General features: G+C 40.2%; 3 protein-coding genes across 6 annotated transcripts in view; 2 read left to right on the top strand and 1 right to left on the bottom strand.

Moving 5' to 3' along the window:
* The window catches only part of ube2k.S (ubiquitin conjugating enzyme E2 K S homeolog), a 33035-nt gene extending 16905 nt beyond the window's left edge, over nt 1-16130 (bottom strand). The window contains 2 exon segments of the mRNA NM_001086821.1: nt 1963-2056; nt 15931-16130. Coding sequence (NP_001080290.1) covers nt 1963-2056; nt 15931-15993 — 157 coding nt within the window. The 5' untranslated portion in view covers nt 15994-16130.
* A 15547-nt stretch (nt 16131-31677) lies between these two features.
* On the top strand, nt 31678-44283 carry smim14.S (small integral membrane protein 14 S homeolog). 4 transcript variants are annotated; one of them, XM_018235642.2, is made up of 5 exons: nt 31678-31808; nt 38847-38943; nt 39444-39492; nt 41035-41183; nt 41329-41563. In XM_018235642.2, the coding sequence occupies exons 2-5, from the start codon at nt 38869-38871 to the stop codon at nt 41338-41340; spliced, it is 285 nt and encodes a 94-aa protein (XP_018091131.1). In that variant the 5' UTR covers nt 31678-31808; nt 38847-38868; the 3' UTR covers nt 41341-41563.
* A 5526-nt stretch (nt 44284-49809) lies between these two features.
* ugdh.S (UDP-glucose 6-dehydrogenase S homeolog) lies at nt 49810-69381 on the top strand (the record flags this gene model as incomplete). The annotated part of the gene is given in 12 exon segments (NM_001095693.1): nt 49810-49832; nt 56394-56562; nt 58478-58579; nt 58674-58874; nt 59639-59836; nt 60050-60197; nt 61315-61409; nt 61494-61624; nt 62248-62381; nt 64614-64705; nt 66518-66628; nt 68963-69381. Coding segments are annotated over 11 exon segments (1485 nt in total). The 3' UTR covers nt 69074-69381.
* Between the last annotated feature and the right edge of the window lie 2708 nt (nt 69382-72089).

The following is a 72089-nucleotide window of genomic DNA, read 5'->3' as shown; positions in this document are numbered from 1 at the left end:
AAATAATGAAATAATTTATATAGTGTAAGCAAAGTTTATTTTGCTTGACTGATTTGATAAAATAGGATTCTGAATAATTTTGTTGGCTGACGGGTCCCCTTTAATTGGCTTATGTGACCTAACATGTATAGTTTGTGTGCACTGTGAATCGCAGGATCCCAGGGGGCGGTCTTTATTTTTTAAAATGGCAGTTTTCTATTTATGATTACCCAATGGCACACACTACTAAAAAAGTATATTATTATGAAAATGGTTTATTTACATGAAGCAGGTTTTTACATAGGAGCTGTTTTATGCAATATCTTTTTAGAGAGACTTACATTGCTCGGGGGGTTTAGTTTTCCTTTAATAATCAGCCCTTAGAATAAGATTCTATCATAGATGTTACATCAATTTCTGCTGCTTGTTATTTTCGTAAAGCCCCAAAGCTTAGTTTCCCCAGAAAGCAGCCCAGAGTACACTGAGCATCTGCAGTGAAAAAAAGGGTTTTTGGAATAATCAGTCCTTTAGGTTTTTCCTCCTTGCCGGTCCATTTACAGTCTCTCCGCTGTTCCAAAACGAATCCAATATATATAATAAGTGAGACCAGCGCCTGAGCATCTGCAGTGTCACTGACACACAAAAGAAGGTCTTAACAAGATCAGAAGATAGGGAGCTGTCCTGGATGTGTACTAGTGATATGTGGACTAATTCCACCGCTATTTACATATTCACGCATGTATCTCCCCTTCAGTGACATCATGGATAGGCGGGTCAGGTAAAGGTACATAAAGAGATGGCTTGCCAGGTCAGGGAGCGTTCTGGGGAGGGTGCCACTTTTTGTCAACCCTCACATCGCTACTCTTTACGGTTATAGGGTTGTTGAACCTCTAATCTAGTACAATCAGTTTAGTATAGAAGATACATAATTTCTAGCCTTATTTTTTTTATGTTTTAGTTCTCCTTTAAGAAAATAAACACATAGAATTGTGTGTACCCCACTTAATATTTAAATCTATAGTGACTGAAATGAAACAGATTGGACCATTATACCCTCCCACATGCTACCATACAGTTATTTGATGTGTGTCAATAGAAAACAGATAGTAGAAATATACTGAAATTCATACAAATACAGTAAATTCCTACAAAACATCTGAATTATCATTACTTAGATTAACCATAAAGGTATGGGATCCATTATCCAGAAAGCTCCGAATTACCGAAAGGCCATCTCCCATGGATTTCAATTTATCCAAATTTTTAAAAATAATTTCCTTTTTCTCTGTAATAATAAAACATTACCATGTACTTGATCCAAACTAAGATAGAATTAATCCTTATTGGAGGCAAAACCAGCCTATTGGGTTTATTTAACGTTTACATGATTTTCTAGTAGACAAGGTATCAAGATCCAAATTATGGAATGATCCATTATCTAGAAAGACCCCAGGTCCCAAGGATTCTGGATAACAGGTTCCAAACCTGTAATAAAACAGTAGCTTGTACTTTATCCACACTAAGATATAATTAATCCTTATTGGAGGCAAAACCAAAACCTATTGGGTTGATTTAATATTTATATGAAGGTATGAAGATTTTCTTTTTCTCTGTAATAATAAAACAGTAGCTTGTACTTGACCCAAACTAAGATATAATTAATCCTTATTGGAGGCAAAACCAAAACCTATTGGGTTGATTTAATATTTATATGAAGGTATGAAGATTTTCTTTTTCTCTGTAATAATAAAACAGTAGCTTGTACTTGACCCAAACTAAGATATAATTAATCATTATTGGAGGCAAAACCAGCCTATAGTTTATTTAATGTTTACATTACTTTCTAGTAGACTTAAGGTATGAAGATCCAAAGTACAGAAAGATCCGTTACTTGGAAATCCCCAGGTCCTGAGCATTGTGGATAACAGGTCCCATACCTGTACAACAACACTGTGTAACTACCCAACCAAAATCATGACTTACCTTCATACGGTGTGTCTGGTGGTCCAGCTATTTCACCACGAAGCTCTGAGAAATTCTCATCTACAAGGTCTACTTTGATTTGGTTTTTGCTGGTCTTAAAGGAAACAAGAAATTATGTTAGTGCCCAAAGTTCTGAGAGCATCGCTTCTCCTGCACTCAGACTATAGTCAATTGTGCATAAACGAAACTTTGAAGTGACAAGCCAAATCATACCAAAAAGCAAACATTTGAGAAGTTGGTACGTTATTATTATTCTTGGCCACAGTGGAGTTTATAATGTAAAATCCCCATCACACTCACATTAGGATCATTTTCATTAGGCCCATAAGTATTTGGGCAGAGACCAATCTAATTTTGGTTCTGTACATTACCACAATGAATTTGAAATGAAACAACTCAGATGCAGTTGAACTGCAGACTTTCAGCTTTAATTCAGTGGGTTGAACAAAAAGATTGCATAAAAATGTAAGGAACTAAAGCCTTTTTTTTAACACAATCACTTCATTTCAGGGGCTCAAAAGCAATTGGACAAATGAAAAAACTGAAAATAAACTGTTCATTTCTAATACTTGGTTGAAAACCCTTTGCTGGCAATGACAGCCTGAAGTCTTGAACTCATGGACATCTCCAGATTCTGGGTTTCCTCCTTTTTAATGCTCTGCCAGGCCTTTACTGCAGTGGCTTTCAGTTGTTGTTTGTTTGTGGGCCTTTCTGTCTGAAGTTTAGTCTTCAACAAGTGAAATGCTGCTCAATTGGGTTCAGATCAGGTGACCGACATGGCCATTAAAGAATATTCCACTTCTTTGCTTTAATAAACTCCTGGATTGCTTTGGCTGTTTGTTTTGTGTCGCTTTGACTGCATTTAGCTGTATTTGAGCAAACACAATGTCTGAACACCTCAGAATTAATTTGGCTGCTTCTGTCCTGTGTCACATGATGGATAAACACTAGTGTCCCAGTGCCACTGGCAGCCATGCAGCTCAAGCCATCACACTGTCTCCCAAATGTTTTATACATCATGTGCTATGGATCATGGATCATGAGCTTCTCCATACTTTTTTCTTGCAATCATTCTGGTAGAGGTTGATCTTGGTTTCAATGTTTTTCCAGAACTGTGCTGGCTTTTTAGATGTTTTTTTTTTTTTTTAGCAAAGTACAATCGAGCCTTTCCATTCTTGATGCTTCTGAGTGGCTTGCATCTTGCAGTTAGGGTTGCCACCCGGCCGGTATTTTACCGGCCTAGCCGGTAAAATACCTGCCAAGGCCGGTATTACAAATTTACCGGCAATGTAGCTGCCGGTAAATTTGTAATACGATCAAAAGGAGCCCTCGGCCTGCCCCCAATCCCCTGAAACTTACCTTTTTTTTTGTCTCTTCTAGCAGCCTCGGGTCTCCGTTGCGTGGCCCCGCTTCTTTTGCCATCACGCCACGCCCCTTTTGACGTCGCGTCACGCCCATTTGAGGCCCCGCCCCCAGCAGCCGGTAAAAAAAATAAAATAAAAGGTGGCAACCCTACTTGCAGTGCACCCTCTGTATTTAATTTCATGCAGTCTTCTCTTTATGGTAGACTTGGATATTGATATGTCTACCTCCTGGAGAGTGGTGTTCACTTGATTGGCTGTTGTGAAGGGGTTTCTCTTCACCATGGAAATGATTCTGTGATCTGTTGTCTTCTGTGGACGTCCAGGTCTTTTTGCGTCGCTGAGTTCACCAGTGCTTTCTTTCTTTCTCGGGATGTACCAAACTGTAGATTTTGCCACTCCTAATATTGTAGCAATTTCTCAGATGGGTTTTTTCTGTTTTTGCAGCTTAAAGGGATACTGTCATGGGAAAAAAATGTTTTTTTTCAAAATGAATCAGTTAATAGTGCTGCTCCAGCAGAATTCTGCACTGAAATCCATTTCTCAAAAGAGCAAACAGATTTTTTTATATTTAATTTTGAAATCTGACATGGGGCTAGACATATTGTCAATTTCCCAGCTGCCCCAAGTCATCTGACTTGTGCTCTGATAAACTTCAATCACTCTTTACTGCTGTACTGCAAGTTGGAGTGATATCACCCCCCCTCTCCCCTCCCCCCCCCAGCAGCAAAACAAAAGAACAATGGCAAGCTAACCAGATAGCAGCTCCCTAACACAAGATAACAGCTGCCTGGTAGATCTAAGAACAACACTCAATAGTAAAATCCCATGTCTCACTGATACACATTCAATTACATTGAGAAGGAAAAACAGCAGCCTGCCAGAAAGCATTTCTCTCCTAAAGTGCAGGCACAAGTCACATGACCAGGGGCAGCTGGGAAATTGACAAAATGTCTAGCCCCATGTCAGATTTCAAAATTGAATATAAAAAAATCTGTTTGCTCTTTTGAGAAATGGATTTCAGTGCAGAATTCTGCTGGAGTAGTACTATTAACTGATGCGTTTTGAAAAAAACATGTTTTCCGATGACAGGATCCCTTTAAGAATTGCTTGTTTAACCTGCATGGAGAGCGCTTTTGACCACATGTCTGTTCACAGCAAAATCCTCCACATACAAGCACCCCCCCACTCAAATCAATTTATACAGGGGCCTGACTAGGTCAGTTTGTCACAGTTACAGAGATTAATAAATAAAAACTAACCCATGTTCTATTCATTCATTTTTAGAATTGTATTTATGAATGGGTGAAAGTTATATCTCACTGTCACAGATAAATACTGTTCTAAAAATCCCATAGAAATGAATAGAATGTGGGTAAGTTTTTATATTTTAAAGGGAGTTCAACTTCCAAACACTTTTTTCAGTTCAGATTGTTCACCAGAAATAAAGACATTTTTCAATTACTTTCCATTATTTATTTTTTTACTTTTTTCCCAAAATCTAAGTTTAAAGTTGAATGTTGTCTGTGGTGTTTAGCTCTGTAAGTCAGGTGCGGACTCTGAACTGTTACAATTTTGCAACATTTAGTCGATACATTTCTCAGCAGCATCTCTGGAGTATTAGCAACTATTGTATCAATTCTAACAGCTGCCTGTAATGAAACCCAGAGATTCTGCTCAGCAGGGACAAAGATAAGAAATGTATCAACTAAACGTATCAATTTAGAACAGTTTACAGGGTCGGCGACCCCCCTCCCAGAGCTGCTTTAGAATGTGAAAAATGACACTTTACACTTCAATATTATAAAAAACGGTGACACATAGAAAATAGAAAGTAATTGGAAAAAGTCGATATTTCTGGTGATCTATATTACACCAACTAGTTTGAAGGTGAACAACCCCTTTAATCTCGACACTCAAATTTTGATAATTCTGCCCCTATTTGTAGTCTTCATCAAAAGTGCTTATAAGACGGGGATAACGGGTGACCTCCAGTTACGCTCCTACTCTAGACTTTGTTACCTACAGCTCTTATATTTTGCCAAGAAAGCCATATTGATGCATTGGAAGTCACTTAACCCTCCTACACTGCAATATTAGCAAAAGCTGATAAATGATTCTCTCTCAAATCAGAAACTGACCTATCTGTCAAGGGGCTGCCCTGAAAAATTTGATGCTGTCTGGGGTACCTGGTTGAAAGTACAAACAGGTTAACTACAAGTATTCTAATATAATGTATATGCCAGTCTGTACTTTACCTCCCCTCCCCCTTCCTTCACAACTTTCTTTTCTAATATCTATTTCTTCTCTCTCTACCTCTACTATTCATATTGTGTATGTTGAATTTTTGAAAATTTTAAAATAAAAACTTTAAAAAAAAAAAAAAAAAAAAGTGCTTATAAGACAATTACCCCCATTGTTGGGAGGCCAATGACCATGAGAGAATAAAATGGTCTGTGCCTCAATTATTATCCTATTTAAATTAATGTTAAAATAGTTAGTAGAGATATGTGTATATATTAGGGATGCATCGAATCCAGGATTCAGTTTGGGATTCGGCCTTTTTCAGCAGGATTTGGATTCGGCCGAATCCTTGTGCCTGGCGGAACCGAATCCAAATCCTAATTTGCATATGTAAATTAGGGGCGGGTAGGGAAATCACGTGACTTTTCGTCACAAAAGAAGGATTTTTTTCCACTTTTTCCTTTCCTGCCCCTAATTTGCATATGCAAATTAGGATTTGGTATTCGGCCGAATCTTTCACCAAGGATTCGGTCTAATCCCAAATAGTGGATTCGGTGCATCCCTAGTATATATAGTGTATGTAAGTGTATGGAGGGGTCAGTGTATGTATGTATGGATGCTCGGTTTCATTTGAAGGGGGTTGAATTTGATGGATTTGGTATTTTTCAAAGCAGATTTAACGATAACTATGTCTCAGTGCAAAATGGTCCCATTAGTCCATGAATCACGCAGGAATAGAGCAGTCAATTATATTATCTGAGCAAGGTTTTTATTTCCCCCTGACAAACAAGGCATACTCTTTATAGCTGCAACACAGAATTGAAGGCAGCTTATGCCATAATGACAAGCTGCACAGTCCTGTTTGGGCACGTCTCCTCTGATGAATAGGACGAGGGGCGGTTCACCTTTAAGTTAACTTTTAGTTTGCTATATAATGGCTAACTCCAAGCAACTTTTCAATTGGCCGTCATTATTTATTTTTTTATAGTTTTTGAATTGCATTTTTCCTCAGACTCTTTCCAGCTTTCAAATGGGGGTCACTGACTCCATCTAAAAATGAAATGTTCTGTAAGGCTATAGATGCATTATGATACTTTTTAGCTATTCAGGCCCTCACCTAATCATTCAAAAAAAAATTATATCAAAAGATATCTGTCCCAAGGCCTTTTCTTTTAGTAAAAAGACACCTATGATTAAGCACCGGAGGGTGTGAAATGCGTAAGGTGGGCCATGTTGGGTCAGTATGTATCCGATTTTTAATGCGAATATAAATAAATATTTTTTTTTACTAAAAGAAAAGTCCTTGGGACAGATATCTTTTGATATAAAAAATGTTTGTATGTGATTGCCTGTGAACTGGGACAAGTCACTTTGGCTTAATTGGGGATTTACAGAATTCAGATGTGGACACCCGATCGTTGAATGTCTCACCTAATCATAATCCAGTCTCTTTTTCAAATCAGTGCCAGGTTGTTAAAAACTGCTAGCTGGAGAGCTAAATAAACAGCTAAATAACTCAAAAATCACAAATAATAAAAAATTAAAACTAATTACAATTTGTCTCAGAATATAACCCCCTACATCATACTAAAAGTTAATTCAAATGCAAACAAACCCTATAAGCATTTGGATGAGGACAGGCACAGATATCAAACTCAAAGTACAGTTTGATAATTTGTTCCCAATTCTTAACCAGCACCGAGATAATGGGCTTGTATAGCTGTGCTCTCTGTTGTCTTTTGTGGACATGCAGCTTGCAGATCAGCATACCTGATGGGGTGCTATATCTATTATTAATCATAGGCTACAACTATAAACGGGAAGAAACTTCTTACTGGTGCCAAAATGTCCCGATTGTCACATTGCTTTTGTGTTTAGCGATATGGGAGATTTAAAACCCATAGCTCACACAGGACTATAGTTTTCCCTTAGTGACCCCAACTGATAATTCACATTATAGGATGAATTTGAAAACACTTGTAGCATAGTTACATTTGACATTTTCCTAGGATTTCAGTCTCTCCTTGTAACTGATCATTTTCCTTTAATTTAAAGAACATTGTATTTACTTGCAATTGCTTAATTGCTTTCCAGGCCCATGACTATGACGAGAAGGTATTTTACAGTTTATCTAGAATGAAATTTCAAAACTAGTTTATCTAATCTCACTATTAAAGAAGAACTAAACTGTAAAAATTAATATGGCTAAAAATGGCATATTTATATGCTGAACTTATTGCACCAGCCTAAAGTTTAAGCTTGTCAGTAGCAGCAATGATCTAGGACTTCAAACTTGTCACAGGGGGTCACCATCTTGGAAAGTGTCTGCGACACTCACATGCTCAGTGGGCTCTGAGCAGCTGTTGAGAAGCTGAGTTTAGGGGTCTTCGCTAATTAGCAAGCAGTAAATGAGGTTCCCCTGTAATATAAGCTGATGCTACAAGGCTGATTATTACATTCTGATGCTAATTGCACTGGTTTCTGTGCTGCCATGTAGTAATTATCTGTATTAATTACTAATCAGTCTTATATTGTGACATTTCTATTCTGTGTACTGTATATTGTGCGTCAGTCCCTAAGATCAGTAAGTGACAGCAGCACAGAGCATGTGCAGCAAATCAGCAGAAAAGAAGATGGGGAGCTATTGGGGCATCTTTGGAGACACAGATCTTTACTGCTAAAGGGCTGTGGTTGCATTGGGCTAGGACAGAAGCCCAAAGCATAATGCACAACAATTATAGTCTATTTTGTTAGTTAGTTAAGCTTTAGTTTTCCATACACAGGCCAATAAAATCTGCAGACAGACCGAGTCGGCAGCTTAATGGCCCATGTGGTGGCCATCCGACGGGCACCCCTGATCGATATCTGGCCGAAAGTTGGCCAGATATAGATGGGGCAGGGTTAAAAAAATCCCGTTGGATCACGGACGCATCTGTTCGCTGATGTGGTCCCATGATCGGACCGCCCGTATTGCCTCCATTCTGATGCGATCGTTGAGCCCTAGGGCCCACGATCGGATCAGCCCAATATTGCCCACCTCAATGTGGCATATAGGGGAGAGATCCGCTCGTTTGGCCAATGAGCAGATCTCCCTGTGTATGGCCACCTTTAGGATATTCCATTTGGCACACCTTGCATTACTCCGCATTTACCCACAAATCAGCAAGCTACCAATCACTGAAGGGATATCTTACACTAAGACTTTTTAATATAAAAAAAATAGATACATTTATGCATGTCTTTTCTTCCTGAGTAAAACAATGATTTATTCCTACACCATGGAGCGGTCCTCTGGCAAAAGCCACTGCTTGGTAATAGCTAACTTGCTATCCTCTATGATTTCCAGATAATGTGGCAACCATAGGTCATTCCTTTTAAAGAAGAAATTTTGGCAGCTGCCATGTATGCTTATAAAAAGATTGTTTTTGTTTTCACTATGCTGCTGCTGCTGAGAGCCAAGATGTAGGATTTGTTGGAAATTGCCAAATCATCAGCATAAAGTGAGGACTGTACCAGCCTAGAGAATCAGTAGCCCGTAACACCAATGGAGTTCATAGTTGTTCACAGCAGCTCGCCATCTTACTGTATATTGTGAGTTGATCCCTATACTAAGGTAACTAACCGCAGTCCAGAACATGTGCTCTGAATCAGCAGAAATGAAGACAGGTTGCTACTAGAGGCGAAGATCACAGTTAAAGGGCTCTAGGGGGTTTATTCATATCAAAATTAATTGTTGAGCTTTTCAACTGGAGAAATAAAATGAACAGTATAAAGAGGCCCTTACATGCTCCCCAAAAAAAACTTTAGTGTGTTATTCCCCCATTTAGTCATCTACCAAATGCCAAGTCAATAACATAAGAAACAAAGAAAGTGAAAATGAAAAACAAATAAGGGGATATTTTTTCTAACAAGAACAGCTCTTATGCAACAGATATAATGTGTATGATAATCCAACTAGTTAGAGACAATGCTCAGACCAATAAAGCTTTAGCAAAACCCTTAATCTATGGGTCAGGCACAAAATTTAATGTGCCCATATATAGTTAGATACATATACATATATATATATATATATATATATATATATATATATATATATATATATATATATATATATATAGTTAGATACATATACAGGTATGGGATCCATTATCCGGAAACCAGTCATCCAGAAAGCTCCAAATTAGCCGTCTCCCATAAACTTCATTTTATCCAAATAATTAGGGATGCACTGAATCCAGGATTCGGCCTTTGTCGAATCCTCCTGCCCGGCCGAACCAAATTCGCATATGCAAATTAGAGGTAGGGAGGGAAATCGCATGACCTTTTGTCACAAAACAAGGAAGTAAAAAATGTTTTCCCCTTCCCACCCCTACTTTGCATATGTAAATTATGGTTTGGTATTCGGCCGAATCTTTCGCAAAGGATTCGGAGGTCCGGCCGAATCCAAAATAGTGGATTCAGTGCATCCCTACAAATAATATACATTTTTAAAAATGATTTCCTTTGTCTCTGTAATACAGGTATGGGATCTATTATCCGGAAAGCCGTTATCCAGAAAGCTCCGAATTACAGAATGGCTGTCTCCCCTAGACTCCCTTTTATCCAAATAATCCAATTTTTTAAGAATGATTCCCTTTTTCTCTGTAATAATAAAACAGTACTTTGTACTTGATCCAAACTAAGATACAATTAATCCTTATTGGAAGAAAAACCAACCTATTGGGTTTATTTAATGTTTACAATATTTTCGGGTAGACAAGCTATGAAGATCCAAATTAAGAAAAGATCAATTATCTGGAAGACCCCAGGTCCCAAGCATTCTGGTCCATTTAAGCTGGTCATACATGTGGAGATCCAGATAATCTTTCACCCACATGCCTGCCTTTGGTTGGATAGTCCAGCTGGCACTATACACGAGCCAATAAGCTGCTGACTCAGTTGAGAAGGAACCAGAGGGCAGCTTTTATTGGGCCGTGTATTGCCACCATTGTTTGCTTTGCAGGAATCAAAAACTTATGGAGCCCTGGCCTTTCCCCAGCAATGAGATTTTCTCATGGAAACAAAAACAGCATCACTGGACCAACTGAATACGTTGGCTGTGGCTAGGGTTGCCATCGTTGTTAAAAAGAATTTACCGGCCAGTGGAGGGGACGGGAACTTAAGGGGCAGGTCATGGTGCGGAGCTGCGGGTTGTGTAGCAAAAGGGGGTGTAGCCACATTGCCAGAAGACGAAGAAAATGTAAGTTTCCACCTGAGGTCAAGGGCTTTTGTTAAGGGTATTACAAATTACCGGCAGCTACATTGCCGGTAAATTTGTACAACTGGCCACAGCCTCGGCAGGTGTTTTACCGGGTAGGCCGGTAAAATACCGGCCGGGTGGCAACCCTAGCTGAGACAAATGGGGTGATTATGCTGTAACTATGAAAAAAAAAATTTCTGTAGAGGTCATTCCCGGGAGAGGTTCTATTCCAAACTCATCTGATGCTGCCTACAGAAAGATAAGTAAAATGTGGTGCTGCGAGTGAGATTACCCATTGTAAAATGTAACTGCTATAACTTTTTGATGACGCTGCTCAAGGAACCAGCAGGACTCTCTACTTCAAAAGAGCTACAGAATGACTGAATGTTCTGGCCCTGCCTACAAAGCTACCGAAGCAGTTTATTGCCAATAGATTAGCGACAATAGTGCAAGCTATAACACTATATTTATTCTGCAGAATGCTTTACCATACCTGAGTAAACAGCTCTAGAAGCTCCCTGTTTGTTTAGGATAGCAGCTGCCATATTAGCTTGGTGTGACATCACTTCCTGCTTGAGTCTCCCCCTGCTCACTCATAGCTCTGGGCTCAGATTACAGCAGAGATGGGAGGAGGGAGGGGGAAAGGAGCATGCTCAAGTCCTAGCCCTGGAGGTTTAAGATGAAAGAAGGAAGTCTGATACAGAAGTCCATGTGTACACATTAGAAGGAGAGAAATGTGGTGCTTTTTTAACAAAGGACTCAAAGGGTTTACTGGTGTATTTATAGAGAGCTTTCTGATAAAGCTTACTTTTAATGTTAGCCTTTCCTTCTCCTTTAAAATGCTGGTGAGATTACCAATCTTACATTTGTAACTGCAATAAATTTTGAATTAAGGGGTAAATTTATCAAAGAGTGAAGTTCCGCCACTAGAGTGAAATTCCGCAGCTCTCAATTCATTTCTATGGGATTTTGAAAGGCGTATTTATCAATGGGTGAAAGTGTAAATTCACCCTTTGATAAATACGCCTATAAAAATCCCATAGAAATGAATGGAGAGTGGCGGAATTTCACTATTAACTTCACTCTTTGATAAATATACCCTTAAGTTTCTCTATAAAATGCAGCACGAACTCTCACTCAGTCAAAAGAAGTTCGTATTGAATGTGTGTAGGAGACTAGGAGGCTGGGGCAGCCTTTAATCTGGAGCACACGAGAAAGTTACTAATGTGGCACCAAATTGCACTATATTTGCAAGCGCAAGTATAGTGACATACACAGTGGGGGTCATTTATCAACACTGGGCAAATTTGCCCATGGGCAGTAACCCATGGCAACCAATCAGATTGCTGTATTCATCTACCTGCAGCTATCTTTAAAAAGCTTATCGGTGATTGGTTGCTATAGGTAACTGCCCTTGGGCAAATTTGCCCAGTGTTGATAAATGAGCCCCAATGATTGTGAGCAGCAGATAGGTCAGTGCATATTTATCAGACTGCCACCTTCTATTTATTTCTATTGGACTTCTGAGGGCTTATTTATCAATAAACAAAAAATGTGCCTAGCCTTAGATGAATTACACTTTGTACATTCCTGTCAGTATGTCTTTATGGAAGTCTCTTCTACACACGTCCTACCACTCAGTGCTGTCTTACAATACTTCATCCCATAAGCAGATAGCAGTCACTTTTACATCATGTTCTGTCTATAATTACAGTTTCTCATACATCAGTGCCTTAGATCTCTATAGATATCTGCCTCTCAAAGCAAGTCTCTTATAGCCTTTCAAACATCTCTAATAAATTCCTGTAGTAAATTTCAATGACAGTCTCTAATACACTCCTGTACTAACTCTCCATGACAGTCTCTAATACACTCCTGTACTAACTCTCAGTGACAGTCTCTAATACACTCCTGTACTAACTCTCAGTGACAGTCTCTAATACACTCCTGTACTAACTCTCAGTGACAGTCTCTAATACACTCCTGTACTAACTCTCCATTACAGTCTCTAATACACTCCTGTACTAACTCTCAGTGACAGTCTCTAATACACTCCTGTATGTCAGTGACAGTCTCTAATACACTCCTGTACTAACTCTCAGTGACAGTCTCTAATACACTCCTGTATGTCAGTGACAGTCTCTAATACACTCCTGTACTAACTCTCAGTGACAGTCTCTAATACACTCCTGTACTAACTCTCCATTACAGTCTCTAATACACTCCTGTACTAACTCTCAGTGACAGTCTCTAATACACTCCTGTACTAACTCTCAGTGACAGTCTCTAATACACTCCTGTACTAACTCTCAGTGACAGTCTCTAATACACTCCTGTACTAACTCTCCAAGACAGTCTCTAATACACTCCTGTACTAACTCTCAGTGACAGTCTCTAAAACACTCCTGTACTAACTCTCAGTGACAGTCTCTAAAACACTCCTGTACTAACTCTCCATGACAGTCTCTAATACACTCCTGTACTAACTCTCCATGACAGTCTCTTATACACTCCTGTACTAACTCTCAGTGACAGTCTCTAATACACTCCTGTACTAACTCTCAGTGACAGTCTCTAATACACTCCTGTACTAACTCTCAGTGACAGTCTCTAATACACTCCTGTACTAACTCTCAGTGACAGTCTCTAATACACTCCTGTATGTCAGTGACAGTCTCTAATACACTCCTGTACTAACTCTCGGTGACAGTCGCTAATACACTCCTGTACTAACTCTCAGTGACAGTCTCTAAAACACTCCTGTACTAACTCTCCGTGACAGTCTCTAAAACACTCCTGTACTAACTCTCAGTGACAGTCTGTAATACACTCCTGTACTAACTCTCAGTGACAGTCTCTAATACACTCCTGTATGTCAGTGACAGTCTCTAATACACTCCTGTACTAACTCTCAGTGACAGTCTCTAATACACTCCTGTATGTCAGTGACAGTCTCTAATACACTCCTGTACTAACTCTCAGTGACAGTCGCTAATACACTCCTGTACTAACTCTCCATGACAGTCTCTAATACACTCCTGTACTAACTCTCAGTGACAGTCTCTAATACACTCCTGTACTAACTCTCCATGACAGTCTCTAATACACTCCTGTACTAACTCTCCATGACAGTCTCTAATACACTCCTGTACTAACTCTCAGTGACAGTCTCTAATACACTCCTGTACTAACTCTCAGTGACAGTCGCTAATACACTCATGTACTAACTCTCCATGACAGTCTCTAATACACTCCTGTACTAACTCTCCATGACAGTCTCTAATACACTCCTGTACTAACTCTCAGTGACAGTCTCTAATACACTCCTGTACTAACTCTCAGTGACAGTCTCTAATACACTCCTGTACTAACTCTCAGTGACAGTCTCTAATACACTCCTGTACTAACTCTCCATTACAGTCTCTAATACACTCCTGTACTAACTCTCCATGACAGTCTCTAATACACTCCTGTACTAACTCTCAGTGACAGTCTCTAATACACTCCTGTATGTCAGTGACAGTCTCTAATACACTCCTGTACTAACTCTCAGTGACAGTCTCTAATACACTCCTGTACTAACTCTCAGTGACAGTCTCTAATACACTCCTGTACTAACTCTCAGTGACAGTCTCTAATACACTCCTGTACTAACTCTCAGTGACAGTCTCTAATACACTCCTGTATGTCAGTGACAGTCTCTAATACACTCCTGTACTAACTCTCGGTGACAGTCGCTAATACACTCCTGTACTAACTCTCAGTGACAGTCTCTAAAACACTCCTGTACTAACTCTCCGTGACAGTCTCTAAAACACTCCTGTACTAACTCTCAGTGACAGTCTGTAATACACTCCTGTACTAACTCTCAGTGACAGTCTCTAATACACTCCTGTATGTCAGTGACAGTCTCTAATACACTCCTGTACTAACTCTCAGTGACAGTCTCTAATACACTCCTGTATGTCAGTGACAGTCTCTAATACACTCCTGTACTAACTCTCAGTGACAGTCGCTAATACACTCCTGTACTAACTCTCCATGACAGTCTCTAATACACTCCTGTACTAACTCTCAGTGACAGTCTCTAATACACTCCTGTACTAACTCTCCATGACAGTCTCTAATACACTCCTGTACTAACTCTCCATGACAGTCTCTAATACACTCCTGTACTAACTCTCAGTGACAGTCTCTAATACACTCCTGTACTAACTCTCAGTGACAGTCGCTAATACACTCATGTACTAACTCTCCATGACAGTCTCTAATACACTCCTGTACTAACTCTCCATGACAGTCTCTAATACACTCCTGTACTAACTCTCAGTGACAGTCTCTAATACACTCCTGTACTAACTCTCAGTGACAGTCTCTAATACACTCCTGTACTAACTCTCAGTGACAGTCTCTAATACACTCCTGTACTAACTCTCCATTACAGTCTCTAATACACTCCTGTACTAACTCTCCATGACAGTCTCTTATACACTCCTGTACTAACTCTCAGTGACAGTCTCTAATACACTCCTGTATGTCAGTGACAGTCTCTAATACACTTCTGTACTAACTCTCCATGACAGTCTCTAATACACTCCTGTACTAACTCTCAGTGACAGTCTCTAATACACTCCTGTACTAACTCTCAGTGACAGTCTCTTATACCCTCCTGTACTAACTCTCCATGACAGTCTCTTATACACTCCTGTACTAACTCTCAGTGACAGTCTCTAATACACTCCTGTACTAACTCTCAGTGACAGTCTCTAATACACTCCTGTACTAACTCTCAGTGACAGTCTCTAATATACTCCTGTACTAACTCTCCATGACAGTCTCTAATACACTCCTGTACTAACTCTCCATTACAGTCTCTAATACACTCCTGTACTAACTCTCAGTGACAGTCTCTAATACACTCGTGTATGTCAGTGACAGTCTGAAGTCCAGTCCAGTAGTAGTTGTACATATCAGACCTATAAGTAGACCTCACACTGATGTGTCACTAGGGCAGACTCCTATAATACTCCATAGTGACAGCTTTGCGGATCGATACTATACGTCTGCCATTAAGGTTTCCCTTCTTTGTATATAGTAACACACACTTCAGCCTTCTCTCACCTCTTCGCTTTTCAGCACCTCCTTGAACTCCCTTTTGATCCTCTGAGCTGCGATGTTCGCCATAACTGGCCCAGTTTTCGGACTTGCACCGAGTCACGTGAAATTGCTGCAGTGCACGTGAAGTACGCCAGGCTTCCTGCCTCCGCACTCTCCCGGCCCCGTGTGCTCTGCCTCCACCGCCCCACAGAAGCAGCACAACAGTACACTGCAAAATGGCGAATCTGACACATGCGCAATAGAAAAATCAGGGCGGCCCACAGGAAGAACTTCCCGACAGGGCCCCAGTCCACGTCACTTGGGCAGTCCTCCCAATGAGACGTAAGAGCGCGCCACAAAAGCCGGGCTCCATTCATTTGGGGTCAGTCACGTGATGTGTCCCTGGTCAGCAGTACTGAGTACATGTTGCCTCTAGCAGCTAAATTGTACTACACCAAAGGTCGCAGCCTGTCACAATGCGATTATTGTTAGAGGTTGGACTGGTCACCTGCCTCTGTGATGCATTTGTTTCAGCAAAATGTAGATTATACCACATTCACAAGTCACCTGACTATTACTGGAACTCCAGAAGGTTCCCTGCTGTATGGGCACTATTTGTTCTCTTGCTTTTCTGTGGCCCTGACCTACAAACTCTTTCTACAAAGAAATATCTGAGTTTTGACATTTCCTGAGGTTATTTGCCCCACACAGTTGACAACAAGGCCAACCAGTTAAATCACACCTGGTTATTAAAGATGTGTCCCCAAATCATTAGGAACCCCCAACTGAAAAAAAAACATTTTCCTCTGGGCTGGTGCTTATTTTACCCTGTTTCTCCAGATTTCTTGTGCCTCAGTTTGACTTCTATACTTGCACATCCACAGTACAGTCCTTATATAAGTTTGTATATGATATAGATTAACCCCTCATAATCCTTTTGTTTTGTTTATCATTGGCTGAGCTTTCAAAGTAGCAACTTCCTTTTAATATATAACATGCCTTATGGAAACAGTAGTATTTCAGCAGTGACAAAGTTTTTGGATTAACAGAAAATATGCAATATGCATCATAACAAAATGAGACAGGTGCATAAATTTGGGCACCCCAACAGAGATATTACATCGATACTTAGTTGAGCCTCCTTTTGCAAATGTAACAGCCTCTAGATGCCTCCTATATAGGGTTGCCACCCGGCCGGTATTTTACTGGCCTAGCCGGTAAAACACCTGCCGGGGCTGGTATTACAAATTTACCATTTACAAAACCATGCCCGCCGATGAAAACTTACATTTTCATCGGCTTCAGGCGGTGGCCCCACCACTTTTGTGACGCTACTCCACATGGCCAAGCCCTTTGTGACGCTACTCCCCCATGGCTCCGCCCCTTTTACAGCGCCCCTCATCGGCTCCGCCCCTTTTGCCCCAGTCAGAACTGCCATCAGAAATCGCAGGGCCCCATACGACAAAATGTCCTGGGCTGCGCCCACCACAAGCCCCACCTACAGGTCCGCCCTCCCCACTCCACAGGTCCGCCCCCACCACACAGTAAAAAAACAAAAAAAATATTGGTGGCTAGGCTTCCCACATGTTAATAAAAAATAAAAAGTTATTGGTGGTTAGGGCCCCCCATAAAAAAACATTTGTGGCCAGGGCCCCCCATTTAAAAATATTGGTGGCTAGGACCCCACATGAGTAAAAAAAATTGGTGGCCAGCCCCCCCATTATAAGAAAATTGGTGGCCAGGGCCCCTTAAACATCCATGCCTTCCCGAAGTCAGCAGCTCTCAGAAAGACGGGGGGCCCGGCTAATCAAGTAAGTGTGGCGTGGCATGGCCCCCTTACCCTCGGGCCCCCTTCAACTGTCCCCTCCTGATGGTGGCCCTGGCCCCAGTCCCTGAACTAGCCACACAGCCCCACAACATGATGGAACCTCCACTAAATTTGACAGTTGGTAGCAGGTGTTTTACTTGGAATCTGGTGTTCTTCTTCCGCCATGCAAAGCGCTTTTTGTTATGACCAAATAACTCCATTTTTGTTTCATCAGTCCCCAAAGCACTTTGTTCCAAAATGACTGTGGCTTGTCTAAATGAGCTTTTGCATACAACAAGCGACTCTGTTTGTGGCGTGAGTGCAGAAAGGGCTTCTTTCTCATCACCCTGCCATACACATGTTCCTTGTGCAAATTGCGCTGAATTGTAGAACGATGTACAGATACACCATCTGCAGCAAGATGTTCTTGCAGGTCTTTGGAGGTGATCTTTGGGTTGTCTGTAACCATTCTCACAATCCGCCACTCTTGTATTTTTCTTGGCCTGCCAGACCTGGGTTTTACAGCAACTTTGCCTGTGGCCTTCGATTTCCTGATTACATTCCTTACAGTTGAAACTGACAGTTTAAACCCCTGAGATATCTTTTTCTTTTTTTTTTTTGCATTCCTCTAAACCATTATACTGAACAGTTTTTGTTTTCAGATCTTTTGAGAGTTGCTTTGAGGATCTCATGCTGGCACAACTTGCAATTGGCCACCTTAAATACCTTTTCTCATTATTGGACACACCTGCCTATGAAGTTCAAGGCTTAATGAGCTAATCCAACCAATTTGGTGTTGCCAGTAATCAGTATTGAGCTAATTCAAATTAGCAAAATTACAAGGGTACCGAAATATTTGCACAGCCAATTTTTCACATTTATTTAATTTCATACAAATAAATACTGCTTCACTAAAAATCTTTGTTCAACCCAGTACTCAGATGTTCCTGGGAATTGAAAGACATGCCACTGCTATCATTTTTGTTGAAATTGGAGTAAATTAATGTGCAGGCTGAGAGAGTTTCATATGACTGTACTGTATGTCAAGATACACAATTCCTATCTTATACAACAATATAATATGCACCCAACACTCAGTTCCACAAAACTAATGTTTTCATTTCCACAAAACCAATTATGTGAAAATATTCTGTCAGTCAACCTAATCAAGTCAGTAAAAGCAAGCATACCTATTAACCAGTGACAAACAGGCTTTTACTGCAGTCCATTTACTAGTGTTTCTTCCCACTATTTTAATTAGTTCTAAATTGAAAATTGTAACAAATGAATGATAAATATAAAGCTGTTCTGGAAGAATTATTCCGTTGGCACAAAACTGTTAAAATTATGTTTATTATTTTATTTTGTAGCTAAACTAATGTTAAAGAAAAGTATGCAAATTATAACTATTACAGTTATTTCTATGGACAATGACAAATGAATCAAATTGTAGCCCATGGGGGATCACCTCTGCCACAAGCAACAAAAATGTCTGAAAATACTTTTTAATTCACAAAAACTGTGATTACTGCGTGAAAAACACATGTGGTGACCAGGCGTAATTGCAGGAAAATTCAAAGGCCCCCATTCTTCTTAATTTGAAAAGTACTTTGTCCACCAAGGGTGATCGCAACAAATTGCTTTATTTTCATTGCCCTAAACCTAAAACATGAGTAAAATAGACCTAGAGGCCTATTTATTCATTTTTTTGTTTGGATTTGGGAGTTTGGTCAAAAATGTTTTTTTAATACAATGAGTAAAATTCGAGTTTTAGTAATTATCCCCCTGATGTCATCTCATTTACATTTGACACACTCTCAAGTCAATAAAAAGCAAGATCTTTATTGCATCATATAAAATGCTCAAAGCATTAAAACTATTCATGGGTGAGGTGCCCTCCATTTAGTAAACTATACCAAACAATTTATTGTACCGGTGATAACTCAGTGTAAGTGAGATATGTGTGTACAGTACATAAACATCTAAACTCCCTCCAAGTATATTGGTTATTTAACATCTTTACACTGCAACATGAAGTTGGACAACTCAACATACTGTAGTCCCACTGCTTCAATACATAGAAATAATCGTGGATAAGAACTTGTTCAAACGCAGTACATTGCTGCAAGAATTGTGCTCTTGTTGATGTACTGTTTGTTTCGAGCAGAGAGCTTGGTAATTAAAGAGGAAGTAGTGATTCATCCTACAAATGGGAAAAAAATGAATTTAAGATCTTATGCAACTTGTGAAACTGCGGGGGTCATATATTTATTAAAATGCCCGTGCGGGTTGGTATACATTAGACAAACAGCACATCCTGTAAAGGAACGTATAAAAAAACATAGGGCCAATATCCGCAACTTCAAGTCAGGAACCCAAACAGACACATCCATTTCCCGACATTTTATTGCTCAAAAACATAACCAGTAGCAGTTAAAATGGCAAGTGCTAAAGGTTGTGTGTAAACCACAAAGAGGTTGTCAAAGCTACTATAACAAAGGGAAGCAAAATGGATTAAAAAACTTAATTGCTTGCATCCTTATGGTTTGAATGATTACTGGAGTATTAGTAGCTTACCTATGTTATTCGCTTTAGGGTGGCCATACAGGGGCCGATAAAAGCTGCCAACAGACCGAGTCGGAAGCTTATTGACCCGTGTGTGGGGCCCTCCAACGGGCTTCCCTGATCGATATCTGGCAGGGTTAAAAATCCCCACCAGCCCGTATTGCCAGCATTATAATCCGATTGTTGCGCCCTAGGGCCCACGATCGGATCAGCCCAATATTGCCCACCTCAGTGTGGGCATATCGGAGGAGAGATCTGCTTGTTTGGTGAAATCATTGAACGAGCGGATCTCTACATGTATGGCAACTTAACACTGCGTTAGCCTGTTTATTCTTTACTTTTTATACAAAATGACCACTTTTGAACATTTTCTTTGAAAATGAATGTACTTCCGAAGGTTAAGATAGTTCCCTTTATAATTAGATTGTATCAATCTTATGTGAAGCAAATTGAGCTCTAGGCAGGCGGTTTGTAGTGCCAGGGTGAATGTTTTTAACTTTCCTTTTAGATGTTCCTGAGGATAAAAACTTTTTTCTCCCTTATCTACTTGCATGGACTATTTATTACACTGAAAGACTTATGTGCCCATTACTAGGACTTTCATTATAGTGGTTTCAATTGTCTTTTGTATTTACTTGAATATGGCTAGGCTGAAAAATTACCCTTGGTAGTGGCCACAACCAGGGTCGGACTGGGGGGCTTGGGGCCCACCGGGGCTACTGACCCAGGGCCCCCCTCCGGTCCCTGCTGCCACTCCGGCGTGCTGCATTGCGCATCTGCATACGCGCACTGTGCCGGGTACCTGCGTGTGCGCAGCGTTTGTGCACATGTGCAAAATTAATTTAACCGCGATCCCTGACAAAGTAGGGTCACGCCGCGCCACTAAGAAGATGATCTGGCAAGACACTGGCCACAACCCCTTTACTCACTAATTGGGGGTTGGAAAGAGTGTTTGAATTTCTGTGTGGTGTTTGATTCTGTTAACATTTGAAAAAGAGCTCTTTGTTCGAAACATGTAGTGGATCAATAAAAGCACAATTTATGCAGCAATGTACTGCTTTTGACCAAGTTCTTATCCACATTGATTCTATGAATTGAGGCTTCATTGGATGGAAGAGGTGGAGTCATTGAATCCTGCTTTATATTGTTATTGAATAGTTCCACTGCTGCAGTAGTGACACTAATGAGCTTTTGGTTGAGTTTTGCTACAGACTAAACGTTTTGCGGAACAATGACAAACATTTGCCACATGGTCAGTTCCAAGTAGACTTTAATATATTTTGTTACATATAATTTGCATGGACAAAAATGTCACCTCTAGACTTTAACATGTTTCGCAAATTTTTCACTGTTTCCCGAATTGTTTCCGCCAGATTTTGTCATCAATATTAGGCTCCAGTGCTGCCACTATGGAAGAATTAATAATAATCATGGGATGGATGGCCCCTGTTCCTCCAAAGAAAAGTGCATGGGTTGGATATGTAAATTAGATGCTCCCATTGATACCCATTGATAAAGTTAATGTATGAAGCTTGTGGTTCCCCCTGACAATTTTGGTAACATAGGGAACCCCTGGCTAGATTTTGATAGACCTTGATACTGTGAAACACTTTTATCATTGTACAATTTTCGATGCAAAGCTAATGTGGGAATTGGATACTGAACCCCCCCCCCTCATTTTACCTTCTGTACTCTAACCCTGTTAAAGGGATACTGTCATGGAAAAACATGTTTTTTCTAAAACACATCAGTTAATAGTGCTACTCCAGTAGAATTCTGCACTGAAATCCATTTCTCAAAAGAGCAAACTGATTTTTTTATATTCAATTTTGAAATCTGACATGGGGCTAGACATTTTGTCAATTTCCCAGCTGCCCCTGGTCATTCAGTGCAGAATTCTGCTGGAGAAGCACTATTAACTGATTCATTTTGAAAAAAAAATTTTTTCCCATGACAGTATCCCTTTAAGTTATTTAAAGTGTTACTGGCACTAATAAAACTACTTTTTAAAAAATGAAATAATATTAAGCGTTACCTATAGGTCAGGTTGATTTTTGCTGAGAGGTTTATTTTTGTAAGTAATTGTTAGTTAAAGTTTCTAAACCCGACTGTTTTGCCAACCTGACTGTCCCATCTCAGTCTGTCAGTTAGAGTTTCTAATGCTAATGGACTCCTGCTGCACAAATATGGCAGCCCCCTCATACAGGAACATGGAGCATCAGAAAGGTAATGTAAAAGCATTATGCAAATACTTTATGGCAAATTTATAAGTAGCTTTCAAAGGCAATATTATGATAGATGTAAAAAAAAAAGTCTGGTGTCATTGTCTCTTTAAATATAAAAAATTAAACTATAAAAAACAGTGACATAGCAACTTTACAAGCATTTCCGAAAGATACAAAAGAAACCAGAAAAAAATAAGAACTACCATGAACTAGATAAAAGTCTGGCAACTTTCATAATATCTGTTCATATGAAAAGATTCAAATTAATATGAGTAACATACACTGAACTGTATGATAAGCAGTGTTGAAGAAAAAAAAATCTCCACACACCATAATGTTTGGACTAACAAATGACTTCCATAGAACAAAATAATCTTAATCTGCAAATATAAAATTCCTAAAGAAAAAAGGAAAAAGAAATCAGCCAAATAAGGCAGAAGCATTAACAGATTGAGAAACAAATTGTATGACTCCCTAGATAATCCAACAAACCTACTCAACTGCAACAATGGAATACATTTTGCACTTCGAACACAAGAAAAATATGACCTACAATGGGGTGACATAACACTAAAAACAGACTCAACTGGCAAAGAATTCTTTGAGTACAATGAGCACCAAACAAAGACAGGAACGGAGGAAATCCAAAAAATATTCATCAAATAAAACCACAAATGGGAGATAACCACCCAGAAACCATTAATGAACCAAGAACCCCTTTCTACCTAGCATCAAACTTTTCTTCAAACCTGACTTCTCAAGGTGGTTTAGAACAATGAAGATAGGCGTTCACAACAAAACAGGACATTGATGTTATCGATGAAACTAAAGGGATCTTTAACGGACATCTTTGCAAACCACAATCCAGAAAAAACACAATCCAGAAGCCAGTTGACAGCAATGTACCTCCAACAGAAAAAGTTTAAATATCTGGATATAGAATTCTTAGTGGCAACAATAACTAAGCATCATTAAATGGAAAAAACACAGATGGAAATTTCTAAAATACTACAAAAGAACATTTTTTGCATTATATACAAATCCTGAGTGTGACAGTCTTTACCTTTTGCTACATGTATACAATTATATTTTTATAATTACCTATATATATATATATATATATATAACAAACAAGGGAAAGTTGTGCTCACCACTAGTTTTTAAAATCATTAGGCGGGGGTGCAATGAGGGTGTGACCACAAAATACATATAGACAAATACAAGATTCCTCTGCACTCAACCCATTATCAATATATTTAAGACAGACATTTTGTGCATACTGCTACTGAAAAATGCCTTACCCTTTAAACAAAACAGGGATTGTTTGTCCATATATTGCAATATATTTAAGCTGGCCAACTACGTCAAAGTCATCCCATATCTGGCCAGTCCTATGCTCAATTTTCATTTGATTCATTAAGAATTCTATGGTTTCATTATACATTTTATAAAAGGGACGAATACGTTTTACCTGCAACTTATTTGTCTATATGTATTTTGTGGTCACACCCTCATTGCACCCCCGCCTAATGATTTTAAAAACTAGTGGTGAGCACAACTTTCCCTTGTTTGTTGTAGTTCTACAAGAGCAGTGACCAGCTCCATGTTGTAGCTCCCACCCCCTCCAACTATAGTCAGGTGATCCCACTGGTGTCTAATAAAAGGGCAGCCAAGTTTGGGAGTTTTACTTTGAAAGCAGCTAGTAAGTTGCAGGTAAAACGTATTCGTCCCTTTTATAAAATGTATAATGAAACCATAGAATTCTTAATGAATCAAATGAAAATTGAGCATAGGACTGGCCAGATATGGGATGACTTTGACGTAGTTGGCCAGCTTAAATATATTGCAATATATGGACAAACAATCCCTGTTTTGTTTAAAGGGTAAGGCATTTTTCAGTAGCAGTATGCACAAAATGTCGCTGTCTTAAATATATTGATAATGGGTTGAGTGCAGAGGAATCTTGTATTTGTCTATATATATATATATATATATATATATATATATATAATTATATATTCTGCATCCAGACACATAGACTACTTTTCTAGAGTGCCGGCATCACAGGGTTATATATATATATATATATATATATATATATATAGCCTCCGTGTAAGTCCGCACACGTCACTTCATCTATTACTTCGGGTGCAGTGTGTAGATTGTAGTAGACAGCATTCCAAGGTTACACGCACACCGTAATGAAAATCAATAATTAATTTATTAGTACATTAATGCATCCGCATCGACGTTTCGGTTCATGGTCTTGAACCTTTCTCAAGATGCTTTACCATATAAAATTTAGCAATAAAGTTACAAAATTTAAACCAAACATAATCCCGCCCACCTAGTGACACCACGACAAATGATTGGTGGAATCCAACATATCAATTATTACAAAAAAACAAAATATCAATGAAAATACAAACATATTCATACTTATAAAGAAGGAAAAGAAAAAGCAAAAATTGTTGGGTGGCTCGAGAGGAATCAGATCTTATAATTTTGCAGAAATTAACGCTGGTCTAGAAAACAATTGAGTGAGCAATACTCATTGAGTCCATTAGGTGAAATAGTACCAAGTGTTTTAATCCAAAAGGATTCACGTTGCAGTAATAGCCGTGATCGGTTTCCACCCCGACGAGGTGCCGGGACATGGTCAATTGCTAAATATTTAAAAGTGGGTAACCCATGTCCCATCTCTAAAAAATGTTTAGCCACTGGTTTAGTGGTCTTATTATCTCTAAAAGCAGTGTTAATTGCCGATCTGTGGCCATCAATGCGTAATCTGAGCATAAGGTCTGTCTTGCCGACATAGGACAATCCACAAGGACAAGTGATCAGGTAAATGACGTGTGGTTGTGCACGTAATATGGTGTCTAATCAAAAATCGATGTCCTGTTCGAGGATGTACAAAACTTGTCCCGGGTGTCATATATCGGCAAGACAGACAGGAGGGGCATCTGAAACAACCACACTTATTTGGAGATAGCCATGATGGTTCAGGTTTTGGTGGTAAATAACTTTTAACGGGATTTATATATATATATATATATATATATATATATATATATATATATATATATATATATATATATATATATATATAAATAGGTAATTATAAAAATATAATATATATATATTTATTTATTTATTGATTTTTTTTTTAATTTATATTTTGACCCGGACAGCCCAGTTTTTGAAGGGCTGCCCGGGTCAAAACTGCCTGCCCAGTTTTCCAAATTAGGCAAATTGAATAACTGTCACAATGTAGCTTCTGGATTATTCTGCTCTTTGTTCACCAAGATCAGTGGTGCCCCAACAACCAGAAAGCATTTTAAAATTCAAGGTTTTAAAACGCAGGAAAAAAAACCCTATCACTTTCTATTTCATTCTGAAAGTAAATGTTAATGCTGATGTTGCATGAAGTGCTGACAAATAAAGCAAACAAGCAGTCAGCACGATGATTGTCGTTTCTTTGTAAGGGTAGTGCACGTTCTTCAGTGCCCACTTTCCACTGACATCACAATTGGCAACGTTTGGAACAGCACCACACAATAATCTTCTTATTAAAAAGCCTTTATTAGTGTTAATTAGCTTAAAGGGGAAGGAAACCTAGTCGGCGCAAACCCCCCACCCCCCCTCCCGTTTGTTGCCCACCCTCCCTCCTCCCCCCTGGCCTACCCGTCCCGCTGGGCAAATGCCCCTAACTTGTTACTTACCCTTCTGCGCAGGTCCAGTCCAGGGAGTTCACCGACGACATCTTCTTCCACGCGATCTTCTTCCTGCTTTAAACGGCGCATGCGCAGTAGGATCATTTCGCCGGTACGATCTACTGCGCATGCGCGTGACTTTTGGCGCATGCGCAGTAGATCCGTACCGGCGAAATGATCCTACTGCGCATGCGCCAAAACGCCGTTCACAGCAGGAAGAAGATCGCGTGGAAGAAGATGTCGTCTGTGAACTCCCTGGACTGGACCTGCGCAGAAGGGTAAGTAACAAGTTAGGGGCATTTGCCCAGCGGGACGGGTAGGCCAGGGGGGAGGAGGGAGGGTGGGCAACAAACGGGAGGGGGGGTGGGGGGTTTGCGCCGACTAGGTTTCCTTCCCCTTTAAGCTTGATAAAAGGCTGCACAGACTGAAACATTGCTGTGATGCCCTAAAGCACTAATAAAGGCTTTTTAATAAGAAGTATATTGTGTGGTGCTGTTCCAAACATTCCCAAGTGCTGACCCAGTAAACCCAGAACCCAGTATTCTCTCCACCATGTCCACTGTCATTGACATGAATAGAAAACGCTCATCTGTGCATTTCTGTGCCAAAAACGTTCTGTCATGAGAAGTGATGCATTCATGTCTAGTGTCCATGAGACGAGGCACAGAGGTTACAATGGGTGTTTCTTTTTGGAGAAAATGCACTGGTAGAGAAATATTATTTGTGTCATTAGCATCAAAACATATGGCATATGTGGCCCTTTTAGTTACTTTAGTGCCACAATGAAAAAGCTGCGTCGCATTTCCTACTGGGGATTTTGTGTAAAAACACATCATTTTGCACTTACTGACCTAGACACACAAGTTTTTAAAGTTTGCACACAGGTTTAAAAAGGACATTAAGAAGGAAGTTTTTATGCACACAGTCGCTCTGCCCCAGTGGAGCTTACAGTCTAAAGTCCATATTGCATTCACACAAATGGTCGGTTTTTTCAGGAACAAATTCATCTGTGTGGATTTTGGAGGGTGGAAGCAACTAGAGAAAGTCAACGTAAGCAAGAAGAGAACATAAACAGTCACTTCCCTTCTATGTTTAAGAGTATAATGCACTGGCACTTTTTTGTTTTTCACACAATACCTCTCCTTTCAAGGTGAGATCTGCTTTGAGGAGTATTTCCACACAGGGGTGCTGCAACAATCAGGCGAGTTGAGAAACAGGCCTCAGGCGGCAGCACCCACACAAGTTACCGGGGGGGGGGGGGGGTAAAAAGCTGCTCCTGGTAACTTTAAGAGCCAGATTTCTGGTTTTCAATCTTCTAGTGCTGAGAGTACAATTGCGACATGAACTTCCCCCTCCCAACCCAAAAAGAAGGAAATTTGCCTGGCGCAGCAATGAGGCGGCAATAAGGCCAGGAATGCCCCTCTTTGCAAAATAATATTCAGTTAAACTACTTTAATGGGCAGATTTATCAAAGGTGGTATTTATGTGAATTTTGTTCTACTCTAATAAATTTGAAAATTCTCACATCTCGAATGGGAGGATATTTAAGAAAACATTTGAATGTCTAATATTCGCTCAAATAGTCCCAACCCGAATCGAGTTTTCCCTCAAAACTCAAAAAATGTCAGAAAAGCATATTCAAATGTTTCAACGGACCTCTGCCCTTGACTTATAAATTAACTCAGTAGGTTTTAGGTGGCGAATATTCAAATTAGAATGGTGTCCGTGGCCGAGGTGTGATAAATCTCACATTTACATTCAAATTGGGGGATTGAAATTCTAATGTGTGAATTTTGACACCAAAAAATTTGAAAATTCTAATTTACTATTTGACCTTTAATAAATCAGCCCTTAAAACTGGCAGTGAGACTTGACTTGCCTGACCAAAGACACTGTCACTAACAGCCACTTAAAGGGGGATGCCACAAAAACATAATTTAAGCTTTGTGAAAAGTAAACATAATTTCAAGTGACTTTGCAATATGCATCAATTAAAAAATATGCAGACTTTTCATGATTTTTTTAATGGACTACTATGCTGAGCTGGCTGACTACTGTTACTTTGTATCAACAACCATCTGTCCTCAGCCTGCATCCTCCAAATCCCACAACTCCCTGCACACGTGCAATGCATTTTGGGTTTTGTAGTTCCTGCATGCTGTCTGTAAGCTGTGGAGAAGTTGTTACAATTTGTAACATCAGTGTTTAGTCCCTCCTTCCCTGCCAGGATTTCAAATGATGCAGAAAGAGAAGAACTGTTAAACAGATGGATTTCAGCATGGAAAATGGCATTTATTCATACTTTTTGAAGAAACAGGTAACTGTGATGGGGATATTAGGGGTTTCTGTGTTATGTGGGCCTGTTTATCAAATTTTGGTTTGGAAGCCGTAGTTCCCCTTTAACCAGTTACAGTTTACCTTACATAACGCCCCTTTTCTTACCAATTTAAGGGTTTAAACAAACACAATCATATTAAAAACACTGACATCAAGCATTATTTTTACCAGTCAAGATGCTAAAACACCAGCCAGATGACAACCTTATTTGCTCAGTCAAAAATCATGAGGCCGCATAGTATATTAACTTTGGATATAAATATTAATAGTGCTATTGCCCATAGCAACCAATCAGATCTTTTGTTTGACATAAAATGATCTAAAAATATATATTTATTGTTTCATTAAAAACATGAGCGCATCACCACGGGATTAGGCACACTCCGAATCTGCGGTTAAAAATTTGTATTTATTGTTTCATTTCTAATCAATTAACTATTATCTTTTATTGCATTTCACATTTTTATATCTCAATATATTAAGGGATAGATGTACAGTTAATATGAATGAATTTTGTTACAACAGTGCCACCTGCTAGTCAGTTTCTGACCACACTAATCAAGGAAGTTGTTACGGGAGAGTGTTGGTCTAATGTTCTTCTAATTGTAGGCAATTATGTTAGTAATACATGGTGTTGCTTTTACACGGTGCTAAAAATTAATATTATCTTTAAAAATAGCCCCTTTATTGGAGCTCCCTATAGATCAGGGGTCCCCAACCATTTTTACATTCAAGTGTAAAATAATGTTGAGAGCAACATATGCATGCAAACAGTTCCTGGGGCTTCCAAATAAGGGATGTGATTGGGTATTGGTAGCTCCTGTGGACTTAAAGCCAACAGGAGGCTCTGTTTGGCAGTACACATGGTTTTTATGCAATTAATGCTTGTCTTTAAGCCAGGAATTCAAAAGGTAGCACCTACTTGGAGGCCACTGGGAGCAACATCCAAGGCAGTGTCGGACTGGCCCACCGGGATACCAGGAAAACTCCCAGTGGGCCAAGGTGTCAGTGGGCCCTCCTGCTTCTAAACATTTGGTTTATTTCATGGCCTTTCCCTATTTCTATGAGAATAAAGATGCTAAATCGATGGAATAATAGGTTATAGTGTGTAAAGAAAAGAAACTAGGAGAATAGAGGTTGAGTAAGTAAAGGAAGAAAATAATACTTAGAGTGGGCCCCTGGTCTAAAGGTTTTTGGGTGGGCCTCTGGTCTAAGGGTTTTTGGTGGGCCCCTGGTGTCCCAGTCCGACACTGATCCAAATGGTTGGAGAGCAACATGTTGCTCACGAGCCACTGGTAGGGGATCACTGCTATAGATCTTCTATAGGGGATCCACCCAAAAACCTTACACCAGGGGCACTATTATTCTTCCTCTCCTCACTCAAACTCTATTCTCCCAGTCTCTTTTTTTTTTACATACTATAATCTGTTATTCCAGCTATTTAGCCTCTTTGTTCTCATATAAATAGGGAATGGCCAAGAAAAAGGCCAAATGTTTAGCAGCATGACGGACCACTGATACCTGGGCCCACTGGGAGTTTTCCTGGTATCCCGGTGGGCTAGTCCGACACTGTCAGGGTCGGGACTACTGTCCAGGGCCCCCCATCTGACCCCCCCACCCCCCTACTGTGACGCGCCAAGTGCACGCACATGAAGGTGCTGCTAGGCACCTGCGTGAAAGCACCTGGCGCCAAGCGCATGCACAGATGGCGCTGTGCGGCGCATTTATTCTGGAGATCTGAAGAGTGGTCTGGCGGGGGCCCATTAAGGGTCGGGGTCCATCGAGTATTTTCGCGGTGTCCCGCCGGGCCAGTCCGACACTGCCTACAGTACAGTGAGCTGAGAGCCACCGGGACCACTGAACAGCCTGGGAATTCAGGGAGCAGGAAGCGGAAGGGAGGGATATTTAGCGATTTTGCAGAAATATTCAATAAATCAGCCTAAAACACTACTTTTTATAACAAAATTCTTCTATATCTAAATAAATATAACGCACTTGTACATACTTATTCTTTACACAAAATGTCTCCTTTAATCCACAATGGTTAGTGTATTGTATTAAAGAGATACTGACACCTGAAATTAAACTTTTTTTTGCATCTATTATAGTATTGGCTTTGCAAGCTACTTCTAACTTTGCCATAAAGTATTTGCATGATGCTTTTACATTACCTGTCTGATCCCCCATGTTCCTGTATGAGGGGGCTGCCATATTTGTGCAGCAGGAGTCCGTTAGCATTAGAAACTGTAACTAACAGGCTGAGATGGGACAGTCAGGTTGGCAAAGTCAGAGTGTCAGAGAGTCAGGCTTAGGAACTTCAACTAACAATTATATACAAAAACAGACCTCTCAGCAAAAAATTATCAACATGACCTATAGGTAACAATCAATGTACATTCATATGCTAAAATTCATTTTTTAGTGTCAGTATCACTTTAACTTACAGATGAGGCTGGGGTTGCCACCTGGCTGGTAAAAATTATGGCTGATCCCAATGTTATTAATAGGGGAAAAAGATAAATATATAGGAAGGCCAGTATTTTTTTACAGAAAAGGTGGCAACCCTAGGGGCCAGACACAGTAGCGTAACTACTGAGGGAGCAGGGGGTGCGATTGGGCCGGGGCCCTCAGGGCCCCCGGGAGCTCGCGTGCCACTGACTTCTTCAGTAATTGCATCCATTTCCGGGAGTACGAAGGGGGGCAGGGGCCTGGCTGCATGTCCCGCGCCAGGGACTGCCCCCATCTAGTTAGGTTACTGGCTAGACAGGCTCTGGACTGGTAGTCAAAATAGGCCCTGGCATTTCAGGTACACAGAGGCCCAATCAGCTCCCCAGCAGCCCACTAAATAGTGACTGTCTATGGCAACTTACAGCAGCCCCTCTGGCATTTGCCAGAACCCACAGTCATCCTCTGCTAGACATTGTTAGACATGTAGCAGCGAACGAGTTAACCCACATAAGCGTCCAGCGCCTCAGGCGCACAGCATGCCAAACAAGCGAGTGCCGGTGTGGGCGGGGTAGTGGCGCTGGACGCATTTGATTGGCTGAGCGCCTGTAACTTCTGTCCATTGACGCTCTGTGTATCTGTTGGCTTTGGCTCCCTCCTAGGCGTGAGAGGGGCGGGAGCGTCCCTAGGAGATCCGGGTCCTGTGCGCGAGCATGACGTGTTCCTTCGAATCAAAACACAGATTTGGAAGAGTGGAGTGAGGAGCCGGGGTAACGCTCAGGGGGGCGAGACAGCCAGCGCTAGGGTTTGGTAAGCGCTTAGGGACTTCTTGACGGCTTCCCTTTCTTTAGTTGGTAACCTATGCCACCAGACAGCTCAATATGCTTGCAGTGCATTGTGTTAGCGCAGTGATTTGCAACTTGCTGCTTCCCCAAACCCTCCAGAGGATGCTGGGTAATTTCCTGGACTAATTGCTGCTCCTGCTCCTTGGAAGGTGTAATTGAGCAGCAGCTGGAGGGATTCGGCGGATGGATATCAGTAGTGCAACTTTAGGTGTAGCTCTTGCTTTGCTGTCTGGTTATTGTTGATCTGATAATTTGCTGGGAAGTGGGGTGTCTATCTGGCAGCTCACTTATTTCCACTTGGGACATCAGAACAGCAGCCCTCCAGTTGTTCTTGTACTTTATTGTGCCTGTAGTAGGGTTGCCACCTTTTTTGGAAAAAAAATACCGGCCTTCCTATACATTTATCTTTTTTACCCTATTAATAACATTGGGATCAGCCATCATTTTGTGACAACCCTAGTCTGAAAGTCACAGTCCAACAAGAGCTGGAGAGGCACACATTGGACACGGGATCACCCTGTATTTCTGATCAGAAAGTGGAAGCACATTATACTTTATAAAACATTTCCCTGTACAAGTCTGAATATGGCAACTTGCACTGGTGTTTGAATAGCTGAAGTGCTGTACCCTGGAGAGGAGGGAGATTTGGTACACAGTGTACAGTGGGTAAGTTAGTCTGACACATCATTTAACCGATTACGCGTCCGTGTCTTGAGTGGAAAAAAATTGTCACTGACAGCTCTTAGCCGGCTTGGCAAGTTGTCAGAGTCTTGGCTTGGCCAGGTGCCTGCATATTGGTTTGGTAGAAGATCGATGGGAGTTTCCTTCTATTGTTATGTGAATGTATGTAGAACTATAGGATATAAAATATTATTTATAATTAGGGATGCACCAAATGCACTATTTTGGATTCGACCGAACCCCCGATTCGGCCGAATACCGAACCAAATCAGAATCCTAATATTAGGATTATAATTAGGGTTGGGAAGGGAACATTTTTTTGCTTCCTTGTTTTGTGACAAAAAGTCGCGCAATTTCCCTCCCCGCCCCTAATTTGCATATGCACATTCGGGTTCGACCGGGCAGAAGGATTCAGCTGAATCAAAATCCTGAAAAGAATAGAATGCGTTTTTTTTGGCTACGTTTCCCTACGGTCGAACGCATTAAAAAAGGAGCAAGAAATGCTTTCGGCCAAATCCTGCTGAAAAAGGCAGCATCCTGGCTAAATCCTTATTTATAATAGGTTGGGGTGGAAGGGGAGAGGAATGCACAAAATCCCAGGGGTTGTCATTGGATTTTAGAGACTATTCGTTTTTGCAAGATTTATTTCATATGTAACTGATTTAGTAATGGCACAAAGGGCGATTTCCAGTGCTTTGTAGCTGTAAAGAAGAGGGACAAAACATTCAAAATTGCCCCTGATTAAGGGCCCTTATACACAAACATTTCTCTGTGTAAGAGCCCATAAAGGTAATCACCACCAAGTGCCTGGTACTGTCAAGGTGCAACATTTTATGGGGTCTTAAGGTGCATCTGGGTAACTTGAATGTATCCAAACTGGCCAATTGCGAGTAGAGGCCTGCACCTGACTGCCGATCTGTAAATTTTGGCAAATGCCAGAGGGGCTGCTGAAATAAGCCAAAAACAGTCACTATTTAATGTTCCTGTAGGAAGGCTGCTAGGGCCTATTTTGAGTCTCAGGTTGGACCTGGTCAGGTGATACAGGGTTTAAAATATGAAAGCTCATTCTCTGCTGCTGGTTACAGCATGATAGATGCCCTTACACCTGCTTATTTTCCACTGGCTGTTCTCTTGTTATAACCCAGTCACAAAGAATGAAATAATGAGTTGTATGAGTACGGTATTAAAGGACAGCTAAAGCTCCAGATCAAAATTATTTCAATTACAGGCTCTAGGGTTGCTGTTCATACTTCAGTGTCCAACAGCGCTATGCCAGTGAACCCCAAAAACCTGTCTTTCATGATCATCACACATAGTATGCTTGTGCACTAGCACCATGCATTTCATAGCATCAAAGACATGGAGTGCAAAAAGAAAATTAAAGCAAAGATCTTATTGGCTGCTTTACGTAACATCTCCGCATTATGACTGGCCAATTATACATTTTTTATTGCTATGCTGCAAAAAGAATATTTTCTTTCCTTCTTGTAAATAAAGTGTTGGGGATTAAGTTACTCTGTCAGGGATTGTCCTTGCTGACATGGAGAGAGAAACTCAGACTTGGGCTGAAATATACAGTCAATGTTTTTTCCTTTAAAGGGATACTGTCATCGGAAAACATGTTTTTTTCAAAACGCATCAGTTAATAGTGCTACTCCAGCAGAATTCTGCACTGAAATCCATTTCTCAAAAGAGCAAACAGATTTTTTTATATTCAATTTTGAAATCTGACATGGGGCTAGACATTTTGTCAATTTCCCAGCTGCACCTGGTCATGTGACGTGTGCCTGCACTTTAGGAGAGAAATGCTTTCTGGCAGGCTGCTGTTTTTCCTTCTCAATGTAACTGAATGTGTCTCAGTGGGACATGGGTTTTTACTATTGAGTGTTGTTCTTAGATCTACCAGGCAGCTGTTATCTTGTGTTAGGGAGCTGTTATCTGGTTACCTTCCCATTGTTCTTTTGTTTGGCTGCTGGGGGGAAAAGGGAGGGGGTGATATCACTCCAACTTGCAGTACAGCAGTAAAGAGTGATTGAAGTTTATCAGAGCACAAGTCACATGACTTGGGGCAGCTGGGAAATTGACAATATGTCTAACCCCATGTCAGATTTCAAAATTGAATATAAAAAAAACCTGTTTGCTCTTTTGAGAAATGGATTTCAGTGCAGAATTCTGCTGGAGCAGCACTATTAATTGATTCATTTTGAATTTTTTTCATAAGCCCCAAGAGGCAATCTTCTAGGAATCGCACATTTGGCAACTCAAGGGTTTGTTCTATAAAATGTGTTACTTTTTCCCAAAATTTATCAATCAGTGGGCAGGTCCAGAAAGCATGTACCTGGGTTGACTCTGCATTTAAAACCTAACTTATTTGGCATAAGACCCATAGAGTGAAGTCTCGCTGGTGTAAGATAAGTTCTGTGTATTGTGCGATATTGTATCAACATATCATTACTTTTATGGCTTTATTGCTTGGCTTGCATGTTCTTGGCACATAAAACAAGGCAAAGCTCATGGGTTTGCAAATAAAAATGTGTGGCATGTTCTATGTTTTCAGGATTTTAAACAAAACATTAAAACAATGATGTAAGGGATAAGGATTGCACCAGCTGTTTTTTTTCCATGTTCCTTAGGAATTAACAGCTGCATTTTATGGGCTAGTCATAGTGTTTACATATATCTCTGTACATGGCTTTCCCCTTACTTTTTTCATGAAAAAGTACCAGAAATACTGTTAATGTAAAATAGTAGATGAGGTTGAAAAAGGCACACTTCCATCGGGTATCTTGCTGCACATAGTTATCTAGTAAAATTACATTTTGCCCGGGGGAAAAATAGAATTCTAAGCAAAATTCCGAAATATGTACACGTTTTTAGTGGTTTTAAAAATATTTGTAAATACAATTGCAGCAGGTTCCGTCAGTCTCTTGCTATTATCTGAACTATTGGTCCTATTGTTAAAACAGCTGATTAGCTGACCTGCGAAGACGTATGCAAGGCTGACTTGTGCTAGAGACAGGGGCCATAAAATACTGCTGTCAGCTGCAATAACATTTACAATATAGGAAAGTTCTTTAGAATAACTTTTTGCTTCATTAGGCAAATTATATTTTTGGTTTTGCCTCCCCTTTAAATGTTATACCATAGTACAGGGATGGGATCCATTATCCGGAAGCCCTTTAAGGGTTGTCTCCCCTAGACTCCATTTTATCCAAATAATCCAAATTTTGAAAATGATTTCCCTTTTTTTATTTAATAATAAAGCTGTACCTTGTACTTGATCCTAACTGAGATATAATTAAAGGGGTGGTTCACCTTTAAATCTTATAGAGACAGTTCTAAGCAACATTTCAATTAGTCTACCTTATTTATTTCTGTAGTTTTTGCATTATTTGTCTTCTTCTTCTTCTTCTTCTGACTTTTCCACTGACCCCATCTAAAAAACAAATGCTCTGTAAGTCTACACATATATTGTCTGCTTTTTATTACTCAACTTTCTATTCAGGCCTCTCCTATTCATTTTTCAGTCTCTTATACAAATCATTGCTTGGTTGCTAGGGTAATTTGGACCCTAGCAACAGAATGGTAAAATTGCAAACTGAAGAGCTGCTGAAGAAAAAGGCTAAATAATGAAAATCAATTGCAAATTGTCTGTCAACATCATACTAAAAGTTACTCAAAGGTGAACGACCTCCTTTTTGGAAGCAAAACCTATTTGGTTTATTTAATGTTTAAAGGATTTTTAGTAGACCTAGGGGGTTATTTACTAAACTCCGAATGCAAAAATCACGAAAAAAATTTTTTTTATAAAATAGGACTCTTAAAAAATCATTAAATTTTTCAGAATTTATTAAACCCAGAGGATGGAAAAGTCAGAATCAGAAAATCCGGCATCTCAAACCTGTCGAGGTTGCATATAAGTTAATAATGGGAAAGGCCCCAATGATTTTTTTGACGTGCGCTGGGTTTCGTGCAAAACCCCGAAGTTTTCGGTTGAAAATTCGGATAGGATGAAAAAATGAGAAAAAATCGTGAAAATCTGTTTTTTATACTGCAAATCCAATTTTCGGGAAAATCATAATAAATAACCTGAGCGGATTTGATCGGAGTTTGTAGCAGAAAATATTGAGATAAATTTGGAAAGTAAAATGTCGCAAAATATTCATCATGTGCCTGCCTGTCTGCTTATCTATTTAATAATTTATATGTAAATTATAGATAGATTCCTGTGTTCAGAATCACCTGCTAGTGGGCTGCAGGCACAAGCTGAACCCCAGTGAATACTGTCAGTAGGGATGGGCGAATTTGACCCGTTTCGTTTTGCCAAAAATTTGCCGCCGGCGAATTGTCGGCGACACCCATTAAAGTCTATGGGCGTCAAAAAAAAATTTGTCGCGCAACGAAGATTTTTTTGACGCACGCTGCCATGCAAGACTATGGGTGTCATTTCTACAGCGAAAAAATTCGCCCATCCTTAACTGTCAGTGGTATTTATGCAAATGTGGGGTATGTAGTTCTGCTCTGTGGGTGAGCAGCATTCTGTTGCATTGTTTTGATGCTAGAACAAAAACACGTTCTTCCCTTATGCCTCTCGTTTTCATTTTAAGTTTTGCAAATACAGGTATGAGATCCATTGTCCGGAAGCCCTTTATCCAGAAAGCTCTGAATTATGGGAAGGCATAGGGGTATATTTATCAAAGAGTGAAGTTAGAGATCGCCACAGTCCTCTAGAGTGAAATTCCGCCACTCTCCATTCATTTCTATGGGATTTTGAAAGGCGAATTTATCAAAGGATGAACTTTCACTTTCACCCATTGATAAATACTCTTTTAAAAACCCCATAGAAATGAATGAAAAGTGGCCGAATTTCACTCTAGAGGACTGTGGCGATCTCTAACTTCACTCTTTGATAAATATACCCCAGAGACTGCATTTTAAGAATATCATTCAGATTTTTAAAATTGATTTTCTTTTTCTCTGTAATAACAAAACATTACCTTGTACTTAATCTCAATATAATATATAATATAATAATCCTTATTTGAGACTAGACAATCCTAATGCATTTATTTAATGTTTCAATTCATTTTAAGTGCACAAATGGGGTTGTTTATTAACGGGAAATTTTGACCCTGAAAGTCGCTATAAAAAAAAAAGATGCAATTTCTTTTCACAATTTATTATGCCCCACAGCGGTTCCAAATCCGAAAATACGCCATCTAAAACCTGCCTAATTCATGTTAAAGTCAATGGCAGATATCCCCTTAACCATCTGAAGATGTTTTAACCGTCATGAAATGTTCTGAGTTTTCAGTATTTGACGCTGGTTTTTCCACATTTCCAGGCGGTAAATGCGAAAAATTTGGGTTTTCCGCATGACAATCCGAAAAACTTGAAATTTTCCCTAATCGTATTTTATTGAGCTTTTTTTATTGATAAATAAGGGAAAATCATGGATTTTTGAACTTTTTTTTTTTTTTTAAACAATCTGAAACATTTAAAAAAAAAAAAAAAATTTAACCCCCTAAATGTATGGAAATCCATATTACCGAAACACCCCTTATCCGGAAAACCCTAGATCCCAAGCATTCTAAATAATAGGTCCCATACCTGTAAAACAAAAATAACTCTTTGACTGGGTAACAGTATTTACTATGTTACTGGGAGTTTCCTTGTTAAACTGTATATACAAAATTTCTTTATGACAAACCTTGATGGAGTTAGATGAGGAGGAATTTTGCTCTTAAGTCATAAGAAAGGAGGCTTATTTTACATTTTGCTCACTAGAGGGCATATCGAGATTGGATGTGCTAAGTAATCGTTGGCTACACAAAAGCACCTATTTAGTACAGAACTAGGAATTCTGAGCAAACTAACCAATATAATGTTCAGCTGAAAAAAATTGATTTTTTTTTTTTTTTTTAATGTGCTTTGCTATAACCCCTGGGCACACAGGGTCCAAAAACATGCAGGTTAATTGGTTCTGAATACAATTGACCATGGTGTGTGTGAGTCCAATAGGGACCTTAGAGTATAAGCTCCATAAAGCACTGCAGAATATGCCATTGCTGCATTAATAAAGAATTACCTGCCATACAATAAACAAGGTAAATCCTTATCTAGATTTCACCAGAATATAGAAATATCAAAAACATAGTTATGAAGATGACATGATCAGTTTAATACAAAGGAAATATTTTATGTACTAAAACCACATTTTCACATTATCCAGTTTGCCCTCTGGGTACAAGTTGATTTTACAGGAGTGCAGTTGTTGCTGGAAAAAAAATGACTGTTCACAATCATTTTAATCTCAATTTAGGTATTTTGTGGATGAATTTGAGATGGCGGAGGGCAGTTTTGATCCCTGTGAGTGCATCTGTTCCCATGAACATGCCATTCGGAGACTGATAAACCTGGTAAGGATTATTTGGAAACTGTAAGTTCTATTCCTATCACCCTACTGATAAATACTCATAGGGGCAAAGATAGGTGAATCCTTGACAAAGAAGGACCTAATAACTTGTAGCAAGCAGTGCCAGTCAGCAAGAATTATTCAGGAGACCCCCCTTTGTGCTTTAAAACCAAGTAGGTGGATTTTGCCTACAGGTATTTCCAAGAATATAGAATTTTCCTTTGCATGCAATAGGAGAGGGACTCCTTTGTGCAGTTATAATGGATTCACCTCCCTGGTTCCACAGAAATGGAGAATCCAACCTGTAGTTGAGAACTGATGAATAAAACCCCTGGCTGTTCTGCCTGCAGCCATACTTGGTCTTTTAATGGTTTGCATGCATGAGCAAAGGGTTTCCTCACTCCTCAGAAAGGTCCACAATAAATATATGTTTCATGTACTAGGTCTATAATACATTTCAAGTTTAACAATTGACTTTTCATAAACAAATTTCTATTCTTTCAGCTTAGACAATCGCAGTCATATTGTACTGACACAGAGTGCCTGCAAGAATGTGAGTATGGCACACAGGCTTGAGTATTTTTAGGAGTTTATCCCCCAGCATATCTTAATGGTTACGTATTATTGCTGTAAGGTTTTCCCATTCCATTCATATACAAGCGGTGAAATTGTTGCAAATATTCCCCTGCCCATCTTGCTCAATGATGTGATGGAAATGTTTCTCTTTCCTCCAACTAAAACCCGTAACAACCCAGAAGTATCTATCATAGCTAAAAATTCCACTATCTCCCCGTGGACGGTGCCTTGGGGTTATACTAGATTCTGCCCTGTCATTCACTCCTCATATCCAGTCACCTACTAAATCATGTCACTTCCACCTAGGGAACATATACAAAATACGATCATTTATCACCCAAGATGCTACCAAAATTCTTACTCACTCTTTCGTCATATTACATCTAGACTACTGTAACTCTCTTTTAATTGGCCTTCCCTGCCAGAGACAGTCCATAACAAATACTGCCGCCAGGCTTATACACCTCAGCAACCGCTCCTCCTCTGCCACTCTCTACACTGGCTTCCACTACCTTTCACAATAAAATTCAAATGAATGACCCTGACATTCAAAGCACTTCATAACTCTGCCCCTCTCTACATATCTTTATTCTCACCCAACCACTTACTACGCTCCTCTACTGACCTGCTACTCAACTCTTCTCTCATTACCTCCTCACATGCTCGCATTCAAAAAGTTGCAAGGGCTGCACCCCTCCTCTGGAATTCTCTCCCACGGTCTGACTTTTTCTCACAAACTTTCTGCTTTCAAAAGATCTCTTAAAGCTCACTTATTTAGAGAAGCCTACCCTCACTCTGCTTAACTACCAAATGCAATACCACATACAGTACTACATCTCTCACCCACTTCATTCTGATCTTGCCCACTCCCACGCCTTGTGTCTTATTCCATTCCCTTTAGATTGTAAGCTTTTTTGCACAGGACCGTCCTCACCTTTTGTACCAGTATTGATTGTGATGTATGCAACTCCATATGATCTATGTATGTAATTCATGTGGATACAACGATACTCCTGCGTAGTAGGCGCTGATCCAGGACACCATGTGAGGACACAAGCGTTTGTGTTGAAATATCGGCTTTATTGAAACAAACACACGGGGGAATCTTGTGGTGGGTATGCTGGGCTGACTGTATAATACATGTTAATAATAAATATCTATTCAATGGATCAGTGGTTGGGGTTCCAGGGCTGAGGCAGCTATCTATATTCACAACAGAGTATTATAGCTGGAGCAAGTCTTCATCCCCAGCAGTAACATTTGTATATGTGGCCTGTTTTTGTGTTGTACCTCCTTGTTCAATATGAGCTCAATGAATAGGGCTTGCATTACACGTGCTTACTGTTTTAATGAATCATTTACCAGCTTCCTAGTTGATCAGAGCAGTTATGGTAGGAGAAGGTAGCTAGTCACATTATCAGTGCTCACCATTGTTCAGTATTTCAGATGTCTATAGCCTATGTTAAATATTTGAATGTATTATTTTCCAGCATACGTGATCACTTCCATTCTTTTACAGTGCCTGGACCAAATTCCTCTTCTGATGGTGGCATCAGCATTGCTATGATTGCTATGGCTTGGCTTGTTATTGGATTTACTCTATATCTGCTCAGACCAAGAAGTCTAAGAGGCACCAGAACATCTTCCAAACCGACCAGCCCTCACAATGTAAGTGAAAATCACTCTTCAGTCTATCCTTTATTTCAGCTTTCCATTTCTTATTGTTATGTTTTTCCTTTTCTAATTTCTGTGTTACCTTGCTTTATTTCTCTGTCTTCTGTCTGTCCGTCTTCTTTTTCTGACAATAAAGCAGAAGAGTGCATAGACACAGTCATTACTATGGAAGGGAGATTCTTATTTACATGTGAAGTTGGAATCCTTACATCTCGGTTGACATCACTAGAATGCCTCCCTGCATTAGATACGACATTACTCGTCCAGTCATTTGGCTTCATAGACTGAAAAGGAGATGGTGTACACTGCAGTCAAGAACAGTTGCAACAAAGAGCTTTTCAATAACCATTAAATTAATGTGTAGTGTTGTTTCATTTGCAGAATCATGGTCCGGAACCTCCAGCCCCACCAGTAGACTAGCCCAGCTTACGTCTTCAGAACAGCTAGGAATTTGTACGACCAAATGAAGCACCTGACCAGACTACTCTAAACCCAAGAATTTTTTTTTTAATGTAATTAATGGCAACAAAGGCCTTAGATTTCTGTCCCAGATCTCTGTGTCCTACTGATCTTGTTAGTGTGACCTAGAGAACAGTATACGTTAGTTCATGTATATTTTTGGGTTACAATTTATTATTTTATGAGATTAACTGGGTGATTGGGTGGCCTTAGTTGATTGTTGTGCTCTGTTCAACATTTCTACTCCTCTTTGATAAATAACTTAGTGCTTTTTTTTTTGTTTTGTTCATGGAATTGACTGGAACAGCACTGTAAATGACACATAATTAAATAGGGGGGTAAAGTTACCAGCGAGTACAGTTCATACTATAAGTGCCATTTCATCGGACTACGTTGTAGGCTAATTCACAGGGCACACAAGATGTTACTATTGCCGTACATTGCAATCGCAGGAACTGCTGCAACACTTTAAACAGAAATATTAGCTAAATGTATCTTAGAGTATAAAGTATATTAGAATAGATTGATGAAGTAAGGAGTACCTACCACTCACATTTTTGTTTTACATTTTTTGTGCTAGGGTACCTTTTTCCCCCCCTTCAGTTTGCTGAACTTCTGTTCAATGTATTTTGTCAGAGAGCTATGAATATGGAGACTGCCTCTCATTAAAGTGAGGCAGTTTATTGTAATATATAGGATATCTGACAGTAGATTTGCAGAGAAGGCAGTATGCCAGCTCCTTCACATAATTAATACAAATATGCAATTTAATAAAGTTTTATATCAAAAATAACCTATGTCCGTATGACTGACTATAGAATTTTAGGTTGTACTCCCTCTTAAAATAGTGAACATTATATCTTTAAGTTAGGAATGATAGAGAAATGGCTTAATGGTTACTGGGGTGATGGCACTGATCTATGGTATCCTAAAATGGTGTGCCATGTGTAAATGCTCATAAAGAAGCAAACCTTTCCCTGCCCAAGATAACTCTTTATATTTTGTATTGTGTAGCACTTTGTGGTATTAGCCACAAGACTTTCTTCCAGTGCTTGACTGGACAAACGGATGAGATGGATATAGCCCACCACATGTAAGATGGCCTAGGAAAGCAAATGCATCTTCCTGTGCATGTCTGGCTTTAAAAAGACCCCAGTATTAGAATTAGATGTGTATATAGCAGTTCTGAAACCAAGCACTTTATCCTGGTCTTGGTGACTAGGGAGCATACACAGCAGCAGGGTAACTACCTCCTAGAAGAAACACATGTAATCCTGCCTGAAAACTAGGGCTAAACTAGGTATAAGTATTGCACAGGAATGCAGAGCTATGCCATAGAGATGCTGTGTGAGTCTGGTGTTGAGCAGTAATATGACAAAATGACTGTGATTGCCTGAAGTAGAGTCGTGCAGCGGGGCGGGTACCTGAAAAAAAGCAGGTAACCTGCGATTGTCGGTAGAACTTTAGGGTGCGGGTCTTAATAGCGAGTTTTACTCCTTTATGTATGTTTTAACCACTTTTTTTCTGATCACGCCTACTTCTAATGGTGTCACTTCGGGTTTACAATGACAGCACTTCCTGTTTCTTGATGGTCAGCGGGTTGCGGATAAGGCACTTGCGGGTTGGGTAGCGTCCAAACGGGTAAGAATGCGGGTTGGAGGACAGCTTCAAACATTGGTTCCGCGCAGTACTGAAATGCACTAAAACTCTGAAGGACCACCAAACCATTCAGAGGGGACTAACATTCTATTACGGCATCTTTATGGCATGGGCTGAAGCTTGGACAATATTTAACTTAGGTTCTTCTTTGGTTAAAATGCTAAGTTGAAAGAGTTTTGTGCAATAAATCTATTCCAACAATTTTAAAGGACAAATTTACCAAAATGTATTGGGGGTACCAATGTGTTAGGCACCCCCCAGTAATTATAATCACTTATATGTGTCCCCTAAATAGTAAAGTATGACATAGCTAATTGTGTGCACAATAATAAGTAATTTCCAAATATTGTCAGTAACTTCCATTCAGCACTTCCTAGATGTCAGTGCTCTCCACACATTCCCCCGTTCTCTTCACCATTTAATTGTGTAGCCAGGGCATGGGGATGGACATTCTGGTGCACAAACAAGATTCTGAGATGATACAAGGCTTGTCTTAAGAACAGTGTCCACAAAATGGCTCCTGCCTGCTTGCTATAATTATGAATTCCCTGGCTGCAGGAAACGAGATTCAAATAATTTATACAGCGTAATTAAAGTTAATTTTGCTTGACTAATGTGATAAAATAGGATTTTGAAGAATTTTTTTGGGTGAAGGGTCCCCTTTAATAGCAGTGGTTGAGCTAGGGTAGGCTGAAATGCAAATGTTCCACGTGTCTGAACATAAATTCTTCTCATGAGGGCTTTAAAAAAAACAACAAAAAAAAAACACTTCACATTTTCTATAGATAAAGTAACTATGACACTGAAGATGACTTACTATTACACTTCTAGCTACAAACTTTGTTTAATAATTCATGCGCTTTACTTTGGCAGTCACAATTTGTTGATTGTGCCATGCAAACTGAAAATCATTTAGGTCAAAGGGTCGTACTATGCACTTTTTTTATCAACTTAATAAACGGTTACAATATTTCAAGTCAAGTGGCCCTCGTTTTTCGATTATTTTGCTGGTTACATGAACTATTGACATGGTTGGGTAATCTCATGGGGCTTTCTACCTTATTGTCTATAGATGTAGGATTTAACAGGATCTAAAGCACCAGAACATGAACTCAACCTCTATAGGAACGCATAGCTAGGAAATGAATAAAGTTGGTTGTAGCTACGGATCACATGGTAGTAAAAGAGTCAAATCATTGAGCAGTTAGAAATGCAAAGTTTACTGTACGTCTTTTAAAACCAACATTGCTGTGGTCTAAATTGTATTAAATCATTATTGCTTACTACAATCCATTTATATAGGTATGGGACTGGTTATCCAGAATGCTGGGGACCTGGAGTTTTCCGGATAATGGATCTTTCCATAATTTGGTTCTTCATACCTTAAAGGGGTGGCTCACCTTTAAATTAACTTTTAGTATATTATAGAATGACTAATTCTAAGCAACTTTCCAATTGGTTTTCATTATTTATTTTTTACAATTTTTGAATTATTTGCCTTCTCCTGTCGCTTTCCAGCTTTCAAATGGGGTTCACTGACCCCCATCTAACAACAAATGCTCTGTAAGACTGAAAACCTATTGTTACCGATACTTTTTATTATTCATGTTCTATTCGGGCCTCTACTATTCATATTCCAGTCTCTTAATCAAATCAATGCATGGTTGCTAGGGTAAGTTGAACCCTAGCAACCAGATTGCTGAATTGCCAAACTGGAGAAAAAGGAAATCATTTTTGAAATAAAATTTGGATTATTTGCATAAAATGGAGTCTATGGGAGACGGCAATTTCGTAATTCAGAGCTTTCCAGATAACGTGTTTCCGATAACGGATCCCATACCTGTATCTGTTTTTCTTATAAAAGGAGCCCGATGAGTGAATCTACTATAAAAACCATTGCCAAATAATGACTAGTTTGATGTACAGGCAAAGAAACACGCAATATTTGACGTGGAAAACATTTAAGGGCCATTATACAGTTTTTTCTACAGGTATGGGATCCATTTTCCGAAAACCCATTATCCAGAAAGCCCACAATTATGGGAAGGCAGTCTTAGACTCCACCTTAATCAAATAATTCAGCTTTTAACAATTGATTTTCTTTTTCACTGTAATAGGAAATCAGTACCTTGTACTTGATCCCAACTAAGATACAGTATAACCAATCTTTATTAGAGCAAAACAATCCCATTGGGTTAATTTTAAGAAGACTTAGAGGCAGATTTATCAAGGGTCAAGTTTTTTTATGGCCAAAGTTCGACTAGGGAATTGTTAAAAGTTTTTTAAAAAAATTTGAATTAAATTTTGGAGATTTATCATACACTGGCCTTTTAAGAACTCAAATTCGCCTATTTGCCACCTTAAACCTGCCGAATTGCTGTTTTAGCCTACGGAAGACGTCCTGGGATCAATTTGGAGTTGTTTGCAGCCTTCCTGACATTCAAGTTTTTTTTTCGGAGAAAAAACTCGAATTGAATTTGATTCAAATTCGATTTGAGTTTGCAGGTTGATCCTATTCACCCGAGTTCCAAAAATTTGATTTTTTTTTTAATAAATTGCAATTGCTCGACTTTCAGGTTCATGGGAGTTTTAAATAACTCCCATGAACTCTAAATTAGACCCTTGATAAATCTGCCCCTTAATTCATAGAGATGCTGGAGTGGTCCCAAGCAGTTTGGATCTTATACCTGTATATGGTTTAGCATACTGAAAATATTTGCTTAAAAGAACCATTCCATTAGACCACCTGCCAGAAAGATTGGAACAGCAGGAAGTGAACCGGAAGTGTAGAGCAATGGCTCGGGTTTATTTCTGAAACAAATAGAAAATTTCCTTCAGGTGGTAGGATTATCAGTCTGACCATACGTGGCCAGATCGTTGGCCAGTATGGTGGAATCCAAGCAAAATGGGAATGAATGGGCAGCATCAGCTTTTTCCAAGTAGCCATTGTTTCAGTGTAAACTGGCCATCTATACTGGAAAATCATGTTTATGTTGCCATTACAAATAGGGCTGCCACCTTTTCTTCAAAAAAAAAAAATACAGACGTTTCTATATTTTTATGCATTTATCCTATTAATAACATTGGGCCAGGCCGGTAAAATACTGGGCAGATGGCAACCATAATTACAAAGCCAGAAGGAAGGGCATCCCCAACCAAACGGGGCTTTTTGAATGGCCCTCATCATAACATAGAGAGCTCCCTGGCTTTCATTCTCACTTAAAGGGGTGGTTCGCCTTTTAGTATGTAATAGAATGGCCAATTTTAAGCAACTTTTCCATTGGTTTTCATTATTTATCTTTGATAGTTTTAAAATTATTTGCATTTTTCTTCTGACTCTTTCCAGCTTTCAGATGGGTGTCGCTGACCCCATCTAAAAGCAAATGCTCTGTAAGGCTTATTATTATTTATTATTACTGCTACTTTTTATTGGTCATCTTTCTAGTAAGGTCCTCTCCTATTCATTTTCCAGTCTCTTATTCAAATCAATGCATGGTTGTTAGGTTAATTTGGACCCTAGCAACCAGATTGTTTATAATGCAAACTGGAGAACTGCTGAATAAAAAGCTAATTAACTCAAAAACCTTAATTAATAAAAAATCAAAACCAATTGCAAATTGTCTCAGAATATCCCTCTCTACATTATACTAACAGTTAATTCAAAGGTGAACAACCCCTTTAAACTTGCAACCCAATTACACCTTTTGGCTACCACAGGACCTCTATTAATAGCCTAGGGATGCACTAAATCCTAGCACAGTTTAGATCTGGCTGAAGTGTTCAGTGAAACCAAATTGAAACCCTTAAAGCAGGGGCCCCAACCTTTTTTACCCATGAGTCACATTAAAATGTGTGCTGGAGAGGTTGCAGTACTACTGGTACCCTCATACATATGTGGTGAGAATGCCCACAGGTGAATAAATTCTGGGACTCCATCTTTTGTAAAAACACATTTTGAATGGACAATCCCTTTTAAACCGGAGATTGCTGTTCTCAATGTAACCCCACCAAACCTCACTCTACCAATGAGGAGACTACTATTCCAAATTTTCACGGCAGCAGCAGCCACAAATATATTGAGGAAATGGCAAATTAACACTAAATACACACAGAAGGAACTATTTACACTGATTTCCACCTACGAACAGATGGAAGAGACGGCAGCTATCATTGAAAAACAGGAGAGAGGCACACGATAAAATATGGTCGCCATGGCAACAATATACCACTAAAATGAAAAGGGGCAACCACCACAAGACCCCCCCCCCTCCAGGAGCAGTTGCCCTGGTTCCAGCACCATCATTTATTTATTTTTTGTAAACAAGGAATACAGATTCAACAACAAACTAGAGGGTACCCTGGGGCCCCTAAGCAAATGCCACAGTTGAACTTCCCTAAGTCTATAAATATTTACCTTAAAAAGGAGACTGAGCTTCAGAAACTAAACGCCTGGCCAACACCTTCCCCAATACGCAGGAATGTACTGTAGGGCCGCTAGGTGGCGCACTAACACATTAGTGTGTGCGTGACAATATTTGCTGCTTTTATAGACTGACAGTGAAGTGTCTCTATACCAGGGGTGCCCAAACTTTTTGCAACGAGGGCCAGATTTGGTGATGTGAAAATGTGTGGGGGCCGACCATTCAGCCCGACATTCTTTGAACCATTAAAGGGATCCTGTCATCAGAAAACATGTTTTTTTCAAAACGCATCAGTTAACAGTGCTACTCAAGCAGAATTCTGCACTGAAATCCATTTCTCAAAAGAGCAAACAGATTTTTTTATATTCAATTTTGAAATCTGACATGGGGCTAGACATTTTGTCAATTTCCCAGCTGCCCCTGGTCATGTGACTTGTGCCTGCACTTTAGGAGAGAAATGCTTTCAGGCAGGCTACTGTTTTTCCTTCTCAATGTAACTGAATGTGTCTCAGTGGGACATGGGTTTTTACTATTGAGTGTTGTTCTTAGATCTACCAGGCGGCTGTTATCTTGTGTTAGGGAGCTGTTATCTGGTTACCTTCCCATTGTTCTTTTGTTTGGCTGCTGGGGGGGGGAAGGGAGGGGGTGATATCACTCCAATTTGCAGTACAGCAGTAAAGAGTGATTGAAGTTTATCAGAGAGCACAAGTCACATGACTTGGGGCAGCTGGGAAATTGACAATATGTCTAGCCCCATGTCAGATTTCAACATTGAATATAAAAAAAATCTGTTTGCTCTTTTGAGAAATGGATTTCAGTGCAGAATTATGCTGGAGCAGCACTATTAATTGATTCATTTTGAAAAAAATTTTTTTTACCCATGACAGTATCCCTTTAAATTACAGGAATCGAGCAGTAATATTTGGGCACATTAGTGAAATGATCTGCCACTTGGTCTATACTGCTGCCTGTGTGCTGAAAGTGTTAGCAACAGACACATACTAGAACGTAGTGATGCGCCGCTCTCTTTAGTTCACTGTACTGGCACGTCAGTACGTCTATTGACACCTTCAGCCCTAAAGAAGTATGTGAGATTGGTGCATCACTATGTGCCAGTACGTGTCTATTACTAACACCTTCAGCACACAGGCAGCAGTAGAGACCAAGTGGCAGATCATTTCACTAATGTGCCCAAATATTACTGCTATGGGATTCCTGATTGCACTGTGCTGGGGGGCCTCATTATTATTCATTTCATGATGGAGGCTGAGGGCCGGTGTAAATGTGAAAACGGGCCACAATTGCTCCCCGGCCCGCACTTTGGACAAGCCCGATATATACGGTAACAACGACTCGCTTCTAGGGAGGCAATGTCGGACTGGCCCACCGGGATACCATGAAAACTCCCGGTGGGCCCAGGTGTCAGTAGGCCCTTGTGTTTCTAAACATTTGGCCTATTTATGACCGTTCCTTATTTCTTTGAGGAAAAATGCTTAATAATGGGAGCATATTGTAAGTAGATATAAAAGACTAGGGGAATAAAGTGGATGAGTGAGTAGAGGAGGAATAATAGTTTGGAAAGGTCCATTGTTTAAGGTTTTCTGTTGGGCCCAAGGTCTAAGGGTTTCTGGTGGGCCTGTGGCATCCCAGTCCGACACTGTAGGGAGGGATACAGGAGGATCAGCCCTTCTAGTAAGTCGTAAAGGAAGAGGAGGGCTCCATGCGACATCTACATCCGGAGCCAGAAGCCACTTAATACGAGTGTACGGAACGCATTTTAGGACATGTTCATCCTTGACTATAACATGCGGCGAGTCTGCATACTTCTTTGTTGTGGGAGCGCACAAATGGGTGCCGTAGTAACCTGTGCTCATTCATTGCTTCAGACACCTAGTCTGGCCTCTCAGTCGTCTTCACAGAGTGCTTCCCCCATCCCTGAATGCCACATACTCAGCACGTATATCCCTGCGCCCATTCTCCACCCTACGTAATACGTCACGTAATCACACCCACTGTTCTCCCCGCCTACTGCTAACGGGTATATGGGTTCCCCCTCTTGCTGGGGGTGGTACTACTTGTATCCCAGCTACTCTGTCTCAGCAAGGTAAGTGCTTGCTACTCCCTCGTTGTGCGCTTGGCATTATGCTGCCTTCCAGCATTACCCCTCTGCCTTTACTTGGTGCTGCCGCCCAGAGTATGTTAATAGTATGTTCGGGAATGTCCGAATCCAATCAGCGGGGGAGTCTCATCTTCTGTATGAGGGGCACCTGATTATACTCCAACTCCCAGCATCCTGGGCCATTTTTCTTTGGGGCTTCAGCATCACAAGGGACCCTAGTCGATTATAAAGCACATGCTACATAGTTGTTTTTAAAGAACATTTTTATCCTAAGAGAAAATTTCATTCTAAGCAACTTTTCCGGCATTAGATTTATTTAAAATTCTTTTTTCTGTGGTTATAAAGTTGATCGTAATGTTAATTGTTGACAGCAGTACAGAACTGTTTATAGTCTCTGCACTGCCTGTTCTGACTTCTGAAACAATGTAGCACAAGCCAGCTGATTAAGAAACCTGGAGGGAAAAAAAACCTGACCTCTGCTACATTATTGCAAGATCACAACCAGGGAACAGAAAGAAACAAATATAAAATACTCTTTTGAATCACTTGATAATATGTATGCAAATGATGCTTAGAAATTGCATTTTCTTTAAAGTAAAAAAGTCCTAATAATATGTCAGGGATGTCCAAATTTGTGGCCTTTACTGTTCCTTTAAATAAATGCCCTCCCATAGGTTTTGCAGAGACAGAGGATTAATATAGTTCAATTCCCTATCCCAAAAAAAAGCCAGTTTAAAGGAACAGTAACACCAAAAATGACAGTAAGGAATGAAAATATAATGTACTGTTGTGCTGCACTGCTAAAACTGCCACGTTTGTTTCAGAAACACTACTATAGTTTATATAAACAAGCTGCTGTGTAGCCATGGGGGCAGCCATCCAAGGCTGAAAAGGGAGAAAAGGCTCAGGATACACAGTAGATAACAGATAAGCTCTGTAGTATACAATGGGATTCTTCAGACGTTATCTATTATCTGCTATGTGTCCTGTGCTTGATTGGCTGTCCCCGTGGCTAGACAGCAGCTTCTTTATATAAACTATAGTTGTATTTCTCATACAAACATGGCAGTTTTACCAGTGCAGGGCAACATTATATTATATTTTCATTCCTTTAAAACACTTTCATTTTTGTCTGTTACTGTTCCTTTAAACTGTTGTTTTTGGGATAGGGAATTGAACTATATTAACCTCTGTCTCTGCAAGACCTATGGGGGGGGAATTTATTTAAAGGAACAGTAATGCCAAAAAATGAACGTATTAAAATGTGATGTACTGTTGCCCTGCGCTAGTGACGTGTGTTTGCTTCAGAAACTTTTCTTTAGTTTTTACTATTTAGAAGGGCTGAGTCTGCAGCTTTTATTGGCCCATGTATGGCCACTGTCACACAACTCTTTTAACAATGTGTTTATCACATTTTGCTACAAAATCATTATTCATGTATTCTATGTATAATATAAATTGTTTAGATATCTCCGTGTTGGGACTTTGGCCTACAATTCTAGGTAACGTATGTCTGATCAGATCTGAACCCTCCCTTCCTTGGGTTTGTGGCACACCAAGCTTTGAATATCTGTCATTACATCACTTTACAGATATTTTTAGTGCATTTAGTGTTTTATTGTTACACCCGTCTTTTTTTGTTTTCCTTCTGTTCAGTGCAGTACTTTACACAGTGCTTGATATTCTTTTCAGTCTAAAGTAAGAATTAAGACAAAGAATCAGGGAAAAAAATTTGTGGAAACATTTCACATTATTATAGGGAGTCATAGGGACACATTTTGGGGTTCCTATCAATAAGTTAAGAATTCTTGTTTTATTCTGATAATAGTATGACTTTAAAGTATTCCGAGGGACTGTGGGGTCTGCTTTCTCTATAGCTAATAAAAAAAACCTCCTCCCCAGCTGCTCTCTTACCTGCGGCAAGGAAGGTGGACGCAAGTCAGGCGGGAGTGGGTGGGATCGATGCATGGAGTGGTCGGGACAGGCGGGAAGTAGGCAGGAGGATAGGGATTGGAGTGCGCCGGGCCCCTCTGAAGATTTTTTTGCGGGCTCAGCTCACTCTAGTTACACCATTGATGCCTACTGTAAATTGACCCACCCTTTTTGGTGCAGACCATGAAACCTTGGCTATATGGTTCTAGTATTTGCCCCCCACTAGACGGCAAGGCCTCAAAGTTCAGTTCTGCTTAAAATCTCATCTAGTAAACCTTGGGAAATGTAAAACCCATGTAAAATTCGGTTGACCCACTAGTGCATCGGGGTACCTTTACAGTCAGTAGAGGGCAAGTCAGAGTATTTTGCCCCTGCCAAGAGGAAAAACATTGAAAAAAACACTGAAAGTCTCCCCGTGTTCCACCGCCCTAAGAAAAGGGATTTTATTCTTCATTGTTTGTAACCCAGGTCATTACCATGCTCCATCACATTTTAGTAAACTGGTGCCCAAATCTTTTGCTTTTTAAACCACAGCTTTGAGACTGTCTCTGGTGAGAGGCCGTACCCATATGATTATACAAGCTGCTGAAAAAAAAGTTCAATAACTCAAAAACCACAAATAATGAGAAATGAAAGCCATTTGCAAATTGTCTCAGAATATCACTCCCTACATCATATTAACCGTTCACTCAAAAGGTGAACAACCCCTTTTGAGTAAGGACACACTGGCAGATTTGGAGAGATTAGTCGCCCCGGCGACAAATCTCCTCTTCTTCAGGGCGACGATCTCCCCGAACTACCTTCCCGCCAGCTATAATGAAAAATCGTCAGCGGGATGGCACTTGCGGCGATTCGTTTTCCAAAGTTTCCTCGTGAGGCAACTTCGGAAAACAAAGCGCAGATTTTTCATTGCAGCAGGAAGGTAGGGGAAGGCAGTTTGGGGAGATTGTCGCCCTGAAGAAGAGGCGATTTGTGCCCTTACCCTGAATGACCATGTCCTAGCCCAGTTTGGATTTTTGGAGATCCATACACCTCTGCTCTAACAAAATGACTGCAGAAGTAATTGTCCCATTTGCTTAAACCCCCCCCCCCCCAATCAGGAAGCCGTCTTTCTTGTATGTCTTGTTTATTTGTTTTTGGGAGCTTTAAACACTGAGATGGCAGCATGCCACCAGGATTCTTATTGCTTACACATTGATTAAAACATGTTTAGTTGGTTGGCACTGTTTACTTGCATTTTTATTAGTTTAGATCTTGTTCAGTGTCATGTTTCCTTCATTTCTTTAGATTCCTTTTAACCATTCTACAAAATCTGGCAAATTAAAAACCACTTCCTTGAATAGGCCCGGCTGCCTGGTGTTGGTATAAGCGCAATGCAGCTCCCAAGGGAGAAGTGTGTGTGTGTATATGAGCTTTTTGTCTCTAGTCTGGAACTCATTAGGCATAGGAGCTTGCGTAACATGTACCTACCCCCAATTCTCTTGCGTACGCTTACATTTTAGTTTAACCAGATCTTTTATATGAATTAGTCTCTGTTTTATTCTCCAGGTTTTGTGGCGTATTTAATTCGTCCCATGCCAAAAAAGCTTTAACTTTTAAAAATCTCAGTCACCAGAATTAATACAAGAATTTGCTCATAATTGGTTCTTGCCTTGAAAAAGTTTGTCTTTGTACTTCATAGATAAATCAGTATTGTGACATAAGAGCTAGAACGCATAGAAATCTCATGGGTTTTCCCTGAATGAATAATCCCCCCCCCCCCCGAATTCCAGTGTAATAGCTGCAAGCTCTAAATAGCGATTGCCACAATTTGTGCAAGGTTTTATTAAGATTGATATCAACGCAGATTTAAACGAGTTTCTAAAAATATATATATATATATATATATATATATCTCTATCTCTTACACGGTGCCAGTTGTATAAGTAAATTGCTGCCCAATCATGTCATAGTTATAAATAGGGTTGCCATCTTTGTTCAGCTAATGATCTGGTCAGGGGCCATGATGGCACTGGGACGTCAGTGATGGTGCAGTGTCGGCGGGGGTATGACATGCTGATTAGTGATTGGCTTATCTCGGTCAGTCGAGATCTTGTGGAAAACTGGGCAGACCGTATTGACCAGGGCAGCCCTTCTGTAAACTGGGCTGTCCTGGTCAAATTGGACAGGTTGCAACCCAAGTTACATACATAGTTAAATTGGGTTGAAAAAAAGTCCGTCAAGTTCAACCCCTCCAAATGGATCCCACCGTGCATACATAATAGGGTTGCGACTGGACAGGGGGCGGCTGTGATGTAGAGGGGGAGGGCCTTGAAGTTGTGTCAATCATAGGGAATCTTGTCCGGTTTTCCTAATTTGGAAAACCGGGCAGGCAGTTTTGACCTGGGCTAAATTTACATAGCAGGTGCCCCAAGGCCCACTGCCATTCCTCGCCCCTGTCCCCTCCCCTTTATTTGTGCAAATTTTCATCAGGACCTGAGCAATAGGGATTGGCGCACTCCCCTTTATTCGTATATATTTTCAGTGGGACTATTGTATCTCCTGCGGATCCCCAGTGTTTTTGAACCAATGTGGTTGTGGTTGGCAACATGCCATCGCCTAAAATCCTGCTGCCCTAAGCCCAGGCCTTGGTGGCCTTTCCACAAATCTGAGACTGGTTTTGACCCAGGCAGCTCTTCAAAAAACCGGGCTGTCCAGGTCCGTACCGGACAGGTGGCAACCCTACACATAAAATATATACACGTATCTATATTCATTGTACATTTTTAGTATCAAAATAGCCTTGGATATTATGCTTGTCCAAGAAATCATCTCACACCTTTTTTAAGACATTAACTGAATCAGCATCACAACATCACCCGGCAGTGCATTCCACAACCTCACTGTCCTGACTGTGAAGAACCCCCTACGTTGCTTCAAATGAAAGTTCTTTTCTTCTAGTCTGAAGGGGAGGCCTCTGGTACGGTGATCCTCTATCTGTCTATAATGTTCTCTTATGTAATGACATTTTCTATCCCAGTTTTCTAATCAGTTTAGTTGCATGTCTCTGCACTCTCTCCAGCTCATTAAGCAGTGAGCCTTATTGCATCTTGCATGTTAAGTGGGTTTGTTCTGATTCAGCTTTCCTTTCTATCGTCCAAGTTACTCTAAGCTACTTTTATTACCTCCCCAGCATGAGTATGAGAGCTGAATAAAACACATTCAGGTGGCAGAAAGGAAAGTACCTGCCTGTCCTTTAGCAAGTGCATGTTTGGGAATCTGTGTGCACCTTTGCTGGAGGGCGCAGAATGTGCACCTTCAAGAGCAGTGAAGTCACAGTGGGTGAAAACCGCTTTGTAGGAGGACACAGAGGCAAGCAGAAAACTGTGTGTGTACATGCTATGTTTCATATGTATTATGTTGAAAAATGGCCCAAAATGCCCTTTAAATGTTTCATATTTTTGTAAAGCTTGACAGAAATTTGTCTTTTACATGTCATCAATCCATGCAAATAACCGATTGGCTGGAGAGGGTGAACTAGGAAGTGAATGAATGTCACACACTTTAAGGCAGATCTAAACCATAAAAATTCCATATTTTATAACTGAACTTATTGCACCAGCATAAAGTTTCAGCTTGTCAATAACAGCAATGATCCAGGGCTTCAAACTTGTCACAGGGGGTCACCATCTTGGAAAGTGTCTGTGACACTCACATGCTTAGTGGGCTCTGAGCAGCTGTTGAGAAGCTTAGGGCTCGTCACTAATTATCCAGCAGAAAATGAGGTTGGTCTGTAATATAAGCTGATGCTACAGGGCTGATTATTAAATTCTGATGCTAATGGCACTGGTTTCTGTGCTGCCATGTAGAAATTATCTGTATTAATTACTAATCAGCCTTATATTGTGACATTTCTATTCTATGTGTACTGTATATTGTGAGTGGGTCCTTAAGCTCAGTAAGTGACAGCAGCACAGAGCATGTGCAGTGAATCAGCAGAAAAGAAGATGGGGAGCTACTGGGGCATCTTTGGAGACACAGATCTTTACAGCTAAAGGGCTGTGGTTGCCTTGGGCTGGTACAGAAGCCCAAACATAATGTACAACATTTCTAGCTACTTCTTTAGTTAAGCTTTAGTTTTCCTTTAAAGAGCACCCTGCTCACCATTTTGGCTAAGCTGCAAGGCAACTGTTTTACTCTAGACTGAGGCAGAGCAGAGGCAACATATTCAGTCTATAAGGCTCTCTAACTGGCTTTAAGGAAATAAGGAGCAGTTAATACTTCCTAATGAGAAGACAGGGATTTCCTGTTAATTTACATAGAAACTAAGTGGAAAATTAAGTTGACACTTCCACCTGAAGACTTGTTCTTAGAGGGACGAACACGGGAGAATTTTCTCAGGCTAAAGTTTCTGTACCTCCGTATGAGAGAATGTATGGAATAGTATTTCTTGTTTTTCAACAATTTAGCTCCTCCTGCATAGTAACCGCACATTGCTTATTGACAGGAAAAACGTGTTTAGACGTTAACTCTATGTTAAGGAAGGAAGAAGTGTGTAAATGAGCAGTGTTCAGTTACTACTGCTATAGATTCTCTGTTTACATCACATGCTCATACATTTTGCCTTTCTTGCAGATAAACCATGTTTCAGATTAAGAAGATTTGCTGCATTGGTGCAGGTTATGTTGGGGGTCCAACATGCAGCGTGATTGCCCAAATGTGTCCTGATATCAAAGTCACCGTGGTTGATGTGAATCAAGCAAGGATCAATGCATGGAATTCAGACACACTCCCAATTTATGAGGTAATGACCGTTACTTTTGTCTCTGTGCTTTGCTAAAATCTATATTGGGACTCCGGTTCAGCCCTATCCCCATATCCACCACATTTAGCTATAGCTTGCCGTTTGTACATCACCGGCTAAAGTTTCCATGTATTTATTAAGGGGCAGATTTATCAAAATGTGCGTTTAGTAAATAAAAACGCACCCACCTTCTATTCATTCCTATGGGATTTTTAGAATTGTATTTATCAATGGGTGAAATTTAGAACGCGCCATTTGATAAATACGGTTCTAAAATTCCCTTAAAAAAAAAAAAAAAAAAAAAAAAAAAAAATGAAAAAAAAATGAATAGAACGTGGTTGAGTTTTTATTTATTAAGCTCTAAACGCACATTTTTGATCTGCACTGAAGTGTGCTGTGCTGTTTATTTCTACCTTTGGTTACTGGGTCTACTAGTGTTGCCTGTGTGAGGCAACTTCGGGCGACTATAGAAAACGCATTAGCGCAGGCGACTTTTCATTGTAGCCTATGGGAAAAACGCTGAGGCATTTCGGGGAGATTGTCGCTCAGAAGATGAGGCGATTAGTCGCCAGGCGACATAATCTCCTCATGTGAACTAACCCTTACATGTGCGCATGAACTTTAGCAAACCATTATTTACTTTGTATTCTAGTTAGTGTTCTCTGTTCCACCCCCCCCCCCATCCCAAAAGCTGCAAAGAAAAAAGTTCAGAGGAATTTAAATTAAATTTATTACTCATGACTCATTTTACTGTAGAATTTCAGGCTGTTGTCACTCACTAGTGTCGATTTTACATCAAGGATAGTGAAAGCTCAAATGGAATAGCATTCACAGTGATCCCCCGTGAGGATTTTTAGGGCTGATATGATGGAATTATGTATTTCAAAAGATGAGCAAATGGTGGGGGGTAAGCAGGGCCGCTCCGGCCATGAGGCAAGGTGAGAATCTTGCCTCAGGCGGCACGGAGCGGCCAGTTACCAGGGGCGGAAAAAAGCCGCCTCTGGTAACTTTAAGAGCCGAATTTCCGTTTTTTAAAACGGAAATTCGGCTCTTCTAGCGCAGCGAGCGCAATAGCGCTCACTGCACTAGCGATGCGGCCCCTCCTCCACCCGCTCCGACGCTGGTAGTTAGAAGCGCGGAGCAGGAGGAGGGGCGGCATTGGGGCTGCTGCCTCAGGCGGCAGCAGCCCCTGAAACGTGCCTGGGGGTAAGTGGAAATAACTGGTACCTTCCTTCCAGTATTCAATGGATAAAGTACAAGAGAACTTTTTTCCACTTGCCAAAAAAGTATTGGCAAAGAGTATTTATTTAAAAAATAACACAAATTCACACCATATACCAACGTTTCGTGGGTATGTGTTACCCAATCTCTTCCTTAGGTGTAAGGCAGAGACACGCGCTGTTATTTAGGGAGATTAGTTGCCCAGCGGACGACTAATCTCCCGAACTGCCTTACTGCCGGCCCGAATGTAAATCACTGGCAGGATGGCATTCTGATCGGTTCATTTTTCCGAAGTCGCCCGAAGTTTCCTCGTAAGGCAACTTCCAGCGACCACCCAAGTGTTTCCAAGTGCCACCCCACTGTCGATTTACATTCTAGCTGGTGGGAAGGCAGTTTGAGGAGATTAGTTGCCTGAAGAAGCGATTTGTTGCTGGGTGACTAATTTCCCAAAATAGCAGCGTGTGTCTCTGCCCTAAATGACCACAAATATCCCCACATTTTTATACAAAAAGGCAATTATGTGCCTCTTTGTGTAGCCAAAGCCACCCGATTCACCTTTTTGTTTGTGGCTGTTAAACAAAATGGTCTATCACTTGCACTCAAAGTTACATATCTCCATAGACTGCATTCTAAATATCAACGTTTTATTCATATTTTGTGGTCTTTTTAATTTATTTATTTTTTTTCTTCACAGCCTGGGTTGAAAGAAGTAGTTGAGTCCTGCAGAGGCAAGAATCTGTTTTACTCTACAGATATAGACGGAGCTATACAGGAAGCTGACCTTGTGTTTATCTCTGTAAGCCTCTCTCTGACATTCTCTTGAATAGTTCCATTCATACAGTTACTCTTCTAAGATATAAGCATACAGTGAGTTCCTTGATTCATTTCAGGTCAACACTCCAACAAAAACCTACGGCATGGGAAAAGGCCGGGCAGCGGATCTTAAATATATTGAAGCCTGTGCCAGAAGGATTGTCCAAAACTCAAATGGCTACAAAATTGTAACTGAAAAGAGCACAGTGCCAGTACGAGCTGCAGAGAGCATTCGGCGGATATTTGATGCCAACACAAAGCCCGATCTAAATTTACAGGTAATAACTGACCTTTATGGGCATGTAAATTCCAATGTGTACAGTTTGAATCGTGGTCTGTTTTGTTTCTTTTAAGGAGCAAATCTTTTAAAGAAATTGTTCCGCATGAAAATAAAAGTTGGCTAAATAGATTATGTGCAAAATAAAATAAAAAACCTAATATAGTTAGCCAAAATTTTAATGTATAAAGGCTGGAGTGACTGGATGGTTTAACATAATAGCCAGAACACTACTTCCTGCTTTTCAGCTTTCTTGGTTTCCACTGATTGGTTACCAGTCAGTAACCAATCAGTGACTTGAGGGGGGAGGCACATGGGTCATAACTGTTGCTTTTGAATCTTGGATGAATGCCGACGATCAATTGCAAACTCGCTAAACAGTTATGTCCCATGTGGCCCCCCTTTAAATCACTGACTAACTCAGAGTTAGAAAAGCAGGAAGTAGTGTTCTGGCTATTATGTTAAACATCCAGTCACTCCAGCCTTTATACATTACATTTTTGGCTAAATAACTATATTAGAAACATTTTTTATTTTTCACAGCCATTTACCCAGTTTTTGTTTTTACACTGAACTGGTCCTTTAAATGTTACCAGTGTTTGCTGTTCAGTAAATGCTATAAAAGGTTTTTCTATAAAAGTGTTGCCTGTTTTCATTTTGCAGTTGCTGGGGCCACAGTGATATCTACCTGCGTTATTTTTGGGAAGAAACATTTAAAAATGTACGAAGTCTGTCTAAAACATGCACCCCTTCCTATTCTCACAGGTGCTGTCTAACCCAGAATTCCTTGCAGAGGGAACTGCTATCAAGGATCTGAAAAACCCAGACCGGGTGTTAATTGGTGGAGATGAGACACCTGAGGGTCAAAAAGCCGTGCGTGCACTATGTGACGTTTATGAGCACTGGGTACCCTCAGAAAAAATTATTACAACCAATACTTGGTCATCAGAATTATCAAAATTGGTATGAGTACTTCTAGTCTTTTCCTGTGGCTACTATTTTTTGTTTTTCTTGTCTCATACTCATATGTATTAATATGGCGTATGGGTGTAGTATATAACAGCTGTTAAATCTGTTGGAATTTGTTTAATGCTACAGTTCCTCTTTGCACAATCAGAATGTATTTTATCCTGATGCTTTTTCTAAATATTTCTCTCTTCCTACTCCTGGTTGTAGGCAGCCAATGCTTTCCTTGCCCAGAGAATCAGCAGTATTAACTCAATTAGTGCCCTTTGTGAGGCTACAGGAGCAGATGTGGAGGAAGTTGCTAGAGCTATTGGAATGGACCAAAGAATAGGAAACAAGTTCCTTAAAGCTAGTGTTGGTAAGGCAGCATTATTTACAGTCAATACATCTGTATTTATGATTAAGGGTTATGTTTGCAATATGCTCATTTCCTGAGCAAATAAGTTTAAAGGGCAATATGTGTGTGTTTTGAGCATGTTTCAGATCTGTCACTTTGAGGTTTGTAGCATGATTGACTTCTTAAAGGGATACTGTCATGGGAATCCTGGATTCGGTGCATCCCTAAAACACTAAAGGGATCCGGTCATCAGAAAACATGTTTTTTTCAAAATGAATCCGTTAATAGTGCTGCTCCAGCAGAATTCTGCACTGAAATCCATTTCTCAAAAGAGCAAACAGATTTTTTTATTTTCCATTTTAAAATCTGACATGGGGTTAGACATATTGTCAATTTCCCAGCTGCCCCAAGTCATGTGACTTGTGCTCTGATAAACTTCAATCACTCTTTACTGCTGTACTGCAAGTTGGAGCGAGATCACCCCCTCCCTCCCCCAGCAGCCAAACAAAAGAACAATGGGAAGGTAACCAGATAGCAGCTCCCTAACACAAGATAACAGCTGCCTAGTAGATCTAAGAACAGCACTCAATAGTAAAAACCCATGTCTCACTGAGACACATTCAGTTACATTGAGAAGGAAAAACAGCAGCCTGCCAGAAAGCATTTCTCTCCTAAAGTGCAGGCACAAGTCACATGACCAGGGGCAGCTGGGAAATTGACAAAATGTCTAGCCCCATGTCAGATTTCAAAATTGAATATAGAAAAAAATCTGTTTGCTCTTTTGAGAAATGGATTTCCGTGCAGAATTCTGCTGGAGTAGCACTATTAACTGATGCATTTTGAAAAAAACATGTTTTCTGATGACCGGATCCCTTTAGTGTTTTAGGGATGCACCGAATTCGGGATTCGGCTCTTTTCAGCAGGATTTGGATCCGAATCCTTATTTGCATATGCAAATTAGGGGCGGGAGGGAAATCTAAGTCACAAAACAAGGAAGTAAAAAAAAAAATAGTTTTCCCGTTTCCACCCCTAATTTGTATATAATAGTGGATTTGGTGCATCCCTAATACGTTTGGCATCTCTTTTCTGAGTATGTGGTTGTTAAAGTGGTTTCCATGTCTTGCTTGTGTTTATTTAGGATTTGGTGGTAGCTGTTTCCAAAAGGATGTCTTGAACCTGGTGTATCTGTGTGAAGTTTTGAACCTGCATGAAGTGGCAAAATACTGGCAACAGGTACAAAAGTATTGACTGATGCACCAACTTTAGTGTGAACGCAAGTAATCTCTCATCTTAAACTGTATTCTCTCCCCGTGGTAGGTTATTGATATGAACGACTATCAGAGGAGAAGGTTTACTACAAGGATTATCGATTGCCTGTTTAACACTGTCACAGACAAGAAGATTGCTCTCCTTGGTTTTGCATTTAAGAAAGACACTGGTGATACTAGGTAAACAACACTGTAACGTTTACTATCACAAATAGTTTGACAGTTGTTATGGAAATGCCAAGTTATCTGAATGATGACAGTCATATTAAGGCATGGGCCACATCAGCATTAGAGAATACTATGTAGCCTTGTGATAGGCAAGCAACACATTCTGTTGACTTTGTATGGGTTGGATAACTAGGGTTATCTAGAGTGTTTATTGCATTACAACCCACCTAGTGACACAGCAGACCTATCCATCACAGTGGATTCATCCAGGAAGAATTTGATAGGTTGCACAAAAACCATTGCATTTTAAGTTCTCACTCTGGCCAAACACTAGTTCTGACATATGGCAAGCAATGTAAATTGGCCACGGTTTCCACAGCAAGAAGCAAAATAAAAGCCTACTTTAAAAAGTACAAAACTCATGAAAAATGTGTATGTTTATGATTCCAATCTCCGCTGCTAAGTCAAGAGCTGAATTTTGTTCTATGTTTTTGTAATTCATTTATGATGCTTCCATAGCCATACCAGTTTAAAAAAAATGGCATTCTACTAATGAACCTGAATTTAATTCTATAACCATATACATTTCTTATTGCCTAATTTGTTTGCGTATCTTTTGGCTTTGTTTCCATCAGAGAATCTTCCAGTATCTATATTAGCAAATACCTCATGGATGAAGGTGCAAAGCTGCACATTTATGATCCCAAAGTTCCAAGGGAGCAAATAATAACGGACCTGTCTCAACCTGGAGTAGCAGCGGATGACAGAGGTAATACTGTACATTGGGTGTGGGTTCCAGGCATGTGTATGTCAACTTTTCTCTCTGATCAAGCTTAATATTCACCTCTTATACCAGTGATTGGTTGTTTTTAGGGATGCACCGAATCCAGGATTCGGTTCGGGATTCGGCCATTTTCAGCAGGATTCGGATTCGGCCGAATCCTTCTGCCAGGCCGAACTGAATCCTAATTTGCATATGCAAATTAGGGCCGGGGAGAGAAATCGCGAGACTTTTTGTCAGAATACAAGGAAGTAAAAAATGTTTTCCCCTTCCCACCCCTAATTTGCATATGCAAATGAGGGTTTGGTATTCGGCCGAATCTTTCGCAAAGGATTCGGGGGTTCGGCTGAATCCAAAATAGTGGATTCGGTGCATCCCTAGTTGTTTTTGTATGTAAATCTATATTTTCAGTGTATACACAAATAGAAAGTAATTGGCAAAGTCTTTATATTTCTGTTGAATTATCTGAAACCAACTGAACTGAAAAAAAGTGGAAGGTGAACAAACTCTTTAACAAAGGACTCGGTTTCTGTTTTAAATCCTTTTGTGGGTACAGTCATGAGACAGTCTGTTGTCATTTAAAATAGCAATATTTCTAAATTCTGGATATCCAGATTACAGACTGGAATTACCTTTTTATACTGCAGTTTGATAATCTTCCTTTAAGTATAAGCCCCATAAGACTGCCTCACGCCTCCCCCAAACACTTACATTCACCTGCTTGCATCTGACATCAAGGGTGAGGGCCCCGGCGACAAATCACCTCTTCTTCGGGGCGACTAATCTCCCTGAACTGCCTTCCTGCCGGCTAGAATGAAAAATCGCCAGTGGGGTGGCACTTCGTTTTCCGAAGTCACCCGAAGTTTCCTTGTGAGGCGACTTCGAAGTGCTCAGAGTGCCATCCCACTGGTGAATTAGATCCTAGCCGGCAGGAAGGCAATTCGGGGAGAAGAGTCACACAAAGAAGAGTCTATTTGTTGCCGGGCGACTAAATCTCCCAGAATCTCAACCAGGGGCGTAACTATAGAGGAAGCAGACCCTGCGGCTGCAGGGGGGGGGCAGGAGGTATAGTGGCCCCATGAGGCCCTAATTCATATACAATTTCAATAAATATTGGAGAAACAAGTCAACCTCTAAACATTTTGGGGGCCTGAAAAATAATTTGCTGTGGGGCCCAGTAATATCTAGTTACGCCACTGATCTCAACGTGTATCTCTGCCCTAAATGTCAGATGCCTCACAAGGAAACTTCAGGCGACAAACTATTATGAAATAGGTCAGTGAAAGACTCCTGCTTGCATATTGTATATATGTACTTTGAAGATAAATGGCATATGTTTTTTTTAGTCCCCCGTGTGAAATGTTACAACATTTTGAAGGATGTCAGGGCCTGGCACATCAAAGGTTCTATAAAACCTGCTTTTCCACTAATATATATATACACATACAAGAAATCTCCCACAGAAAATACAGGGATTAACGCAGTCACCAGATAAGAAAAGAACTGTGCAAATATAACCTGTATGTATCTGCCCATAATATCTTTATGGTACCTTAACTGTTTACAGGGCGGACACAGGAGTAAAGTCCCAGGGCTTTAGGGTAGAGGCAGACAATGCTATTTGGGGGAGATTAGTCGCCCAGTGACAAATCACCTCTTCTGGCGACTAATCATCCCCACAAAGCCTTCCCGCCGGGATGGCACTGGGAGCGCTTAAGTTTTCCCGAGTTGCCCGAAGTTTCCTCGTGAGGCAAGTTTGTGCGACTTTGGAAAACAAAGCACTCAGAGTGCCATCCCACTGGCGATTTAGATTCTAGCCGGCGGGGAGGCAGTTGGCCCCAAGAAGAAGAGGTGATTTGTCGTGTGGTGACTAATCTACCCGAATCTCCACGTGTGTTTCTACCCTTAACAGCAACCATTTAATCCATTCTCCTCTTTATAAAATGATAAATTTAAAAAAAAATTAACTTGTGTTGTAACCCCACCCAGCCACCCATTATTTGAATAACTACATTTGAAAAAAGTGACATTTCACATTCTTTCACGTCTTGCTTTTCTGGTTTTTCCACATTGGAGCAGCATATTTGTGTAAATCATACCCCAAAGATAAAAGCAAACTGGTCATAAGGAAAAATGACCTGCCCAGCGGGTATACTAGTTTCACGCTTTCTCTTGCCCTCAGAGGGTTAACTTAAGATGTATATTTTTCTCTACCTGCAGTGTCCCAGCTGGTTCACATTTCTACGGATTTATATGAAGCCTGTGAGAATGCTCATGCTATGGTTATCTGCACCGAATGGGATATGTTTAAGGTAAGCTTGGGGTTTCTAACACACGTCTAGCACATTGCCAAAGCTTGGAGCAGCCTGGTTCTGTCCCATATACATTTCCATGTACTGCAGGCTTGTCCAAAGTGCGGCCTGGGGGCCAATGCGGCCCTTTTTCAAATTTACACCGGCCCTCAGCCTCCATCATGAAATGAATAATAATGAGGCCCCCCAGCACAGAGCGATCAGGAATCCCATAGCAGTAATATTTGGGCACATTAGTGAAATGATCTGCCACTTGGTCTATACTGCTGCCTGTTTGCTAAAGTATGGTGTCACTACGTTCCAGTACGTGTCTATTACTAACACCTACAGCAAACAGGCAGCAGTATAGACCAAGTGGCAGATCATTTCACTAATGTGCCCAAATATTACTGCTATGATTACTCGATTCCTGTAATTTAATGTTAATGGTTCAAAGAATGTCGGGCTGAATGGTCGGCCCCCACCCATTTTCACCTCACCAAATCTGGCCCTCGTTGCAAAAAGTTTGGGCACCCCTGATGTACTGTATGAACACATCGCTGGCAGTCAAATGATCTTTCTGGCACTACAGAGCTGGTAACTACTTGACCATATATACTCATCACACTATACATGCTCTATATCCAGTGTAATGAAGTGGCTGATTCTATGTACAGATTTGCAACTATTTATATTGTAATCGTTGCAGTCATCCAGGGCAGAACAAAGTTCATAGCTGAACTTTAAAGAAGGAAAGGTTCAAACTAAGTAAGCTTTATCAGAAAGGTCTATATAAATACACCAGTAAACCCTCAAAGTAATGCTGTTCTGAGTCAAAAGAAACACAGCATTTCTTTCCTTCTAATGTGTTCACATGGGCTTCTGTATCAGACTTCCTGTTTTTAGCTTGAACCTCCAGGGCTTGGGCTTGAGCATGCTCAGTTTGCTCCTCTCCCTCTCCCCTGCTCCCCACCCTGTTGTAATCTGAGCCCAGAGCTATGAGTGAACAGGGGAAGACTCAGGCAGGAAGTGATGTCACACCAAGCTAATATGGCAGCTGCTATCCTAAACGAACAGCGTTTCTAGAGCTGTTTTTAAGCTAGGCTTTCCAGGAGAACAAATCGACATTCTCTAAATGTCATACTCCTTGTCCTATATGCTGGGTCAGCCCCACAATTTGGAACATCTACCTTGTGCACATAAAAGGCTCGATCAAATGCTAAGCAGTAATACATATGGAGTTAGTAGGTGCATTGCAAATATATGCTTGTGAAATTGTATTTGCTCTTTAAACATATCCTTTGACATCTGCCAAGCTTTTTTTTTTTTTTTTTTTTTTTTTAAACATATTAACAAATCCTTATGTGCTTGAATGTGCTCACCTATTGACTCATATCCTTATACTTTCAGTTCCTTTCTGCATTTTTTTAAAATGCTTCTGGAGTATAATGAATGCATATACACTGTGTACCAATACCGTAGACTGGGAGAAAAAAATAAATCAAATCTATACAACAGGCATGGTCATCCTGTGGCCATTAGAAAAAAAAATTCGGGCATATACACATCGGGCTGCTTCCTTCCTGTATTTATTAAAACCTACCCATAACATAAGATTTTGGAGCACGGTCCCCTCGCTGCGGTGCAAAAGTGTGCAGTTTACCCAAGACTTGTATTTGGATTCCATTTCAATAAATATTGAGCAGTAGATTATCTTCTGCCTGATAGATTTGGATCCACAAAGCAATGTTGAAGGAGGGAGTTCCCAGCTATAGAGGCACAGCTTGCTCCTAGTTGCAAAGTCTGATGCACTGAGCATTTCTTGTCTTGTAGGAGCTGGACTTTAATAGAATCCACAGAATGATGTTGAAGCCAGCATTTATTTTTGATGGGAGACGTGTTCTTGATGAACTTCATGGCGAGCTGCAAAATATTGGCTTTCAGGTAAGTGAGCTTCCTAATTACATAACTTGTCAAGATCAATAGTAATGTGGCCACACGAGGTTTGCGCACACTATGTACATTTGTCACTTTTGGGGGGAGTAGGCCTTATTCATGCACTGAATCAGCTCCTCAGTTGGCCTAGTGTTCTGTTTTGGCCCCCAACTTTAGTACAAGAAGCTGTTTGGCTAAAATGATTTTATAGGTGGAAACTGACTGTGTGTGTCCATTGTAGATGTTTACAAAAGGAGTAGAAGTTTCAGGTAGTTGGACCATGGTCTCCCTGAGGGATAGTGATGTAGTTAATGTAAAGTTCCGTGCACCCTGTAATGTCAACTCAAGCAGACTAATTGTGCAATGAGAGTGATTATAAAAAGGAAGGTCGGTAATCATCACGATGAGTGTATTCCAGTGATCAGTTTGTCTGAGTTTGCAGGATTTCTGTGCAATTTGTATAAGATTTCACATGATGAACAGTGAAATGGGAAACCCAACCTGGTTAGGGTGAGATGGGCTGAAAGGAGCCAAAAAGCCCTTCACAAACAATGACATGCAAAGTGAAGCCTTGTGAAATCAGAAGGTATTTACTTGTCTCATGCCATACACAAAGCACTGCCTAAATACCAAAAATGAAAATTTTGATTTTGCCATAAGGCATCATTGGCGGAGACATGCGAATTGGCTCCTTTCAGCCCATCTCACCCTAACCAGGTTCGGTTTCCCATTTCGCTACTCTCCAAGTCCTACCCCTCAGAAGTCATGTTCCAATATCTTTCACTGATGAAATCTAACAAGATGGAAACGGGCTGGCTGCAAGTTTGGATATTTGGCTTTGAACCATTAGGCTGTATCTGTGCTATAAAACCAGCGGTTCTGGATGCATAGTTGGACAAAGGGACATAAAGGAGTGATTTGTATGTCTCCGCCCATGATGCCTTATGGGAGAATCAAAACTCTCATTTTTGGTATTTAGGCAGTGCTGTGTGTATGGTATTAGACTAGTAAATACCTTCTGATTTCAGAAGGCTTCACTTTGCACATGATGAACCATGAAATCCTTCGTGTGTTGGGAGGATAAGTATCCAGCAGACACATGAGTTTGCCTGTGCAGACATGATCTAATGAGCACTTTCCCCAACAAGGGGAACAGATGAAGACATATTCGCTTCATCAGTGTGATGTCTGAGGAACAGATCACAACCCTTTCCTGGAAATTTTGGGTGGAATCTTAAAAACTGTTTGTTAATACTTAAACATTTCCTATTTGTATTCGTCATTCTAGGGTATGAATCATGGAAATGTAATAGTCATATTAAAATGGATCTGTATCTGCAACCCTGTGACATAGATAGATATAGATAGATAGATGGATAGATATAGCTAGCTAGCTAGATAGATAGATAGATATAGAGATATACAATATTGTTGCTCCACCAGCATTTATTAGCTATTTGGTGGAGTCATGGCCTAATCATTCTAATCACTAATAAGAAATGCAGCCAAATGGAACATTACCTCAGTGATTTTTATTTTAATAAATCGGTAATGGGTGACTATTTTGTTTTACCATTACTACCTTCCTTACATACCCCCTGAAGTCAGGAAAAAAACAAGCTGTTGTCTGTGTCTCAGGCTTACAAATAAGGGGGAGTTTACAGAGGATCAGTGACTTTAAAAAGGGATAGACAAGCAGATTTTTGACTGACTTGGCCAACAGATTGTTGATCCAAATTACGCTGATGCTATTTTTTTTGGTCCTCGGCCAGAGCAGCGATCGTACCCAAATGCTGGCCTATGCATTCCACATTAACTTGCATGTGAGCTCTTTGCGTGACTTTATTTATTTATTTCTAACCTGCCCAACAGAGGTATGGCTGATTTTCAACCAAATATCAGTTGGGCAGGCCAACGGGAGGCTCCTAAACCTGAGACAATAAGCTGCCAACTCATTTAGAAAGGGCTAAGTACACGGATTTTTAGTGGCACATGTATATGTGCGCAGCTATACGAGCTGATTCCAGCAGTTTGCAGTACCACCACTGACAAAAAATGGTTGATTTGTTTTGAGCAGGAAATTGCACAAATTAACCATTTATATTTTCAAACTACAAGAAGAAAATTAAACAATCCCTACAATTTGGGAGCATGTTTAAACTATCGATATTTGCCCTTTCATTTTTTTTTTTTTAATCTCCTTTGCTCCTGCTTGTTGGAATAAAGTGTCTTGTGTCTTTGAATATCCAATGCACAATCATCCCTGCTAAATGAATTGGTAAAAATGACTGTATTCTGAACAAAGGGAATTTTATGCTACAACTATGTTTGTTTTTTTTATAGGTGGAAACCATTGGGAAAAAAGTTGCTTCCAAGAGGATCCCATTTACGCCTACAGCAGATATTCCCAAATTCAGTTTGCAAGACCTGCCTCATAAGAAACAAAGAGTTTAACTGCCACTGAAGAGCCAGAGATGGGGAAATAAAAGCATAAAACGGTTTGACCCCTTTAACTCTGGGGAGGGTACCCAGAACAAAGCACACGATTGGTTAAATGTTAACACTCTGAGCTTTCAGCTACTGCTGCCTAAAATCCCTTGCTGTTTTATTGGCCAGAGAACATTTTGCAACATGATCAAATATGGCTTCAACTTCACAAGCTAATTTATTTATACATAAATCTTTTTCAAGCTACATTTAAACATTCTTGGGAAGTGGCTTAACATTTTTATAAAGACCAAATAAAAGAATGTAACAATTTATTCTAATTCATTTTTGAAAAGAGGGGGGAAAAAACCCCCAAAGTGGGATAAGGCAGTAAAATCACAGAGCAATGACGGGTACATGGTCATCTAATGCTCTTGCACCACAACAAATTATATTCATTGTTTATTCCAGTTACTTTTATATGAGCTTGTTTATAGAATAATCTTGGTAAAGTTTTTTTTTTTTTTTTGTACCCTTTTTCTATTTTTATAATCTTAAAATTGATTCCACAAGCCTAGTTGGAGGTGGTAAAAGTCTCCACACTGACAGGCTGCTGCTGCAAGTTATATAGTATGTACAGATCTCTATAGTGATGCTGAAGAAGTTGGCATTAATATGCATGTATAGGGATTATAATAATATACCGTATATACTCGAGTATAAGCTGAGTTTTTCAGCCCCCAAAATATGCTGAAAAACTCTACCTCGGCTTATACTCGGGTCAAGCGCAAAAACGGTTGCCGGCGTCCAAGAATATTCGCTGGCGTCCAAGAATGGTCGCCGGCACCTCCAATGGGAGCAGAAACCCTCAATTTTTTGATTGAAACTTACCAGAAGCTGCTGCATTTCTCACCCTAGGCTTTCCCAGTTTTTGGAGGTAAAATTAGGTGCCTCGGTTTATACTCGAGTATATACGGTAGCACGTTTCATCAGTAAGTGTCATTTTCATCTTCTATTGCAAGCTGATCAGCAGTGCAAATAGCATAAGAGCTCTTACACACGGGCGGTTGCTCCTCTGCGTTGCGCCTTCAGCTGCAGGTGAAATGCAACATGCTGCGTCCCACCTGCGTTTGTCGCTTACATGCGTCTGTGTGAGTACAGCCCCCTTGACAATAATAGAGTGCATCTACTCCTGCGCTCCCCTGCAGCTGAAGGAAAGGAAGCGCAACGCAGGGGAGCACAGGAAAAACCGCCTGTGTGTGGGAGCCATTAGAAATAGCAAATGGGTGAATAACTTCTTGCATTAAAGTAAACGGATGCATTTCATTTGGGCATTGTCCTCTCAGGGATAGTCAACCTGTAGCTCTACATTTTCTGCACCCCAGACAGTATCTCAAAGGCAGCAGTTTGTGCTTTGACTTGGCCCCAGGTATTGCTTATTTAAAAGTAACATTGGGAGGCACATTTACCAAGGGTCAGATATAGAATTCATGTGTTTTTAAAAACTACCCTAAACTCCCATAAATTCGAAATTTGACCAATCGGAATTTATTAATAAGCTTTTAAAACTCTGGTGAATTGAATCGACCTGAAAACTCGAATCAAATTAAAAAAACTCGAATGTTAGGAAGGCTGCAAACGACTCCAAACTGATCCCGGGACCTCTCCCATTGACTTAAACAGCAATTCAGCAGGTTTACCTTGGCGAATATGAGGTTTTTATAGGAGAAGGAAAGCTACAGAGGCATTTTATTGCCAATAGATTAGCTGCAATAGTGCAAGCTAGAATGCTATATTTATTTTGTGGAATGTTTTACCATACCTGAGTAAACAGCTCTAGAAACTCTCTGTTTGTTTAGGATAGGAGCTGCAGTATTAGCTTGGTGTGACATCACTTCCTGCCCGAGTCTCTCCCTGCTCTGGGCTCAGATTACAGTAGAGAAGGGAGGGGTGGGGGGAGAGGAGCAAACTGAACATGCTCACACCCGGGGCAAGGAGGTTTAAGCTAAAAACAGGAAGTCTGATACAGAAGCCCATGTGTACACAATAGAAGGAAAGAAATGCAGTGTTTCTTTTGACAGAGGTCTCGGAGCAGCATTACTTTGAGGGTTTTACTGGTGTATTTAGATGATAATTTCTGATAAGGCTTACTTAGTTTTAACCTTTCCTTCTCCTTTAAAAGGCCAGAGTTAATTCTAAAAAATCTAATTCGAATTGAATTTAAATAACTCCCTAGTCGAATTTGATAGCTTTGATTATAAAAAAAAAAAAATAGAATTTTCAATTCGACCCTTGATAAAATTGCATAGTTACTATGAGATACAGGAGGAGTTCATAGTCAGTGACATGAAGATGCAAACATAGAATCCAGTATTATTGCCCTACATAAAAAGAAGCTTTGGCTGCTGTGTACGATGCACTGCCAGAAAACCCATCACTAAATGGCACTTCAGCCTCAATGTTCACTTGATATTCATTCTTATGTTAGAGCAGAAACTTGGTACGGCTGGCACTAGTCCTCATGTTGAAGGGATGAGCTGATAATGTGGTATTCCTACTTGGCCGCTAAATTCAAGGAGACACCTTGAATCCTGTACTTTTTTTAAATATGTAATTGATAACCCATACTGGAATGAAGTACCCTTGGCTTCCACATATTAAGACTCTTGAGGCCAACTACTATGGCTCAGATGCACTTAAAAAAGTAGACAATTTGGTTCACATTTTATGTTCGAAAAAAAAATACAATTAACTCAATGCAATTGAAATGCAATATGTACAAATAAAGAATTTCATATGTCACTTTTGTGTGTAATTTGTTATTCTGAGAGGGTTTTTGTTCTAATAGAATTGTAAATATGGAGATCAAATTGCAATTGTGCCTATGTCTGCCGGGGCAATGGGCACTGACAGAAGTCGGTGGTGTAACTAGTGCCCCCCCCCCAGCAAAAATATCTTCAGGGGGGGCAGACACCCTAATCCCCCAACCTCCTCTCTGAATCTGCTACTCCCTCCCCTGTGCCAGAATTTCCTGGCCCCCTGC

This window comes from Xenopus laevis, chromosome 1S (assembly GCF_017654675.1).
Source record: "Xenopus laevis strain J_2021 chromosome 1S, Xenopus_laevis_v10.1, whole genome shotgun sequence".
Lineage (NCBI taxonomy): Eukaryota > Metazoa > Chordata > Amphibia > Anura > Pipidae > Xenopus > Xenopus laevis.
The sequence above is the reverse complement of the archived record's forward strand: the minus strand, read 5'-3'. Positions and strand labels throughout refer to the sequence as shown.

Excerpts from the sequence above, each read along its gene's own strand:
- smim14.S (XM_018235622.2), top strand. The coding sequence starts at position 38,869 with ATGGCGGAGGGCAGTTTTGATCCCTGTGAGTGCATCTGTTCCCATGAA. Across the intron at positions 38,944-39,443 it reads TTCGGAGACTGATAAACCTG|CTTAGACAATCGCAGTCATA; the intron begins GTAAGGATTATT and ends CTATTCTTTCAG. Across the intron at positions 39,493-41,034 it reads CACAGAGTGCCTGCAAGAAT|TGCCTGGACCAAATTCCTCT; the intron begins GTGAGTATGGCA and ends ATTCTTTTACAG.